At 39.0% G+C, this 72,089-nt stretch overlaps 1 long non-coding RNA gene across 1 annotated transcript; it reads left to right on the top strand.

Annotated features, from left to right (window-relative positions):
- Positions 1-26,549: 26,549 nt before the first annotated feature.
- Positions 26,550-69,487, top strand: LOC132418482 (uncharacterized). The gene is made up of 3 exons (XR_009517998.1): positions 26,550-26,675; positions 27,263-27,351; positions 69,408-69,487. It is a non-coding gene; the product is annotated as an uncharacterized lncRNA (long non-coding RNA).
- The last annotated feature ends 2,602 nt before the right edge of the window (positions 69,488-72,089 follow it).

The raw sequence follows: 72,089 nt of genomic DNA, 5'->3' as shown, positions 1-72,089 counted from the left end.
GGTTCTTTGACAAGGTCAATAAAATTGATGAATCTTTTGCACGACTGACCAAGAAAAAAAAAGAGAAGACAAAAAATTAGAATCAGGAATGAAAGGGGGGACATCACTATAAAACCTGCAGACATCAAAAAGATAATTCAGAATAATACAATTACAAATGCATACATTTGACAAGATGAAATGGACCAAGTCCTCAAAAAACACAAACTATCACAACTTTTACCCAACATGAAATAGATAACGTGAATAGTCTTATAATTATTAAGGAGATTGAATTCATAATTTAAAGTGCACACACAAAATCTCCAGAGTCAGATGGTTTCACTTGAGAATTCTACTTTGCATATAAGAAAAATCAATAGCAATTCCTCACAATCTCTTCCAGAAATAGAAGGAAACACTTGTCAAATCATTATATGAAGCTAGTAGTACTCTATATCAAAATCAGACCAAAAAAAAAAAAAAAGATAAAGAAAAATACAGAGTGTTATCCCTCCTGAATATAGATGCAAAAATTCTTAACAGGGCATTGTGAAATAGAATCCAGCAATATATAAAAAGAATTAAACACCTTAACCAAGTAGATTTTATCCCAGGGATTCAAAAATGGTTCAACATCCAAAAATCAATTAATGTAATCCATTACTTCAACAGGCCAAAGAAGAAAAATCACAAGATCATATAAGTTGATACAAAAAAAGCATTTCACAGAATTCAACCCATTTATGATAAAATCTCTCAACAAATAAAGAATAAGGGGCAACTTCTTTAACTTGATAAAGAACATCTGCAAAACTCTAGCTAATATCAGACTTAATAATGAAAGGGAGGTTGCTTTCCCCCAAAGTTGGGAATAAGACAAGGATGTCTGCTTTCAACACTCTTACTCAACATAGTACTGGAAGACCCATGCAACTCAATAATGCCAGAACAGAAAATATAAGGCATACAGATTGGAAAAGAAAAATAAACTATCCTTGTTTGTAGTTGACGTGATGAGCTACACAGAAAATTTCAAGGACTCTACATAAAATATCCTAGAAGTAAAAACTGAGTTCAGCAAGTCACAGGATCAAGATAAACTTACAGAAGGTCAGCAAGATGGCAGAATAGGAAGCCCCGGACCCTCCTCTCCGTGGATCTGCTGATTCAACAGCAATAGATGGATCAATTCCCTTTGTGAGAAATCTAGAAACTAGTTGAGAGGCTCCTGCACTTCAGGCAAGTGAAAAACCAGCCACATCAAAACTGGTAGGAAAATTTGAGACACCTGCTCACAACAGTCCTCACACCAGGTACAGCAACATAGGATTGGGAGGACACCCTCAGCTCCCAGCTTTTTCCTGGGGAGGGAAGGAGCTAGACTATGCATCAAATATTCCAACTTTTCTAGGTGCTGCCCAAGGGACTGGCTTCTCTCTCACATGTCTTGGGACACTGACAGGGCTTGATGTTCACGAAACCCCTGGGGGCTATAGAGAAGAAAGGCAGTGGTTTGAACTGTTGTGTGAGCACTTGCCACAGCTCCTCACCCAGTGCAACACAGAGCAAGTAGGCAAAAAACTGCTGTTTCTCTCTGGGGAGAGAAAGAGTCGGTCCACACAGCTAACATCCTAACTTTTCCAGGTGCTGCCTAAGAGACTGACTCCTGTTTCTACTGTCTTGAAGTGCTGACTGGACTCAGCATATATTAGACCCCAGGAGGTTACAGCAAACAATGGTAGCATTTTGGACTAGGGTGTGGGCCCTCACCACAGCTCTTGCCCCTGGCTCAGTGCAGAGTGAGCAGGTGGAGAAAACCATTTCCTGGCTTCTCCCATGGGGTGGAAAGAGTTACACAGCGTATCTAACATTTCAGTTTTTCCAGGTGCTTCCTGAAGGACTGCCTTCTATTTCACCTTTCTCAGAGTGCTCAGGGACCTGGCATATGCAAGACCACTGGGAACAACAGATAACAGAGACAACCTTTTGAATCAGCATGCAGGAACCCAGCACAGTTCTCCCCCACCCCAATTAGTACTGAGCACGTGGGCAAAACCCCACAGCTCCCAGCTTCTCCCTGGGGAGGGAAAAAGTCGCACTGCACATCAGTCATTACAACTTTCCTGGTGGATGCCTGAGTGACTGGCTTCTGTCTCACCTGTCTCAGAGCAATGACAGGACCCAGTGTATTCTAGATGCCCAGCAGTCACTGACAACAAAGACTGGTTTGAACTAGCATGCAAGTACTTGCCACAGTCCTTCTACCCTGTCCAGAACAGAGCAAGTGAGAGAAAAACCCATTACCAGCTTCTCAATGGGGAGGGAAAGAGTTGGAGTGCACATTCAAAGTTCCAACTCCTCTGAGTGCTACCCAGGGGACTGGCTTTTGTCTCACTGTCTTGGAGCACTGATGGGACAGACCTGGCATACTCTAGATGCCTGGAGGTGGGGGAATACTAAGAACAAAGATGGTGGTTTGGTTTGGACTAGCACAGAGTTCTGAGGGACTCACAGAATATCTGACCAGGTTGATTGGTAAAGGCTTTCTTCTGTATGTGGCCAATCCATGAAGACTGAGAGAAGTGGTGTTTTTTTCTAATGTGTAGATATCAACACAAAGAGTCAAGGAAAAGGTGGAGGTGATCCAAACAAAGAAACTAGGTAACACTCCAGAAACTGACCCTAATGAAACACAGTTATATAAATTACCTGACAGAGAGTTCAAAATAAGTCATAAAAATGCTCAATTAACTAAGAAGAGCAATGTATATACAAAATGATAATTTCAACAAAGAGAAAGTTTAAAAAGAACCAAACACAAATCTTGGACCTGAAGAGTACAATAACTAAACTTAAAAATTCACTAAAGGAGCTCAACAGCAGAGTAGATCAAGCAGAAGAAAGAATTAGCAAACTTGAAGACAGGTAATTTGATGTTATCCATACAGAGCAGCAAAAAGAAAAGAGAATGAGAAAAAAAAAAAAAAAGAGAGAATGAAGAAAGTTTAAGGAATTATGGGTCACCATCAATTGGGCCAATATATGCATTATGGGACTCTGAGGAGGAGAAGAGAGAAAGGATCAAAAAGTTTATTTAAAGAAATAATGGCTGAAATCTTCCCAAATCTGGAGAAAGAAATGAAGACTCAGATCCAGGAAGCCCAAAAGCTTTTAACTAAGATGAATCCAAAGAAAACCACATTGAGACACATATAATCAAATTGCCAAAAATACAGGAGAATTTTTAAAGTAGTAAGAGAAAAGTGACTTGTCATGAACAAGGGAACTCTTACAAGACTATCAGTGGATTTCTCATCAGAAATCTTGCAGGCCAGATAGGAGTGGGATGGTATATACAAAATTCTGAGAGAAAAAAAAAAAGCATACCAACCAAGAATACTATACCCAGGAAAACAGTAATTCAAAAAAGAAAGAGGGGGCTTCCCTGGTGGCGCAGTGGTTGAGAGTCCACCTGCCGATGCAGGGGACACAGGTTCATGCCCCGGTCCGGGAGGATACCACGTGCCGCGGAGCGGCTGGGCCCGTGAGCCATGGCCGCTGAGCCTGCGCGTCCGGAGCCTGTGCTCCACAATGGGAGAGGCCACGACAGTGAGAGGCCTGCGTACCGCAAAAAAAAAAAAAAACAAAAAACTAACTATAAAATATGTTAATACACAATATAAATAGGTGTAAATTGTAATACTGATAACAAAGTGTGGAGAGAGCGTAAAAGTGTAGAGTTTCTGTATATGATTGAAATTAAGGTGTTTTCAGCTTAAAATAAGCTGTTATTAATATATTTTATGTAAGCCCCATGGTAACCACAGAAAAACACCTATAGAAGTTGCACAAAAGAAAAAAGAATCAAAAAATATCAATACAAAAAATTAATGAAAGTTGAAGACAGCAAGAGAGGAAAAGAGGGACAAAAGAACTATAAGACAGATAACCAAGTGAACACAGATTTTCCCTTATCAATAATTAGTTTTTAACATCTTTATTGGAGTATAATTGCTTTACAATGATGTGTTCGTTTCTGCTTTATAACAAAGTGAATCAGTTATACATATACATATGTCCCCATATCTCTTCCCTCTTGCATCTCCCTCCCTCCCACCGTCCATATCCCACCCTTCTAGCTGGTCACAAAGCTCTGAGCTGATCTCCCTGTGCTATGCGGCTGCTTCCCACTAGCTATCTATTTTACATTTGGTAGTGTATATATGTCCATGCTACTCTCTCACTTCGTCCCAGCTTACCCTTCCCCCTCCACTTAGTGTTTAAACAGCAATCTGGAGGCAAATCACACAAAGAACATACACATACACACTCACAATAAGAGAAAAAGGAAAAAAATATGTATATAAAAAAGGAAGTAACCAAATCAATAAACAAATCTACCAATGATAATAAGCTCTAAATACAAAACTAAGACAAACATAAAACCAGAAACAAATTAGATGCAGAAAGCAAACCCCAAGTCTACAGTTGCTCCCAAAGTCCACCTCCTCAATTTGGGATGATTCGTTGTCTATTCACGTATTCCACAGAAGCAGGTACATCAAGTTGGTTGTGGAGCTTTAATTCACTGCTCCTGAGGCTGCTGGGAGAGATTTTCCTTTCTCTTCTTTATTCGCACAGCTCCCGGGGCTCAGCTTTGGATTGGGCCCCGCCTCTGCGTGTAGGTCGCCTGAGGGCGTCTGTTCTTCACTCAGACAGGTTTAAGGTGTACAGCGTAATGATTTGACTTACATATGTCATGTAATGATTACCACAAGTTTAGTGAACATCCATCATCTCATAAAAATACAACATTAAATAAATAGAAAAAACAATTTTTCCTTATGATGAGAACTCTTAGAATTTATCTCTTCACAACTTTCATATATAACGTGCAGCAGTGTTAACTATATTTATCATGTTTTACATTACATCCCTATTTTTAAAAACAGTCTTTCTGTCCCTTTCTCTCTCTCTCTTCTTCTCTGGAATTCCCAAAATTCGTGTTTCTCTTGATGGTGTCCCATAAGTCCCATAGGGTTTCTTCACTCTTTCATTCTTTTTCTTTTTGTTCCTCTGACTGGATAATTTCAGATGACCTATTTTGAGTCCATTGATTCTTTTTTCTGCTTGGTCAGGTCTGCTGTTGAAGCTGTCCACTGAATTCTTCGGTTCAGTCATTGTATTCTTCAATTCTTCAGCTCTAGATTTCCTGTGGGTTTTTTTTTGGTGGCTTCTACTTCTTTGTGGATCATCATTTTGTTCAGGCATTGTTTTCCTAATTTTGTTTAGTTATCTTTTGTGTTCTTGTAGTTTGCTGAACTTCTTTAAGTTAAGGAGAATTATTCCAAATTCTTTGTCAGACAATTCATAGATCTCCACTTATTTAGGGTCAGTTATTGGATCTTTATTAGTTTCCTTTGATGGTGTCATGTTTACCTGATTCTTCATGATCCTTGTATCCTTATGTTGGTATCTGTGCATTTGAGGAAGTGGTCTCTTCTTCCAGATGTTACAGGATCATTTCAGTAGGGAAATAACTTCACCAGTCAGCTTACCTTAGGTTCTGGATAGGTCATCTGGCAGCCTCTGCAGGAAGGTGGGGTTTTCTGTCAAGGTCTCTGATTGGATGAGGCTGCTTCCTGTGATCTGAGGTCAGGTGGTGGCTGCTGGTTGGGCTCTAAGGTCACATGCGCCTGCTGGCTGGGCTCTGCCTTCGAGTGGGGCTGCTCGCTGGTTTCCCTGGTTGGGCCTGGTTGCTGGCTGGCCTCTGCAGTCATGCAGGGCAACTAGTTGGACTCTGCAGTCACCTCTGATCGACTGGAGTTGCAGGCTGTGTTTCCTGACAGGGTAGTTCTGCGGGCACCATGGTCAGAAGGGGCTGCAGACAGGGTTCTGTGGTTGGATGGTGTCTCAGTCTGTGATCTGCAGTCAAGTGGGGCCACATGCTGTGCCCTGCATTGGGGCAGGTCCACAGGCTGGGCTCTGCAGTCATGCAGGTAGCTAGCTATGCCCCACTGTTGGTTGAGTTTGCAGTCTGAGCCCCCTGGTTATGTGGGGCCTCCAGTTGTACCTAGAAATTGGGTGGTGCTGGAGACTCTGTTCCGTGGTTGGGTGGGGCTGCTTTCCAGGCTTCCTGGTTAGGTGGGGGCATAGGCTTTGCTCAGCAATTGAGCAAGCTTTGCTGCTGGATGGGCTTGTAGGCTGGGCTCTGAGGCTGTCAAGGGTCACTGTTTGGGCTCCCTGCTCAGGTGGGGTGAGAGATTACGATCTACAGTTCATTGCGGCTTTTGACTTGGCTCTGCCCAAGTGGGGCTGTAAGATGAGCTTTGCAGCTGCCCAGCATCTCTAGCCAGTCTCCCTGGTCAGGAGGGCCCAGAGACTCTGCTTAGCAGTTGTGCATGGCTGCTGTCTTGCCTTCCTGCCCAAGTAGGGTTATGGGATGGGCTCTATGGCTGCTTGGGGGGTTTGGCCAGGCTTCCTGGTTGGGCAGGACTGGAGGCTATGCTCTGCAGTTGTATGCAGCTTCTGGATTGGCTCTCTGCCAACCCAGAGCAGAGCTGTAGGATGAGCTCTATGGCTGGTACGGACAGTTAGCTTGGGACCCAAACCAGGCGAAAGTGCCAAATGAGCACTCTGGCCAATTATAGACAGTGGCTTGGTTCTACAAATAGGCAGAGCCATGGGCTGAGATTTCTGCATAGGTGCTTCTTGTGGGAACATAGCCCATCAAGGTCCATGGGCTTGTTCCTGTAAGCCCCACCCCCTTCTCCATCTCTATTTGATCCCCAGTGATCCCTGTGAAGAGAGAGCCATTTGGGTCTCCTGGGGTGCATCCTGCAATGCCGGGCAGCTGGATGTCCCAGTGGGACTCTCTTTTTCCCAGTGGGGAAATCATAGGCCCTGGTGCAGTACTGTGCCATCCTGGGGAGGGGCAATGCAGTCAAGATGAATTTGCTCCCTTGCCCGTCTAATACAGCCCTTCTTGGTTTCTGTGGCCAAAGGGCTTCTTCAGGCTCACCTCTGGGTTCTGAGATTTTCATAAAGGTATCTTTTCTATGGGTAGTTGCTATTTGGTCTTCTTGTGAGGGGGACTGAAGCCAGAAATGACCTATTCTGCCATCTTGATCTCTTCCTTTCTTTCTTCCTTGTTTCCTTGTGCTTACAAGATACTCCAGTCTCATCTTAAATGTTTCCTTTTCCAGTTCTAGAATTAGCCATTTCTCCAAGAAGCCCTCATTCCTTATATTGGAGAGTGGTATTAGAAACCAAGATCTGCATGCCGGATATGCTTTTTGCTACGAGGACGTTATTGCTTCTAGGCTCTCTGAGATAACAGAGCAAGGAGACATATGTGTATATACTAACCCATGTATACACATATGTATAAATATTTCTATATGTAACTTGCCACTTTCTGCTAAAATTTTGAACTTTAGGTACATCAAACTGCTCTAATCTCACCCTAAACTTACCCTGCTGGTTGTCACCTCTGGGCCCTTGTTTATGCTGTTACCTTGATTTGCCTCCTCTAGGAAGTATTCCCTGACATCTCCAATTTAGGTTACGTGATCTTCCTCTGTGTGTTTCCACGGTACACATGGGCTCCTTTATCACTACACTATTGTGCAGTATTTGAATGACACTGCCTCTTTCCTCAAAAGATTTTGAGCTCCTTGTGGGAAGGGAATGGGCCTGATCGATTATTACGTATGCAGCACTTGTCTCAGGGTTTGTGTGTTCACCATCTCACACAAAGGAAGGTGGATGATTAGAATTTTGTTAATGGATTGATTCCTTCAGACAAGGAATTGTATTTATTTGAATTAAATGGTTACTATATTTAAATGTCTGAGGTGGAGAGTTGTTTTGGCATTGCTTAACTGGGATCTAATTAGAGAATCCTGACTTTCAGTATCTACAGAGGCAATGTAAAGTTAAAATTAGTCTCAAAGGAAAGAGAATCCATTGCATAGTATTCCAGTTTCCCTCCTCCTCGTGCCCTGCTACACATCTAGCTAACAAACAAACAGCCCAATTCCTCCCTGATGCCAGAAGTCAGCCCTAAATGTTTCTCTCTCCTGTGCCAGGTCTTGGAGAAGCCTTTGCCTCATTATTAAGGAGAAAGAGATCCTTACCCTCTTTCCAGAAACTCTGAGTTGGGCTTTGCAAGGAGTCCCAGTTACTTTTCCCTTTTTACATCTTCATGGAAATAGAGCTTAGCGTTTTTTTCTCTAACTTTAATCAGTTCTGTAAAGATTAATACCAATTAATGCAGCAATATTCTCTTATCTGTCACGCTGAATGTTGACTAGACAAAATAGGAGATGGCTGCAGCCAGGCATTTTTGATTGGAAGCATTCTGTTCTGAGGCTCCTTGACTAAGGTGAAGCAGGCTGTGCAGTCATCTGCTTTGATGACGAGCTTGGGGCTGAGCTGGGTCAGGGACTTTGATACATGCCCACTTTCTAGCAGCAACATCAGGCGATAATCCTCTCTAAAGGTGCTGGCAAGGATTTCCCCTCAAGTTAGCTTGGCATAATTATATTTTTTCAAACCAAAATATACTGGAGCTATTTTAACTCTGATGTTAATGCTTCCAGAAATAATACTGAGAAGAGTGCTTTGAAAACCTGCTTTTTGGAGAGTTTTATGTCTTACATAACTGATGTGACCAATTTATAATACAAACGACTTCAGCAATCGAATGATACCAACAGATTTTGCTCTAGCAATTCCCTGTGTAAACCTTTTGTGAGAACTGATGAACAATAGATTACTATGTAGGAATCAATAGTACTAATGAGCAAGAATTAGGTTATTCTTATTTTTAGTAGAATCAAAAGAGAACTCTCCTGATCTTAGAGGAAATGCTTTCAGCTTTACACCATTGAGTATGATGTGGGTTTGTCATAAATGGCCTTTATTATGTTGAGTATGTTCCTTTTGTGCCCACTTTCTGGAGAGATTTTATCATAAATGGGTGTTGAACTTTATAAAAAGCTTTTTCTGCATCTATCGAGATGATCATATGGTTTTTATTCTTCAGTTTGTTAATGTGGTATATGACATTGATTGATCTGTGGATATCCTTGCATCTGGGATAAATCCCACTTGATCCTGGTGTATGATCCTTTTAATGTAATGTTGAATTTGGTTTGCTAATATTTTGTTGAGGATTTTTGCATCTATGTTCACCAGTGGTATTGGCCTGTTATTTTCTTTTTGTGTTTTATCTTTGTCTGGTTTTGGTATCAGAGTGATGCTGGCGTCATAGAATGAGTTTGGAACTGTATCTTCCTCTGCAATTTTTTGGAATAATTTGAGAAGGATAGGTGTTAGCTCTTCTCTGAATGTTTGGTAGAACTCACCTGTAAAGCCATTTGGTCCTGGACTTTTGTTTGCTGGGAGCTTTAAAATTCCGGATTCAATTTCATTACTGGTAATTGGTCTGTTCATTGTTTCTATTTCTTCCTGGTTCAGTCCTGGGAGATTGTACCTTTCGGAGAATTTGTCCATTTCTTCTAGGTTGTCCATTTTATTGGCATATAGTTGCTTGTAGTAGTCTCTCATGATCCTTTGTATTTCTGTAGGGTCAGTTGTGACTTCTCCTTTTTCATTTCTAATTTTATTGATTTGAGTCCTCTTTTTCTTGATGAGTCTGGCTAAAGGTTTATCAATTTTGTTTATCTTCTCAGAGAACCAGCTTTTAGTTTCATTGACCTTTTCTATTGTTTTTTAGTCTCTATTTCATTTATTTCTGCTCTGATTTTTATGATTTCTTTCCTTCTACTAACTTTGGGTTTTGTTTGTTCTTCTTTCTCTAGTGCCTTTAAGTGTAAGATTAGGTTGTTTATTTGAGAGTTTTCTGAGGTAAGCTTGTATCACTATAAACTTCCCTCTTAGAACTGCTTTTGCTGAGTCCCATAGGTTTTGGATTGTCGTGTTTTTGTTTTCATTTGTCTCCAGGAAGTTTTTGGTTTCCTCTTTGATTTCTTCAGTGACCCATTGGTTGTTCAGTAGTGTACTGTTTAGCCTCCATATTTTGTGTTTTTGCAATTTTTTTCTTGTAGTTGATTTCTAGTCTCACAGTGTTGTGGTCGAAACAAGACAAGGAGGTCCACTCTCGTTTTTATTCAACACAGTTTTGGAAGTCCTAGCCACAGCAATCAGAGAAGGAAAAAAATAAAAGGAATCCAAATTGGAAAGGAAGTTGTAAAACTGTCACTGGTTGCAGATGACATGATACTATACATAGAAAATTCTAAAGACGCCACCAGAAAATTACTAGAGTTCATCAATAAACTCAGTAAAGTTACAGGATTCAAAATTAACATACAGAAATCTGTTGCATTTCTATACACTAACAACAAACTATCAGAAAGAGAAATTAAGGAAACACTACCATTTACCATTGCACCAAAAAGAATAAAGTACCTAGGAATAAACCTACCTAAGGAGGTAAAAGGGCTACACTCAAAAGCTATGAGACACTGATGAAAGAAATTGAAGATGATGCAAAAAGATGGAAAGTTATACCATGTACTTGGAGTGGAATAATTAATATTGTTAAAAATGACCATACTGGGACTACCCTGGTGGTACAGTGGTCAAAACTACGTGCTTCCACTGCAGGGGGCACAGGTTCGACCCCTGGTCAGGGAACTAACATCCTGCATGCCTCATGGTGCAGCCAAATTAAAAAAAAATGATCATACTACCCAAGGCAATCTACAGATTCAATGTAATCCCTATCAAAATACCAATGGCATTTTTCACAGAGTGAGAATACATAATTTTAAAATTTGTGTGGAAACATAAAAGACCCCAACTAGCCAAAACAATCTTGAGAAAGAAGAACAAAGCTAGAGGAATCATGCTTCCTGACTTCAGACTATACTACAAAGCTACCATAATCAAAACGGTATGGTACTAGCACAAAAACAGACACATAGATCAATGGACCTGGATAGAGAGTTCAGAAATAAACCCACACACTTATGGTCAATTAATCTGTGACAAAAGAGGCAAGAATATACAGTGGAGAAAAGACAGTCTCTTCAGTAAGTGGTGCTGGGAAAACTGGACAGCTTCCTGTAAAGAATGAAATTAGAACATTCTCTAACACCATATACATATACATTTAGTCAAAATGGGCTAAAGACCTAAATGTAAGAGCAGAAACTATAAAACTCCTAGAGGAAAACATAGGCAGAACACTCTTGGATATAAATCGTAGCAATATTTTTTTGGATCCATCTCCTAAAGCAAAGGAAACAAAAGCAGAAATAAACAAATGGGACCTAGTTAAACTTAAAAGTTTTTGTACAGCAAAGGAAACCATCAACAAAACAAAAAGACAACCTATAGAATGGGAGAAGATATTTGCAAACGATATGACCAAGAAGGGGTCAATACCCAACATATATAAACAGCTCATACAACACAATATCAAAAAAACAAACGACCCAATTAAAAAATGGGCAGAAGACCTAAACAGACATTTTTCAAAGAGGACATGCAGATGGCCATGAGGCACATGAAAAGATGCTCCACGTCACTAATCATCAGGGAAATGCAAATCAAAACCACAATGAGATATCACCTCACACCTGTCAGAATGGCTATCATCAAAAAGAACGCAAATAACAATGTTGGCAAGGATGTGGAGGAAAGGGAACCCTCGTACACCATTGGTGGGAATGTAAGTTGGTGCAGCCACTGTGGAAAACAGTATGGAGGTTTCTCAAAAACCTAAAAATAAAACTACCAAATGACCCAGCAATTCCACTCCTGGGTATATATCCCCCCCAAAAAAACCCCAATAAACACTAATTTGAAAAGATACATGCACCCCAGTGCTCATAGCAGCAGTATTTTACAATTGCCAACGTACGGAAGCAACCTAAGTGTCCATCAACAGATGAATGGATAAAGAAGATGTGGTATATATGTACAATGGAATACTACCCAGCCATGAAAAAGAATGAAATTTTGCCATTTGCCCAGCATGGATGGACTTGGAGGGCATTATGCTAAGTGAAGTAAGTCAGAGAAAGTCAAATAGTCTATGATATTACTTATATGTGGAATCTAAAAAATACAACAAATTAGTGTATATAGCAAAAAAGAAGCAGACTCACAGATATAGAAAACAAATCTGGGGGAGAGGGAAGGAGGGATGAATGATATAGATGTAGGGGGGAAAAGGGTTATGGGATTATTTGAAATCATGTGTGTGAAATTTTTGAAAATTATAAAGCACTATAGAGTTTAAAGAATCTTTCATTCAATAAAAAAAGATATGATTTGAGTTCATTAAAATGCTAATTAAATCTAATCCTAAATTAAAAAAAGAGAGAACTCTCTTCTGAAGGATTTACAAATCTATAAATTATATACCAAAATCAGCCAGTGAGTTGTTGATAAATGACTGGTACTCAGTAAGTCTGTCATGGCAGGACCTATTTATTACGGGGGAGGAATATCCACCTCCAGTATTTTGCCTTCAAAAGCTACATTTAAACTCCTTTATGAAACAACTCCAGTTGAGGAAAACAGATTGGTATAAGTGTTGATTGTGTTTTGCAACCGGCCATCAAAATTTGACCCTCATAGGAATGCAGAGAAAACTAGCTTTTTAATAAAGCACCAAAATCTGTAAGCTTCTGTAGGCCATCAGTTGATTCTTATATGAATAGGCTGAGAGGAAGGTTACTCAACCCACGTGGACTAAGGTGGGTTGCGAATTTACAGGAAATTAGGTGGCTGCGTGTGCGTGTGTGGGTGTGTGCGTGTGTGCGCACACGCGCGTTGGGCAAGAAGGAATGGAAAATAATTGCAGCAAATTCCTTTACTTGAGCTTCTCTTCTTAGACCCTCCAAACATTATCTCACCATATTCTGCTTTCCATGGCTTTACTGTACTTGTATTGTTCTCTGCTCATGTCCCAGTTGTAGGCCAGGCCTGATTCTCAACAACTTCATTGGATAACTGTGTTAATAGTTACGCATATATTGAGCAATGTACATGTGTCGAACTCTCTGGTAGACACTTTAAACACATGATAACATTTATTCTTCATCACAAATTGTAAGATTGGTGGAGAGTGATAGGGGATGATTTGGAGAAATGAGCAAGAACCAGATCAGATAGGGACTTGTTGGCCGTAACAGGAGTTTAGGTTTTATTATGAATGTGAATGGACATCATTGGAGGGTTTTGAGCCAAGGAATGATACAGTCTGATTTACACCATAAACTGAATCCTCTGGATGTCTGATAGAGTATTGACTGAATGGGGTCAGGAGCAGAAGTATCGAAATCAGTAAGGAGGTTAATGAAATGATGCAGACAAAAGAGAATGGTATCATTGACCATAGAGATAATGATGGAAGTGGTACAAAGTGCCTGGGTTCTGGATATATTGTAAAGAAGAAAGAGTTGACAGTTCTTGCTGTTGGGTTGGATGTAGGGTGGTGAGTGAAAGAGGTTTAAGGATGACTCCAACGTTTTTTTGCCTGAGCAACTGGGTAAACGCTGGTGCCATTTATTACGATGAGGAACACTGGGGGAAGATTTGGAGTGAGAGTAAAAATCAAGAGTTTAACTTTTTAGGCACATAAAGTTTGAAATGCTTATCAGACACCCAGAGGGGAAGTCAGGTAGGTAGTTGGATGTATGAATCTAGAGCTCAGGAAAATTTGACTGCTACACTTCCTCTCAGTGCCAGGGGCTAGAACATTATAGGAAGCTATTAGCCTAGGGTGGTAGGAAGACCAGCGATCAACTTTTGTTAGGAGGAACTAAATCAGGCTGCCACTGGCTGTGCTATATCTTCAATATCACTATGTGACAGAAATCTTTAAAATCTATAATAAGACCTGGTTCTGGACTACAGTCTTGGGAGCCCTGTAGGAGCAACACAAAATGCCAGTAAAAGGAAGCATGGAACCTAGAAATTGTGGGAGAGGAATAAAATTATATTCTATTCAAAATGAGCCTCCACACCAAAATTTCAAAACACATGAAAAAATCTACACTGAGAAATATCACAATGGAAATAAACCATCAGAATGTGAATTCATTCAGGATGAAATGATTTAATGGTAAGGTCTGTCAAAGATTTTTTTAAAATATGTTGATGATGCTCAAAGAGGTATACAAACAATTTTCATCAAAAATATCAGGAAATTATGAAACAAGCAGAAACTAAATAAATGAAAATGAGACCCAATGGATATGAAAGAACCAGTTAGAAATCTTGGAAAGGAAAATAAAGTCATTTAAATGCAAATTCAAAACAGTATAAACTTGGGATTGGACATATAGAGAAAATAGCAAAGTGAAAGACTACTGAGGAATTCCAAATGTAGTGTGGAAAGAGAAGGATATTTTAAAAATATAACAGTGAAGAGAGATTGTGAGGCTTCAACAAATATCCTGCAGGAGTTCCTGAAGTGGTGAAGAGGATTTCGGAGAAATAATATTTGCTGATACAATAACACAAAAATTCCAGTACTGAAGAAACACCTGAGTCCTCAGTTCTGGAGTATACTTTGAGTATTGGGCAGTATAAATGAAAATAAATACACAGCTATACACATCAAGTAAAACTGTAGAATATGAAAGATTAAGATAATACTTTAGAAAGTACCAGAAAAATTGATTACTTATTAAGGAATGGCAATTAGACTCAGAGTAAAATAAAGCGTTACCTTCAAAGTGCTAAAGAAAAGTAATTCTCAAGAGTGAGGGTAGAATAAAATAATTTTTAGGTATGCAGAGACTGAGTAAGTTGAGAGCCCAGAAACCATCACTTCACTAAAGGAACTCTTAAAAGAAATACTTACCAAGAATAAAGGGAATGTTTAGGATACAGAAAAATGAGAAAAAAAATGATTGAGAAAAAAATCAAAGAGAGTATTTCATGACATGAAAATTATATGAAATACAAATTTTAGTGTCCATAAAGTTTTATTAGAACATAGATACACTCATTCATTTAAGTATTTTATGGTTGTTTTTACCTACCACAGAGTTGAGTAGCTGTGACAAAGACTGTACAGCCAGCAATACATAAAATATTTATTATCTGTTCCTTTACAGAAGAAATTTGTCAACTCCTCCTGTGTTCTGTTCCATCTATTTGTTTGTCTTTATGCCAATACCACACTGTCTTGATTACTGCAATTTTATAAGAAGTCCTAAAATGAGCCAGTGTAGCTTATTCAACTTTGCTCTTCTTCTACAAGATCATTTTGGCTATTCTAGGCCATTCACATATTCATATAAATTTTAGAATCAGCTGTTCTATGAATATGAGAGCCTGATACTATTTTACTGTGATGGTGTTTAATTTATAAATCAATATGGGGAGTTTACCAGTGTTGAGACTTTCAATCTGTAAACATGTTACAGCTCTCCCCTCATTTAGGTTAATTTAATTTCTGTCTGCAATGCTTTTTAAATTTTCAATACACAACTCTTATACAATTTTTGTTAAATTAATTCCTAAGTAAGCGTGTTTGTGTGTGTATTTTTAGTCAAGTGCAGTAGTAAAAAGGGGGGAAAGAGTACAACAAGGAGTTCGATCTCTAACTGACTATGAACAATCAATTGAGATAACTTCCTGCCTTTGGACCAGTCTGTATTTTATATTTTGGTGCTGTTGTAAATGGAGTTGTCTTTAAATTTAATTTGTGATTTTTTGCCAGTATTTAAATTATATGGGAATGAAATTGATTATTATATATGGAACTTGCATCCTGTGACCTTTTAAATTTTACTTATTGGTTCTAGTAGTTGTTTTGTAGTTTCCTTTAGATTTTCTACCTAAACAATCATGTTTTCTGTGAGTAAATACAATTCTACTTCTTCTTTTCTTTGCCACTTATAATTTTTATTGCCTTATTATACTAGACTATACCTTCCAATGCTGAACATAATTGACAAAAATTGACCTCTTTGCATTGCTCCTGATCTTAGAAGGAATGTAGTAAATATTTCACCATTAATTATACTATTGGTTATAGAATTTCTTGTTGACCTCCTTTATCATAATTAAGAAAGTTCCCTTTCACTCCTCATTTGTTGAGAAGCTTTTAATGAATGGGTATTGAATTTTGTCAAATACATTTTCAGCACCTTTCTAACCATATGTTTTTCACGTCTATTCTATTAATGTGGTGAAATACATGAACTGATTTTTAAATATTGCAACAAACTTGCATTCTTAAACTCCATTTGGTCAAGATGTATAATTTAAAAAAATAAATTGTTGTATTTGATTTGTTAATATTTTGTTGAGGTTTTTTGCATCAATTTTCATGGGTGATTTTGGACTATAGTTTTCCTCTTTTTGTAATTACTTTGTCAGACTTAAACATCAGGGTAATGCTGGCTTCATAAAAGCAGTTTGGAGGAACTTCCGCCTCTATTTTCTGAAAAAGTTTGTTTAAGATTGGCATTTTTTTTTCCTTTAGTATTTGGTAGTATTCACCAGTGAAGCCATCCACTTTTGTAACTTCCTTGTGAGAAGGTTTTGCATTTCAAATTAATTTTGATATTTGCATTATTCAAAATTCTAGTGTTGGGTTGGTTTTGGTAAATTGTTTTTCAAAGAATTTTTCCATTTCATCTAAATTGTTAAATTTGTTAGCATGAATTTGTGCATAATATTCCATTCATAGTTTTTAAATGTCTGTAACATGTGTAGTGGTGCCACCTCTATAACTGGTAACTTGTGTTTTGTGTGTTGTTTTTTTTTTCTTGATTACTTCTAGCTTAGCTTTTATCAATTTTATTAATTAAAAAAAACTACTTTGGGCCTTCTTGATTTTTCTATATTGTTTTGTCATTTTCTATTTCATTGGTTTCTGCTCCTTGTCTTTATTTTTTTTTTCTATTTAACTTGGATTTTGTTTGCTCTTCTTTTTATAGCTTCTTAAAGTGGAATCTTATATAATTCATTTAAAACCTTTTGTCTTTTCTAATATAAAAATAAAGCTATAAATTTCTTACTTAGGACTACTTTAGCTGCAACTCACAAAATTTGATACCTTGTATTTTCTTATGCAGTTTGATTTATTTTCTAATTTCACTTGTGATTTCTTTTTTAACCATGAATTATTTAGAAGCATGTTGCTAATTCCCAAATATTTGCAGATCTTCTGGGTATACTTTCTGTTTAATGGAAGTATAGTTGATGTACAGTATTATATAAATTACAGGTGCCTAATATAGTGATTCACAACTTTAAAGGTTATGCTCCACTTATAGTTATTATAAAATATTGGCTATATTCCATACGTTGTACAATATATCCTCATAGCTTATTTTATACCTAATAGTTTGTGCCTCTTAATCTCCTACCCTTATGTTGCCCCTCCCCCTTTCCCTCTCCCCACTGGTAACTGCTTTTTGTTCTCTGTATCTGTGAGTCTGCTTCCTTTTTTGTTTTATTCACTAGTTTGCTGTACTTTTTAGATTCCACATATAAGCAATGTCATATGTTATTTCTCTGTCTCTGTCTGACTTATTTCACTTAGTATGATAATCTCTAGGTTCATCCATGTTGTTGCAAATGACAAAATTTCATTCTTCTTTATGGCTGAGTACTATATATAATATATAGTATATATATATACTATATACTATATATATACTATATAGTATATATATACTGTATATATATATCTCATATATATATATATATATATATATATATATATATATATATATCACATCTTCTTCATCCATTCATCTGTTGATGGATACTTAGGTTGCTTCCATATCTTGGCAGCTATAAATAATGCTGCTATGAAAATTGGGGTGCATGTATCTTTTCAAATTAGTGTTTTTACTTCATTCAGATACATATCCAGAAGTGGAATTGCCAGGTCATATTTTTAATTCTATTTTTAGTTTTTTGAGAAACCTCCCTACTGTTTTCCACAGGGGCTGCACCAATTTACATTCCCACCGACAGTGTACAAGGATTCCCTTGTCTCCACATCCTCATCAACATTTGTTATTTGCGTTCTTTTTGATGACAGGTGTGAGGTGATATCTCATTGTGGTTTTGATTTGCATTTCTCTGGTGATTAGCGATGTTGAGCATCTTTTCATGTGCCTGATGGCCATCTGCATGACCTCTTGGAAAAATGTCTATTCAGGTCTTCTGCCCATTTTTTAATTGGGTGGTTTGTTTCCTTGATGTTGAGTTGTATGAGCTGTTAATATATTTTGGATATTAACTCCTTATCGGTCACATTTGCAAATATTTTCTCCCATTCTATAGGTTGTCTTTCATTTTGTTGATGGTTTCCTTTGCTGTGCAAAAGCTTTTAAGTTCAACTAGGTCCCATTTGTTTATTTTTACTTTTATTTCCTTTGCTTTAGGAGACAGATTCAAAAAATACTGCTGTGATTTATATCCAAAAGTGTTCTGCCTATGTTTTCCCGGTCTTATATTTAGGTCTTTAATCCATTTTGAGTTTATTTTTATATACGGTGTTAGAGAATGTTCTTTTTAAAAAAACTTTTATTGGAGTATAGTTGATTTACAATGTTATGTTAGTTTCAGGTGCACAGCAAAGTGAATTAGTTATACATAAGCATATATCCACTCTTTTTTAGATTCTTTTCCCATATAGGCCACTATAGAGTACTGAGTAGAGTTCCCTGTGCTATACAGTAGGTCCTTATTAGTTATCTATTTTATATATAGTAGTGTGTATATGTCAATCCCAATCTCCCAATTTATCCCTCCCTCCCCCTTAACCCCTGATAACCGTAAGTTTGTTTTCTACATCTGTCACTCTATTTCTGTTTTGTAGATAAGTTCATTTGTACCCTTTTTTTAGATTCCACATATAAGTGATATCATATGATATTTGTCTTTCTCTGTCTTATTTCACTCAGTGTGACAATCTCTAGCCATCCTTGCTGCTGCAAGTGGCATTATTTTGTTCTCTTTTATGACTGAGTGATATTCCATCGTATATATGTACCACATCTTCTTTATCCATTCCTCTGTTGATGGACATTTAGGTTGCTTCCATGTCCTGGCTGTTGTAAATAGTGCTTCAGTGAACACTGGGGTGCATGTATCTTTTCGAATTATGGTTTTCTTCTGATATATGCCCAGGAGTAGGATTGCTGGATCATATGGTAGCTCTATTTTTAGTGTTTTAAGGAACCTCCATACTGTTCTCCATAGTAGCTGTACCAATTTATATTCCCACCAACAGTGCAGGAGGGTTTCCTTTTCTCCACACCCTCTCCAGCACTTATTGGTTGTAGAATTTTTGATGATGGCCATTCTGACTGGTATGAGGTGATATCTCGTAGTTTTGATTTGCATTTCTCTAATAATTAGTGATGTTGAGCATCTTTTTATGTGCCTTTTGGCCATCTGTATGTCTTCTTTGGAGAAATGTCTATTTAGATCTTCTGCCCATTTTCTGATTGGTTTGTTTGTTTGTTCAATATTGAGCTGCATGAGCTGTTTGTATATTTTGGAGATTAATCCCTTGTCGGTTGTTTCATTTGCAAATATTTTCTCCCATTCTCAGCGTTGTCTTTTCATTTTGTTTATGGTTTTTTGTTTGTTTGTTTGTTTTCTGCTGTGCAAAAGCTTTTAAGTTTAATTAGGTCCCATTTGTTCATTTTTGTTTTTATTTTCATTGCTCTAGGAGGTGGATTGAAAAAGATCTTGCTGCAATCTATGTCAAAGAGTGTTCTGCCTATGTTTTCCTCTAGGAGCTTTATAGTATCCAGCCTTAAGTTTAGGTCTTTAATCCATTTTGAGTTTATTTCTGTATATGGTGTTAGAGAATGTTCTAATTTCATTCATTTATATGTAGCTGTCCTGTTTTCCCAGCACCACTTATTGAAGAGACTGTCTTTTCTCCACTGTATATTCTTGCCTCCTTTGTCGTAGATTAATTGACCCTAAGTGCATGGATTTATTTCTGGGCTTTCTATTCTGTACCGTTGCTCTATGTATCTTCTTTTGTGCCAGCACCATACTGTTTTGATTACTGTAGCTTTGTAGTATAGTCCAAAGTCAGGGAGCATGATTCCTCCAGCTCTGTTCTTCTTTCTCCAGATTGTTTTGGCTATTCAGGGTCTTTTGTGTTTCCATACAAATTTTAAAATTATTTGTTCTCATTCTGTGAAAAATGCCATTGGTATTTTAATAGGGATTGCATTGAATCTGTAGATTGCGTTGGGTAGTATGGTCATTTTAACAATATTCTTCCAATCCAAGAGCACAGTTATCTTTTCATCTGTTTGTGTTGTCATCAATTTCTTTCATCAGTGTCTTATAGTTTTCTGAGTACAGGTCTTTTACCTCCTTAGGTAGGTTAATTCCTAGGTATTTTATTCTTTTTGATGCAATGGTAGGTAAATGGGATTGTTTTCTTAATTTCTCTTTCTGATAGTTTGTGGTTAGTGTATAGAAATGCAACAGATTTCTGTATATTAATTTTGTATCCAGCAACTTAACCCAATTTATTGATGAGCTCTAATTGTTTTCTGATGGCATCTTTAGGATTTTCTATGTATTGTATCATGTCATCTGCAAACAGTGACAGCTTTACAACTTCCTTTCCAATTTGGATTCCTTTTCTTTCTTTTTTTTAAATTAAAAATAATTTATTTATTTGGTTGTGCCGTGTCTTAGTTGCAGCACGTGGGCTCCATAGTTGTGGCATGTGAACTCTTAATTGCAGCATGCATGTAGGATCTAGTTCTCTGACCAGGGATCGAGCCTGGCCCCCCTGCATTGGGAGCACAGAGTCTTATCTGCCAGGGAAGTCTCTGTGTCTTTTTTTTTGTCTGATTGCTGTGGCTAGGACTTCCAAAACAATGTTGAATAAAAGTGGCAAGAGTGGGCATCCTAATCTTGTTCCTGATCTTAGAGAAAATGCTTTCAGCTTTTGACCATTGAGTATGATGTTAGCTGTGGGTTTGTCATATATGGCCTTTATTATGTTGAGGTATGTTCCCTCTATGCCCACTAATGTTGTATATCACACTGATTGATTTGCAGATATTGCAAAATCCTTGCATCCTGGGACAAATCCCACTTGATCCTGGTGTATGATCCTTTTAATGTAATGTTGGATTCGGTTTGCTGATATTTTATTGAAGATTTTTGCATGTAGGTTCATCAGTGAAATTGGACTGTAATTTTCTTTTTTGTGTGATATATTTATCTGGTTTTGGTATCAGGGTGATGCTGGCCTCACAGAATGAGTTTGGAAGTGTTCCTTCTTCTGCAAATTTTGGGAATACTTTCAGATGGATAGGTGTTAACTCTTCTCTAAATGTTTCATCCAGTTCACCTGTGAAGCCATCTGGTCCTGGACTTTTGTTCGTTCTCCCAGGTGTGTTTTTGTTATTGATTTCTAATTTAATTCTGCTGGGGTCAGAGAACATAAAATATTTTAAAATATATTGAAACTCATTTTGTGGCCCAGAATTAGGTCTGTTTTGGTGTAGATCAAAGTTGGTTGATGTAGGTTTCAAATATTATATATCCTTACTGATTTCTTTGTCTTCTTAATTTATCAGTCAAGAAGAATTATTAGAAGAGTGTTTGTATCTACAACTATGATTGTGGATTTATCTGTTTCTCTATTTTTGTACATTTTTGCTTCATGTATTTGGAGCTCTATTATTGCCTACTTAGTTACGATTGTTATATATTCTTGATGCATTAACCCTTTTATCATTGTCAAATGATACCAATTTCTGGTAATGCTCATTGTTTTGAAGTCTACTTTGTCTGATATTAGTGTACTTACAACAGCTTTCTTATGCTTTGCAGTTGCATGTATATCTCGTTCCATCCTTTTACTTTCAAGCTAGCTGTGTTTTTATATTTGAAGTGTGTTTCTTGTTAAGGACATATAGTTGGATGTTAATTTTTTGAGTCCATCAACCTCTGTCTTTTAGTTGGAGTGTTTAAGCCATTTATATTTAATAAAATTATTGATATGACTATGTTTAAGTCTACTCTCTTTCTATTTGGTTTAAATTTGTTCCTTCTGTTATTTGTTATAGTCTTCCTTCTTTCTTGTATTCTTTTGGGTTAATTGAGTATTTTTTGTATTCCATTCTATTTCCTCTATTGGATTTTTAGCAATATCTTTTTGTATTATTTTTTTTAGTTGTTGTAAGATTACTATATGCATCCTTATCACATTTTACACAGAAATAATAACATTAAATATATAGTATTCTATAATGTAATTACATTTATATTTATCCTGTTCTTAGTTATATTATTGTCATATATTTTGCTTAAAGTATAACAGCCATAATACATTATTATTTTCTGCTTTCAGTATTCAATTGCCTTTAAAAAAATTTTTTTAAATTTCTTTAATTAATTAATTTATGGCTGCACCAGGTCTTAGTTACAGCACGTGGGATCTTCACTGAATCATGTGTGATCTTTCATTGCAGTGTGTGGGCTCTTTGTTGTGGCATGGGGGCTTCTCTCTAGTTGCAGCACACAGGCTTCTCTCTAGTTGTGGCATGCAGGTTTTTCTCTCTCTAGTTGTGGTGCACGGGCTCTGGAGTGCGTGGGCTCTGTAGTTGTGGTATGTGGGCTCCAGAGTATGTGGGCTCTGTAGTTTATGACACGTGGACCCTCTAGTTGAGGCGTGCGGGCTCAGTAGTTGTGGCGCGCAGGCTTAGTTGCCCTGCAGCATGTGGGCTTTTAGTTCCCTCACCAGGGATCGAACCCATGTCCCTTGCATTGGAAGGCGGATTCTTTACCACTGGACCACCAGGGAAGTCCCACCTTTAAAATTTTTAATGAAAGAAAGAAAAATAACGTTTTATATTTACTACCGATTTAGCATTTCCATTGCTCTTCATTTCTTACCTTAGACCTGAATTTCCATCTTGTATCAACACCCTTCAGCCTGAAAAAAATTCTTAGCACTTTCAGACAGTGAATGTGCTAGCAACAGATTTTCTCAGCTTTTGTTTTTATGAAACTGTTTTTATTTTGCCTTGATTTTTGCAAGGTATTTTTTCTGGACATAAATTTCTACATAAACAGAATTTTCTAAAATTTCAGCACTTTAATGATGTTATTCTTTGATTTTCAGTCCTCCATTGTTTCTTTCTTATTTTAATTTTTAATTTATTTTTTGGCTGCATTGGGTCTTTGCTGCACGCAGGCTTTCTCTAGTTGTGGCAAGAGGGGGCTACTCTTCATTGTGGTGCATGGGCTTCTCTTTGCGGTGGCTTCTCTTGTGGAGCACGGGCTCTAGGCATGCGGGCTTCAGTAGTTGCAGCATGTGGGCTCGGTAGTTGCGGCACATGGGCCCTAGAGTGTGCAGGCTTCAGTAGTTGCGACACGTGGGCTCAGTAGTTGTGGTGCGCAGGCTTCAGGGTGCACGGGCTCAGTAGTTGTGGCTCATGGGCTCTAGAGCACAGGTTTAGTAGTTGTGCTTCATGGGCTTAGTTGCTCCATAGCATGTGGGATCTTCCTGGACCAGGGATTGAACCTGTGTCGCCTGCATTGGCAGGTGGATTCTTAACCATGGTGCCACCAGGGAAGTCCCTCCATTGTTTCTTATTTGAAGCCATCTGTAATTCTTGTTGTTTCCCTGGTCATAATGTGTCTCTTTTCTCTGATTACTTTTAACATTTTTTTTTTTTTTTTGCGGTACGCAGGCCTCTCACTGCTGTGGCCTCTCCCATTGCGGACACAGGCTCCGGACACGCAGGCTCAGCGGCCATGGCTCACGGGCCCAGCCGCTCTGCGGCATGTGGGATCTTCCCGGACCGGGGCACGAACCCGTGTCCCCTGCCTCGGCAGGCGGACTCTCAACCGCTGCGCCACCAGGGAAGCCCACTTTTAACATTTTTACATTTATCTTTTCAGCAATTTGTCTATGGTGTGTTTAGGTGAGGTTTTCTTTAGGAGTTTCACTAATTTTCCTGAATCTATGGGTTGTTGTTTTTGGTCAAACTTCAAATTCTTTTTTCCTGACTCATTCCTCTGGTATTACAATTGCATGTTTCTTAAGAGTCCTTGATTTTGCTCCAAAGGTAATTGAGCCTCTCAGGGTTTTTTTCAGTATATTTTCTGTTTGTGCATCATTTGGGATAAATTTATTGACCTGTCTTCAAGTTCATTGATCCTCATTTCTGTTGTGTTCCAATCTACTATAAAATTTTTTAATCCAATGATTTTTTGACTCAGATATCATATTTTTCAGTTCTAGGATTTCCATTTGTTTTTTTTTATAGCTTCTGAATCTCCCCTGAACGTCTCCATCTTTTAATCCATTATATCCATCTTTTCCTCTATACTTTTTTTAATTGACATAAAATTCACAAAACCGAATTACCCATTTTAAAGTGTACAGTTCAGTGGCATTTGGTACATTCACCATGTTGTAAAACCATAACCTCTGTCTACTTCCAAAATATTTGCATCATCCCAAATGAAAAACCTGTAGCCATTAGGCAGTCACTTCCAACGTCCCCCAACACGTAGAAGCCACTAATCTACTATGGATTCGCTTACTGTAGATATTTCATATAAATAGAATCATACAATACGTTACTTTTGCGTCTGGCTTCTTTCATTTAACGTAATGTTTTCAAGGTGCGTCCATGTTATAACATGTATCGGAACTTCATTCCTTTTTATGGCTGTATAATATTCCATTATATTTATATACCCCATTTATCCATTCATCAGTTGATGGAGACTTGGATTGTTTCCAGCTTTTGACTGTTGTGTATAGTGCTGCTATGAATATTTATGTGCAATTTTTTGTTTGAATACTTCTTTAAAAATTTTTTTGTTATATACATAGGAGTGAAATTGCTAGGTCACATGATAACTCTATGTTCAACTTTTTGAGGAACCACCAAATGGTTTTCCACAGCAGCTGCACCATTTTACATTCCCATCAGCAATATATGAGGATTTCAGTTTCTCCACATCCTTGCCAACATTTGTTTTTGACTGTCTTTTTGACTATTGATATCCTAGTGGGTGTGAAGCAGTAGCTCACTTTGATTTGATTTATATTTCCCTAATGATTAATGATGCTGAACCTCTCATGTGCTTATTGACCATTTGTATATTTTCTTTGGAGAAATGTCTATCCAAGTCCTTTGCCTATTTTCAGACTGGGTTGTTTGTCTTTTTGTTTTTGAGTTGTATGAGTTCTTTATATATTTTGGTTGCTAGACCCGTATCAGATATATGATTTGTAAATATGTTCTTCCATTTTGTGGTTTGTCTTTTCACTTTCCTGATAGTGTCCTCTGATGCACAAGAGTTTTAAATTGTGACAAAGTCTAATTTTCTTTTTTTTTCTTTTGTTGCTCATGCTTTCGGTGTTATGTGTAAAAATTCATTGCCAAATCCAAGGTACAAAGATAATATCCCTATCTTTCCTTCTTAGAGTTTTATGGTTTTAGCTCTTATATTTAGGTCACTGATCCATTTTGAGTTAATTTTTGTATATGGTATGAGGCAGGCTTTCAGCTGTAGCATTAATTTATTTATTCAGATTAAATTGGTAGCTGCTAGTGTTTCCTGGGAGGAAAAAAAATGTTTAAACCTTGAGAACTGACATAAGCTCCATCTTCTGCTACAGCTTTGAAGATATCTCAACCCAGCTGAAGAAAGAAGAGCATAAGAGCTCCAAAACCCCTTAGCTTTACATTTGACATCCTCAGCCATCTAACACCAACCTGCTTTTTCAGGTATATCTCTTGCCTTTTCTCTAATTAGATCCTCCAAGCCAAGCAAATTGTCCCTCCCTACCTCAACCTCAGCAGCCCTTTCTTTTGTAAGTATCTTGCCAGAACTATGTCTATCTCATTGACCACTGTATTTCCAGCATCTGGCGTGATGCATGGCACACATAGTGAAGTCTCTCCTTACACATGAAACAGGTCCTAAAGTCAGCACATAAAATGAAAATCACATGGTTTAAATTACTTTTGATGATGTCTTATGAAGGTGCCACATGGGAGAATGACATCCTTCTCTCAGGAAGTCCAGCATGACCAGCCTTTTTTTCAGTGTGGATTGCAGATCACTGGGTTGTTCTTTTTGTTTGACCCCCAGATTAAGTAGTTGGCTTGCACTAGTAGTTGGCCATACTATGTGAAAAATATATATCTTTAAACAAAAGAATGACACTCAGGAAAGTGAGGTGTTCACACTAGGAGACAGAAAACCAGATTCTTGCATCTTATCTCACAGTAGATTCAAGGTATATATTAATTGAATGTAATGGTAGGAGGATTTGCCCACACTATTTCTCTCCTAGTGTGTATTGCTGAGTTCACGTAAATGAAATATGCCTATGCATGCCAATGTCGTAGACATTCAGAAGTTTCTTTGCATGAGTGACTTAATTAATGCTGTTCTCTCTACTTGAATGTCTTCCTTTTGTCTCTGCCTATCAAAACCCTTTATGTTTTTCAGAGCCCGGCTGATGACCCACTTATCCCCCCAAGAGGCCAATTATTTCACTTATTATGTGTCGCCTCTCCAGAACACAATGCAAAGCACCTTATATGCTTTGCCCTCCTCTAATGCTCACAGCAATCCTATGAAAGAGGAATAATATTCTTCCTGTTTTAAGGATGAGAACATGAGATTTAGAGAAGTTAACTATCTTGCCCAAGGTAGGTGGCATCTACCTTGCTCACTGCTGTCTCTCCAAGAACAGTGTCTGGCATGTAATCCATGTTCAGAAAATACCACTGACTGCATAGAATGACTGTCAGACTCCAAGCCTATACGCTTAGCCCATCCGTCAAGGGCTTTTTGACGTGTTTCAGTTAATGGCCGCAATCATACTCTCGTATTCTATTATCTGCATATTGCTCCTGCCAGTAATATACTGTGGATCTTCATTTGCTTTAAATTTGTGTTACAAAAACTATAGGTATCATAAATGTTATTTCAAACTCCACCCACTCCTGGAGAGTCGGATATGCTTTCCAACTCCTATTCCCTTCTCTTTCCTCATATCTCCCACAAGATATAAGGTCTGTACCATTCAAATCATATTTAACAAAATATTGCTTTTTGTGGCAGAGGCTTGAATACGCACCTCCCCTCCTCTCTTAGCTGCTGACTGAGTAGTATCATTCTGAAGCATTCATTACTGAACCCTAGTCTTGATAAGCTACGTGTCTAGAGATAATTGCTTTTCTGCCAACATGTTCGATACCCTGACAATCTGGACTGAAGGGGATGTTCCTTGCAGGCCTCCTGGTTTCCCTCACATAAGTGTCTTGCTGCCCGTCCTGAAAGAAACTGGTCGAAGGATGATCATGCCTAAGTCTGCCTGGTCAGGTAACTGGCAATTTTGACGCATCAGAAATTTACAAAATGCATTTTACTGCTGATTGAATGTACAAAAGAGAAGGGAGAAGGATGACTTCTTAAATATTGACGTGATCTATTTAGAGCTTCTGATTTATTAATGATGTAGACATGTCTGCTCCCATGGCTTCATGGAACCCTTGGACCATTCTGAAGTTCCAGTGTAGGAGCAACCTTAGCTTTTATTAATCAGAGAAACAGAGACACAACGATAATAATCAACCACAAACTGTCATCTTTTTAAGTAAACAGGCTTATGGTGAGATTTGCAAACACAGAAATCATGGTTAGTTGGGACCGTATAGTAAAAGGATCCAAGTTTCCCTTCAGAAAATTATAAACAGCAAAGTATGTGTATGAATTGGGTAGAAATGACTAAACTAGATTTCTAACAGAATTTTTCATAGGCCATACCAATGTCATTCCTAGGCAATCAATCATTTTAATTACTGTAGTCAGGAGGAATGAGTGGATAGACAGATTTGGGCATTGTATAATAAGGGGTTACTGCATGCCAAGTCCTTTAAATGTATTAGCTCATTTGATTCTCATAACTCTGGGATGTGGGTACTGTTTTCATTCCCATCTTACAGATGAGGAAATTGAGGCTCACAGATTGTGAATTGTTTGTGATTACAGCCTGTAATGGCAGAGCTGGGATTTGAATTCAGATCCTGTGCTCATTTTACTATACCACACTGCCTCTCAGTGGTACCTATTAACCACCGATAATAATAGCCAACATTTATTGGTAACTGTAAGAACAGAAGAATGGGAAAGTGGATACACTCCTTCTGCTTTATAAATAATAGTTACCGTTTACTGAGTGCTAGACATGGTGATAGGGGCTTTACATGTAATAACTCATTTAATCATCAAACCGCACTATGAGATAGGCATTATCGATATCTCCATTTTACAGATGAGAGTGGGCAGGTGTCTGGTGGTTAAGTAACTTACCCACAAGAAAGAAAGTTTCAGAGCCAGATTTCAAAGCTGTCTGTCGGATGCTGGAGCTAGAGCCCATATACCACTAGTTCAAGGATCAGCTGATGAGGCTGTTAAAAATCTGGATTCCTTGGCCCCATCCCTGAGAGTCGGATTTGATAGGTCTTTTCCAGCTTTACTGAGGTATAATTAACAAATGTAATATAGTTGGAATAATACAGCCCTTTCAGACTGGCTTCTTTCACTTAGCAATATGCAAACTATAGAGACAATGAAAAGGTCAGTTGATGCCAGGGGTTTGGGAGGAGGGAAGGATGAACAGGTGGAGCCTAGGGGATTTGTAAGGTGGTGACATTATTCTATATGATACTATGATCGTGGATTCATGACATTATGCGTTTGTCAAAATGCATAGAACTGTGCAGCATGAAGACTGAACCTTAATGTAAACTAAAGCCTTCAGTTAATCATGTATCAATATTGGTTTATCAAGTATGACAAATGTACCTCACAGCTCTAAGTAAGATGTGATATCTTTGTTGAATTTATTTCTTTTCTTTGGTGGCTCTTCTATCTGGTAGTATTGGCCTCATAGACCAATTTGCGAAGTGTTCCCTAGGGTGGTGGTCCTATAGCCTTCTTGGTTTCTCCTCCCAACGTGGGACCTACACACTCCCAGTGAACTGGGGCACCGGAGATCAGGACGCAGGATATTCAGGCTGCTGTGCCTGGCTGGGTGTGGAGTGGGACTGTAGACCTCTCTGCCACACTTGCCTAAAATAGCTTTTGTAACACAGAGTTGGGGCCTGCCCCTCCCAGGGAGACACCATAGCCCTAGACTAAGAGTTGAGGGGAGAGGAGTCCCTATTTTCCTGACCGCACCTGCCTGGAGTAGAGCTCTCAGAGTAGATTCTTCCAAAATAGAGCTGGGAGAGGAGGAAGGGCAGAGCAGAGATGGCTCAGATACCACAGAGTCACTGTTCTTACCATGATGTAGTAGATTTCCTTGATTGTATTTTTCTCTACTTGCTATATGCCCTTAGGAAAATTTCCAGAGACTTTCAATTATTTAAAAATTTTTGTCCAGATAAATGGTTGTTTATTGGGGTGTGAGCTGCACTCCTCACTCCACCACTCTGGAAATCTTATATAAGATTTTACCTTCTGTCATGCGAGCAGATTCTCTCTCTTGCTGACATTGATGAAGCAAGCAGCTATGTTGTCAGTTACTCTATGGAAGAGACCTACATTGTCAGTTACCCTCAAGGAACTGAGGGCAGCTCTGACAGAGATATAGCAACAAGAAACTGCCTGTTGATCTGAATTCAGCAGACAACCGTGTGAGCTTGGGAATGAGTCTTTCCCCAGCTGAGCCTCAAGATGCAACCACAGCCCTAGCTCATGGCTTGACTGCAGCCTTTGTGAGATCCTGAAGCCGAGGATCAGGATATATATATATAAGGGCATATAGCGAAGCGGCGCCCAGACTCCTGACCCACAGAAACTGTGAGATTGTAAATACCTGTTGTTTTAAACCACTAAGTTTGTGGTCATTTCTTATGCGGTGACAGATAACTAATATGATGGCATAAAATAAAATTGAAATAGTTAGAATATTTAAAAAGAGCCTGTGATATAATACTATGTATGCGTCTTTGTTTCTTTTTTTATAATTTTTTTGGAGTATAGTTGATTTACAGTGTTGTGTTAGTTTCAGGTGTACAGCATAGTGATTCAGTTATACATATACATATATTCGTTCTTTCTCAGTTTCTTTTCCCATACAGGTTATTATAGAATATTGAGTAGAGTTCCCTGTGCTAAACAGTAGGTCCTTCTTGGTTCTCTATTTTATATATAGTAGTGTGTGTACATTAATCCTAAACTCCTAATTTAGTATTTCTTATATGGCAGGTGTGCTAGCAATGAATTCTCCAGTTTTTGTTTATCTGGGAATATTGTTGTTTCACCTTCATGTTTTTAAATTAATTTTTATTGGCATAGAGTTGCTTTACAATGTTGTGTTAGTTTCTACTGTACAGCAAAGTGAATCAGCTACATGTATGCTTCTTTATTAATGCATTAAATAACCAGATCTGGCAATGGATCTAATATTTGCCATTACTTAAAAGTCGTTATTAGCATTAAATATATTTCAGGGTATCTGCAACAACAATAAGTGAAATAAAGATGTGTGATTGCTTTTGCTGAAAGAGGTACAAGTACTGTTAATACTATGGATTGTTGCCACATTCATACTTGAAAGAACTGCTAAATTTTATTTAGAGGTAAATGAAAATAAATGTTTAAACTATTTTTTTTAATTGAAGTACAGTTGACTTACAATGTTGTGCTAGTTTCTGGTGTACAGCAAAGTGATTCAGTTATACATATATACATACATTCTTTTTCATATTGTTTTCTGTTATGGTTTATTACAGGATATTGAATATAGTTCCCTGTCCTATCCAGTAGGACCTTGTTGTTTATCTATTTTATATGTAGTAGTGTGTATCTGTTAATCCCAAACTCCTAATTTATTCCTCCCCTACCCCCTTTCCCCTTCGGTAAGCATAAGTTTGTTTTCTATGTCTGTGACTCTATTTCTGTTTTGTAACTAAGTTGATTTGTATCATTTTTTTAGATTCCACATATAAGTGATATCAGATGATATTTGTCTTTCTCTGTCTGGTTTACTTCACTTAGTATCATAATCTCTAGTTCCATCCATGTTGCTGCAAATGGCATTATTTTATTCTTTTTCATGGCTGAGTAGTATTCCATTGTATATATGTACCACATCTTCTTTATCCATTCCTCTGTTGATGGATATTCAGGTTGCTTCCATGTCTTGGCTATTGGAAATAGTGCTGCTGTGAACATAGGGGTGCATGTATCTTTTCGAATTAGAGTTTTGTCTGGGTATATGCCCAGGAGTGGGATTGCTGGATCATATGGCAGCTCTATTTTTAGTTTCTTTTAAGGAACCTCTATACTGTTCTCCATAGTGGCTGCACCAATTTACATTCCCACCAACAATGCAGGAGGGTTCCCTTTTCTCCACAACCTTTCCAGCAGAAAATAAAAGTTTAGATTTTCCCTCTGCTAAATTACTCAAGCTCTCTGCATTCTATTCACAAAACTCCCAAGGTTAAAACCCCCTGATATGGACCCATTCTTTGCAAGAGTCCTCTGTCTTCTCTATTCCTGTTTAAGTAGCCTCTCCACCCTGGGTCATTCTGTATCCCAGTGTCCTGTGGGACATGCCATCAAGAGCAAACCTTTCCTAACATGTCAGCTGGAAGTTTTCTCTCTTTTGCCTGAACTTTAAGGGTCTGTGGGTACCAATTAATTGAAATTAATTACAACAAGTGTAATCTCTCAAAATTTTAAATGTACATAACACTTCATCCAGAAATTCTGTTTCTAGAATTCATCCTGCAGGTGGACAAAGATAAATATAGAAGGATATTCATTACAATGCTGTTAGTAATGTTACACAAATGTACATCAATAGAAATCTTGTATAAATTACCGTAACCATGCAACTATTTAAAAAAACACAAGGAATTTTATGTACTGCTAACAAATTATCTCCAGGGTTTATTAAGCAAAAGAACAACAACAACACAGATCAGGACAGTAGGTATAGTGTGTTTCCATTTGAATATGCGTAGAAATTTTCTGGAATTATATACGAGAACCATTAATACCGTGTACCCATGGGAAACAGAAATGAGGTCTGAAATTGGAGGGACATGTAATTTTCATTATATACCTATGGTTCCCAAACTGTGCACCAAGTTGCCCTGAGGCACTGGAGGATAATTTAAAAATTTAAGGCAAATAAAGTGATACTAGAAATCTGTTGTACATTGTGAAAACTACTGTCAAGTTAATTCATAGTTTCAACATTATTTTATGATATATTCGTTTCAATGATGTTATATCTTTGCAAATTTGGGTTTTTGGCAGATGCTATGATAAACTACCAAATGACCTTGGTGGGTCATCTAAAAGGTACCCCATTACAATTCAACTTATCTTCATCCTGAACTGACTGGAGAAGCCCTGCTAGTTTTGGTAAAAAGATCTAGACGATATTATCATTACTAAACAAGGAAAACCTTCTCCAAACCCCCAGGCTGGAGCAGCTCAGTCTTTCTGGTTCATCCCCTTTGATTAAAAGTGCCTTCACTAGACTGACCAGGTTTCTTCATTGCTCTGTCCTCGGGCAGAAGCACTTCCTCTAAATATATCAAAGCCAACCACAGGAAACCAGGCATCATGGTCTGGCTCTTTTCTTCCCTTGAGAGTTGTGCACGAGCCCTGGTTCCAGAGACTTGACTGAGGTCACCCATTAAGACTGTGGCTCAGCCAGGACTTCAAAGTAGGTTCTCTGGACTAAGTTCAGTGCTTTTTCTATTCCATGTCACCACCTCCAATGTAAGTAAGAGCATGAGGGACTGAAGTTTCATACTTTGACTAACTTTAAACTTAGGAAGTTCAGCGGGTGTAATGTTAGTTTAATTGTGAGACTTCTCTAACCCTCAGTTTCCTCACTTGTTTGATGGGGATGATGATAATATATACCCCACAGGATTTTGTGATGAGTGAGATAATGTGGATAAAGCACTTGACGTAGGGCCTAGCTCAGGGTAAATTTTCCAGTAAACGTTGACCTTTACTCTTGGCTAAGAGCTTCATCTCTGGAGTCAGTAAGGCATGGTTCGAAGCTCAAGTTCTACCGCTCTTCAGATGTGTGACTTTGAGCTGGTTACTTAATCTCTCTGAGCCTGTTTCCTCATCTGTCTTATAGGATTGTTGTGAGGATGCAGTGAGATCATGCATGTAAAGCAGTGAGTACAGTGCCTTTCATAGAGGAAGTAATCAACATTGGATAGTGTTGCATGATTATTAATGGTGGGGGTACTAAGAGAGATTTGATGTGAGTTCCTTGTCTGGAACAATCTTGATTGTTTAATGGAGAAAGTCTGCCACTAAAGCTTGTGTTTGGGGTCCTCCATATTCGATTTTTCCTCTTCTTCCCTCTTTTTTTTTTTTTTTTTCGGCCGCACCGCATGGCTTTTGGGATCTTAGTTCCCTGACCAGGGATTGAACCCGGGCCCTCAGCAGTGAGAGCGTGGAGTCCTAACCACTGGACCACCAGGGAAGTCCCCCTCTTCTTCCCTCTTGTACCCTCCATCCAATCCCATTCACATCTCCTTCCTTCATACTCAGATATAAAGGGTCAACAGCATAGAACATTGCTCTCAGTGGGATTTGCATTTTCCAAGGGACCAAAATCCTAAACTGGAAGAAGGAAGCCCTAATGGTGCAAGTCTCAGCCCTGCTTTAGAGAAGGGTTTTTCAATCTCAGCACTCTTAACATTTGGGGCTGGATAGTTGTTGTAGGGGACTTTCCTACGCATTGTAGCATGTTTGATAGCATCTCTGGCTTCAACCCACTGGATGCCAATAGCACAACAACCCCCTTCTTAGTTATGACAGCTAAAAATATCTCTGGACATTGCCAAATGTCCCCTGGGAAGAAAAATTGCCCATAGTTAAGAACTGTTGGTTTAGGGGATTGTGTGGAGGAAGTGAGGCCTTTCAGGATATCTTAAAAAAAAAAATCACACCAGGGGTCATAAGTGTAAATGCCTTCTGGGGCCAGGCAGAGATGGAAATGCAAAAGATCAGAGGAGTATAACACAATAAGGAGTGGTGGGGCTTGTGGCATAAAAAGATCTCTGTGAGCCAAATGAAGCCCATGTGAGGACTGCAATGGGCTGCCAGTTTGGAGTCCCAGATGCAGGCTGTCCCTCAAGATGGCTTATGCGCTCTTATTTTGGGCTAGTGACTCCCCACCCCAGTTTCTGCTCTTTCCCCCCTCCCCTTCCTGCCTTCAAAATAAGGATGTCCCTAAATCATCAAGGCATATTAGGTCATCCTAAAACATAAAAATAATTTTAAATTCCAGTAAAACTTTGAAATGAACAAATTTCCAACACTATTTAGTCATTTGAAACTGCCAATATGTTAAGTGGACAGGACAGTACCACGTAAGAATCGTAAAGGCAGGAAGGAAAATCCACCAAAGAACACCAGAAAGACAGAGGTCAGAATGCTAACAGGGATTGTGTCTGGATGTATTTTTCCTCCTCGTTTTTGCTTTCCCATATTAGACGAAAGGTTAATGTTACACTGGGAAAAGTCAGCACTTGAAAGGAGAGCTGTAGGCCATCCAGTACTTGTCCGGGTAGGGAAGGTGTCATGAAATCAAATCAATGATACAGATTCCAGTGGCTAAGCTAGCCCTCCCCATCCCCGCACTGTCGGAGGTGTCCTGTCTGCTGCATAACCAGAGAACCTGGAGTTCCCCGCATGTGGTTATTAACATTAATAATAATTGGAACACTGATCTCTGACCACCGCGTTCTGTTCTCCAGTTGCTTTCTGCTGCTTCTTAATGACGCGCTTTCGCTTTTTCCCATGTACTCCGCATTATACACATGCTGTACCGCTCTACCTTCCCTCGATTTATGCATGTCTCTAGCAGATGGTTGGGCCAGTCCACCTCCGGTGGTGCTTGTTTAGCATAACAGAGAGCTCAACTCCTGGGGCCGCTCACAGGGTTTATCTTGCATTTCTGGATCCTGGTGGGGTAAACACACAGGGTTAAGGCCAGCACTTGCCATCTCTGACCTACCTTCACAGCAGTTAGGGATGGGTTTTCCTTTTTGCTTTTCAAGAATTGTTTTTCCTCTCTCCCTTTATTCCATCCCCACTCAATCCTTTCCCTTGGGCTCCCCTAGATTTCTATGAGACTTCACATGGTGGCAATGGGGACAAGGAATTTTCCAGAAGCAAAATGCCACGTTGAAAACCCAGGACTGGGAGTCCCTGCCTAACCTCTGTTGTTGGTGACTGAGTCCCGGCGAGGATTGGAGGGTCGCCCCTCACTGGCCCGTTCCTCAACCTTTTCCTTTTTAGAGAAAGGTGTGCTGCCTCAACCGTGCAGTCTCCTCAGTGTGGTAGGACTCGAAGCACGTGAAGATATGAGCTATTATAGAAATTGGGATCGACTCAAATAGCACGCTTCCAGTCTCTTGAAGCCTGTGGAGTAGTTCAAGTCACCTCCCAGGAGGTTGGCCTTCTGGCTGCCTCAATTCAGAGCTACACTTCTCCCCATGCTCTTAGCACGTTGATTTGAAACTCCTGCTGGTCTCAGGAGTACTTATGGATGCTTCTTATGGCAAAACAAGCTTTATTTCTTTTCGTCTGATCTGTGTCCTAAGATCTTCTAGGCTTTTATGTGTGAAGGAAAAAAATCTCATGGTAAGGACACCTAAGGAGCTGAAGGTTGTCATTGTTCTAGGATGCTACAAGGTTTGCCTTAACGACTTAAGATGCACACAGCTTGAGATGAGAGAGCTGTAAAGTGCCAGGCTGAAGTTGACTGTAATATGTTATTTCCATGTGGATGGGAAAAATTGCTTTCTAATTCATAAAGTGTATCCCCAGATGCCAGTCATTACGTACTTTTCCAGTTTCAGCTTAAGAGTACTGTGAGTAGTGTATTCACAGAAGGCAGAAAAGGGGAGTTGCTTTCTTCTCACCCCAGGTGAAGAAGGACAAAATGGAACTTTGTGGAGAGGAAGCCAAGAAAACAGTTGGGGTGGTGTGATTGTTGGGGGAGGAGCCTGGATAAATGGTGGTCCCCATATATTTTCAGGACGGCTCTTTTCTCTCCAGAGCTGGAGGAAAATCAATATCTTGTTTTCAGATGGGTAAATGGAGTCGTCTCTTTAAAGTGCCCCGGTCAGTTCACCACACGTCGGGCAGCTGCTGCTTTCCAGGCTGCCCTGCGATTCCCAGGCTAGGAGGATTGACAAGGCAATGATAAACTAACGTGCCCCCTCAGCTCTGGGTGTGCACCATTGTTCCCGCAGCTGAGACCCTCTGCTGCTATTTGCTTTCTCCCACATACATTATTCAACAGCCCAGGAAAAGGCCAAGAACCTCTTTCATTCAGGAATTCTGTATTAAAATAATCAATTTCAAACTGAAGCCGGGAAGGCCAGCTTGCTACAGGGAGAGCCTATTAATAAGCCACCAGTCTTTTCCATTTGCATTGAACTCATGCTGTATTGTGGTAATATGGGATTATTTTTTTTTTCGGTTTCCTCCAAGAAATTAAACATCACATTGGTTCTCCTGCTCTTTCATACGGAGCATGTAGAAGAGCTTCTTCGTTTGATCCCATCATTAATAGAACACCAGAGGCCATATTTGTACCTGCTACTCTGTGCTGGCTAATTCTGATTTTGAAAGTACTTTAAAAAAGCCATTAACTCTCCATGAAATGGAGCAGGAAGAAAAGTTTTCAAGTGTTTTGTTTTCCATTCATTGGCCTTACATTTCTTGTCTTGCCTCTCCTGCCCCCTGCCTCTAACCATCCCCCCACATGCAGGCACGCAGATACACACACAGAAGTTGTGCTATTCAAGCACCAAGCCAAAAAACTAGAAACCTTTCATACATAAGTCAGGATAAGTTTTAAGTGCCTTCTTCCAGCACCATGAAGTGCTCTCCCAAATGACTGAGCTTTTCTGGTTTGGTTAATAAAGGGTTAATCAGAAACTCCCTTTTTGTGGCTGGCTTATTGTCAAAATTCTTTCTAAGTTGACATTGGTCTTTTTTCATGCATTTAAACAACTCAGTGACCAAAAGGTAACTATTAATAATCACCCTTATGTAATCAGTTCAACAAACATTTATTGAACACCAATTGTGTATACAGGAAATCCTCAGGGCTTTAACTTGATTCCCCAAGTGTCGTGTGAAATATAGATTCTTAATAGGGTTGCCAGATTTAGCAAATAAAAATACAGGGCAATTAGTTTAATACAAATTTTGGAGCAATAAATAATTGTTTAAGTATGTTTCATGCAATATTTGGGACATACTTATACTAACAATATGCATTGTGTATCTGAAATTCAAATTTAGCTGGAAGTCCTATATTATATCTGGAAGCCCTGCTTTTGAAAGGAATTCTTGACGTGACCTTGAGGGTTTTGATGTTTGCTCTTTTCTACTTCCCCCTCACCTCCAAAGCTTAGAACAGAGAGAAATTGATTCACCAAAGACTTATTTATTAGGGTTCAAATGGATCAAAATTTTACTTTTACATGTAAGGTGAAGCTTTTTCAACCAATTTAGAGGGACCCATTTTTCTTTTTTTTGTTCAACAGGTGGCATAGATTTTTTTCAAATTTGTTTGATAAAATAAATTATTAGAAGTACTAAACTATTTAAAAGTAATTCTAAAATAACTCATAAAAATAAACACTGCTATCCCAGTAGTAGATTGATATCATAAAGAAAAGTTACTCAGAATAATTCACTGTCTGTCCTATACTGTGCCAAGGACTGCTAAGCATTAGAGAGACAAAGCAGAGGCGAAGGCATCCGTGAAAGAGCCCAGGGCAGGATACTCGGTGAACAATAGCTACAGTGATCCATCCCGGAGAACAGAGGACTCAGCCTAGATTTGCAAAGTAAGACAACTTAGAACTGCCAAAGCACATGGCTGTTGTCTACAAGGATGAGTTCTGATTAATCCTTTATTAAGGGTGATCTAGGTGCCGAGCGAGCTGAGGCACAGTTACTGCCCTTCAGGAGCTCAAAGTAGGCTCACAAAAGGCGCACATAGCGCATACACGACAGAATAGGTAAGTGTCAAGAGAGCAGATATAACAGCAGCTACGCTTTATTAATAGGTGTGCTATGTGCCAGGCACTGTGCTAAGTGCCTTACGTGCCTTGTTTCCTTTATCCTCATAATATCCTTTTTTAAAATTTAAAAGTTTTATTTTACATTGGAGTATAGTTGATTTACAATGTTGTGTTAGTTTCAGGTGTACAGCAAAGTGCTTCAGTTATACATATACATCTATCCATTCTTTTTCAGATTCTTTTCCCATATAGGTCATTACAGAGTATTGAGTAGGGTTCCCTGTGCTATACAGTAGGTCCTTGTTGATTATCTACTTTATATATAGTAGTGTGTTATCCTCATAGTATCCTTTTGAAGTCACCCATGTTCTTCTTTGAGGGTCTCAAAGGCGGGAAAGAACTCTGAAAATTTGATCTTTCAATGCAGCAAGTATATGATTCTCTTTTCTGTACCATTTATCTAATTTGTCTACTCCAATGCTAAGAGTATGTTGATTTCATTAGAGTGTGGTGGCTTTTTAAAGTGTTTGGATATCTGGTGATACAAAATGATAATTTTATTTATTGAGGAAAAAGGTGATTTAATAAATGATAATACATCTAATACCTTTCAAGAAGAAAACTACATTGCATGGGCACTATCTTTCATCATATATTAAAATAAATTACAGATGAAGACTTAAATATAAACAAAATAGTAAAAATTTTGCAGGAAATTCCTGAAGACTACATATATAAGACAGGGGACAAGACTGGATACTCTCAGAATCTGTAAAAGAAAAGATGGGCTTACTGGACAGTATATGAATTAAACACTTCTGTATCACAAAAGAACCATAAACAAAGTCCACAGACAAATAATAGACTTAGCAATTGTTTGTAATGAGAACGACAGACAGAAAGTATAGCTACAATATACAGAGAGCTCTTGCAAATTACATAGAAGGGGACAAATACCCTAAAAGAAAAATCGGCAAAGGATGTGAAGAGACACACCCACACAATAGGAATGCAAAAGGGTAAGCAAACTTATGACAAGATGCTCAAATTCAGTAGTGGTCAAGGAGGCTCAAAGTAAAGTGATAACAGCTTACACCCATCAAACAGGCAAATTTTTTAAAAAGTGATACTACCTCTTCCTGAACAAATATTGAAAGATCCTGCAAAGTGCTTTACTTCAGCAGTCTTGCTCCTGAGAATATGTCCCATGGAAATAAAAGCACAATACACAAAAGTCTATATACAAGCATGTTTATTGCAGCGAACACACGCACACACACAAATGAAAACAGAGAATGTTGTAAATAGTGAGGATGCTTGAATAAGTTGGTAATACATCAAGGCAGTGGAGTATTACACAGAACTCAAAAAGAATGAAAGGGAGCTCTACTGGGGATTTGGAAGGATTTACATGAGAAATTGTTCAGTATGAAAATAAGATGCAAAAAGATGTGCTGAATATCTCATTTTTAAAATAAAATGAAATATGTATTTTAAAGTGTGTGTAATTTGTATATAATTATTTGGCCATGAAGCAAAATACAAAACGATATGTATAGAGTTGTGTGGTACAGGTTAGAAGGGTAGAGTAGAGAGGGAGGTGGGGAGTGAAAGATGTGGGGAGAGGAGTGAGTCATGTAAAAAGGGGAAAATACAAAGATTGCACTGAAGAGAAACTCCATGTATGTGTGTATTCTTCTTTAAGAAAAATCGAGGAATTTTCTTCTGCAACATCTTTTCTGTGTAGCCCTAAAGGAGGTAATTATTAGGTTTATTGCTGGTGACTGCAGCTGTCAGCATGTGTGTAAGGCAAGCTCCCTTGCTGAGGAAGAACATTCCAACTGCTGTGAAGTGGAACCTTCACTAGAGCGCGGAGACCGTGGTTTTGCCCAAGACCACTAAAACTCAGAGGGTTCGTCAACTTTAAATAATGCTTTTCCAAGTCTAACTCCTAGTTAGCAAGACTCGCTAGCTAAAATGGGAAGCTCTACTGATGTCCCACTCATTGCAGTATAACCCATCTCTGGGTTGCCTCATGAATTATGAAATTGACTTGAGGGTTTTTCCTCTCTGCCTCTGTGCCAAAATTGCTCCGACTCCTAGCAATCTGGTTCCTCAAACTTCCTCTGGCTATCAACATCCCATCTCAGTGATATGCTTCTGGAAACTGTGTGGGCTGTCTTTTAAATAAAACTAAAGTAAGAGAATATACCCTGGAAGAGTTCTACGATATCTCTGCTGCATTTCTAATAAAGGGCTCGCAGTGGTTAATGGGAAACTTCCCACTTCCAGTTCCTACAGCCAAGGAGGAGGCTCATCCCACCAAAAAAGTCAATCCAGTGCAAAGATGTACAATACAGCCTTCTTCATCTCTCCAGGAAAACAAAAAAAGACAAGAGCCTGAGCTGAGGCTTTGGCAGCGGGTGTGGAAAAGACAGTCCGCTTCTCAAAGCCAAGTGAGTATTTTGCAGGGGAACTTAGGTGGTACTATTTATAGAAACAGACAAGTCTGTAGGAAGAGTGGGTTTGGGCTGGTGAGAGGTCCACAGGTGTCCCATGCTAGGCATGGGGATGGTAGAGGTTGAGCAGGGACTTGGAAATTTGAGACTTGAATTTAGGAGAGAGGTAAGGTCTGAGAGAGGTGGAGGAAGGAGAGCCAGGAAAAGATAAAGGTGTTGGTGAGAGGTGAGGGGGGAAGCTGGAAGTAGGAAGGGGCAGGGTCTGTTACCACAGCTATGGTTTCATGAAAGAGCTTGATGGGCACTGGCAAATGCAGCCTGGGAGTGGAGATGTTAAGGGCTCCTGGGAAGCACTTGGAGTAGGCAATTAGAAGTGGTGATCTGATTGATTTGAAAGGCAGATTGGGAAGGTTTAAGGAGTAGTTGGTAAAGAGGCAGAGGAAGTAAATGTAGACCACACTTAAAAGATGTTCTTGGTGGGGGGAGGGAGTGGTAGAAAGAGCCCAAGGTTAAGTGAGAGTGATTCGGAGCTAGTAGGAATGTGATCATGTGTAAGGGCGGAGGAAAAGGAGCCCATGAGAAGGGAGAGAACAGAGCTTTCAAAAGAAGATAGTTAGTGATGACCCTTGAAAAAGGTGGGGGTCAGGGGCGCTGCCCCCCCACGCAGTCGAAAATCCACTTTACAGTGGACCCTCCTATCTGTGGTTCTGCACCTACAGAGCCAACCAACCGTAGATCGTGTGGTACTGTAGGATGTGTTCATGGAAAAAAGTCCGTGTATAAGTGGACCTGCACAGTTCAAACCCATACTATTCAAGAGTCAACTGTAATTGACCTTGGCGACAATGGAAGTGAACCTAGGACAGGAGAAGGAATACAGGTTTCTTTAAGACTTGAAGGAAAGAGAGGAAGAAGGGGATGAGTAGGTGGGTGGATAGATGGATGGATGCAGAGAAGAACATTGAAATTATGTTTGTGATTGTTTTAAATTATAAACATAATACATGTCTGTTTTAAAGAAGTTGGAAAGTGCAGAAAGTTAAAAAGAAGATAAAAGTAACCTGTAGTCCCATCACTCAGGGATAACATTTGGTTATCTTTCCATCTATATTTTTTTCTATGCAAATATTTACTTTTATCTTAAAAATTGGGATCATAGGACTTCCCTGGTGGCGCAGTGGTTAAGAATCCACCTGCCAATGCAGGGGACACAGGTTCGAGCCCTGGTCCAGGAAGATCCCACATGCTGTGGAGCAACTAAGCCCGTGTGCCACAACTACTAAGCCTGCGCACCTAGAGCCCGTGCTCCGCAACAAGAGAAGCCACAGCAATGAGAAGCACGTGCACCACAACGAAGAGTGGCCCCCGCTTGCTGCAACTAGAGAAAGCCCATGCGCAGCAACGAAGACCCAACGCAGCCAAAAATAAATAAATTAAAATAAATAAATTTTAAAAAATTGGGATCATAGTGTATAAATTTGATTTTTGCTTAATGTTTTTGAGCATTTCCCCATTCCCATAGATATTCTTGGAAAACCCCACTATTAATCTGCACAATTGAAAGACACATTTGTCTAACTAATTTTGTCTTAGTGAGCAGTCCTGTGCTACGCGGTTTGTCAACATTATAAACACTAGTATTCTTAGGAAGGATTCCCAGAAGATAAATTAGCAAATAAAATTGTGAATTAAAAACATTCGATAGATTGCTTCCCAGGAAAGGTGTATCAGTGTAAACTCCCAGCAGGAGGATTCAGTGTCACTGTTTCATCTCATCCTCCCCAAATGTGGACATTGTAATAAAACACACACAAAAATGTCTTGTTATAATGAAACACACAAAACGGTCTTTCTAATTACTAAGCCAAAAACATTTTAATTTGTATTTCTATTATTACATATAGTGTTTAGCATTTAAGTATCTTGATTAGGCTTTATGTTTCATTTGTGTAGCATCTATTTATGGTCTTTTCCATTTTTTTTCTATTGGGTTGTACATTTTCCCTGCTTCTTTTTATGATCTCCTTACATAATCAGAATACCTACCAACACTTCGTTATGTTGTTTCAAAACAAAAATCTTAGTTTTTAGTTGGTCTTTTAATTTTGTTCATTGCATGTTTCACATGCAGAAGTTTTCAATTTGAATATGGTTGACTCTATTATGTTTTTCTCTTTTTGTTTTTTTTCTATTGCTTGTATGTTAATAAAGTCTTTCTCTAGCACCAAGATATTTTACATATTCACTTTTAGTTTTATCTATGCATTTGTGCTTTCCTTTTCTCCACTAGCTCTCTGAATCACAAAATTTTATTTTGGTGTGAAATACGAAGAAAGGATCCAACTTTATTTTACAATAGTTAACCAATTTACCCAACACCGTTTGCACACTACATTTCGTTTTCTCTCTGATTTGGGGTACAACTTACTCATACTAAAAAGCATTTGAAGATATGACAGTCTTTTTCTGGGCTGCCTACTGCATTACTTTGATTTGTCTTTCAACTCTAGTTCTGGAACTGCACTGCTTTAATTAGTGTAGCTTTAAATTGTGTTTTAATATTGGAAGATAATTATTAGTTACTCTAGCCCATTGCTTTGTAAATGAACTTAGAATCTCTCAAGTTCTACTTGCAAAAATCCTGCTGGAATGATTATGGGAATAGCACTGAACTTGTAACTTACTATGGGAAAATGAACATCTTGGCACTGTGGTGTATGAGGCATCACAGGGCTCTGGTGAAGTGCTCAGCCTTGGGAGTGCTTGAGTTCAATTTCTGGCATTGGTACTTCCTAGCTGTGTGACTTTTAGAAAGTTACTTAATCTTTCTGTGCTCTAGTTTCTGTATCTGTAAAATGGGGATACTAATAGTACCTACTTCATAGGGTTTGTGTGTAGATAAAGTTCATTAACCCATGTAAAGAAGAGCTTAGAACAGCACATGACACATAGTGAGCACTAAGTAAAAATTAAGTTTGGTGTCTTTCCATTTATTAAAGTATATTGGGGCCCTTACGTAAAGTATGGGCAATCCTTTCTTTGCACGGTTCCAATATTCACAAATTTCAGTTACTATGAGTTATTAGATAGTATCAGTCCTCCAACAACACAGTTGGAATTTCAGTCACCACGGTATATTAACTATGAGTAATTGCATAAAGTACAAACTTCAGTGCTATCTCTTCAGTCCACAAATTTACTATGTAAATAACGGAACGATTAGTGACCAACCACATCACTTTTTCAAAGTCTGTTGGTGATTGGCCACTGTGCAAAATGTGTAGTTGTGTTGCCTCTTTGTCTCTCAGTGATAAACTCCATAACATTTTACAAAAATGGTTAATCAAAAGAATGAATTGGCCAACAAAGAGGAAAGTGCAGCAAAGAAACAAAAAGTGATAGTGAAATTAGAAATTTCACTTGTGAAAATTAGAATTGAAATTAGAAGTGAAATAGAAGTGAAATTAGAATTGAAGAAATGCGGTCCAGGGAATTTAGTGAGGGTGACATTATCTACATAAGTGTTGTTACGAAAAGTTGTTGTGATGAAAGGGATGAAGATGTCCCAGAGACAGTGATGCCAGTAAAAACCTACCCAGTGAAGGAACTCTGGGAGATATTTTATGACATTGAAAATGCAAAGGAAAAAATACTGAATGCTGATCCAGCACTTTAAAAGGAATGTGATAATTCATGTAGGCATAGAAAATATGCTTGCATGCATTGTAAGTTATACAAGGAGAAGAAGGCAAGCACTGTTAAAATGAACATTGGTAAGGTTTTTTACAAAGTAATACAATGCTTTAATTTTCAATGTTTTTAATGTTTAAACGAGAGTGTACTAAATAAATAATAATTTTATTATTTTTTCATTTCCCTGTATATTTATAATGGAATGGACAGTAAGAGAGTTTTTAGTGTTTTGCCAAAATTTTTTAAAGGTCACAGAACAATCGTAATTTTTCCCATTGATTATTAAGATTGGTTTGCGTGATTTCGGCATTTCTGGTCTTCTTTACAGTTATGGACCACCTTGCTTGTATTATCATTTTCTTCATATAGCCCATCTCATACATACATTTCTTAGGATTATTCTTAGTTGTTTTAAATTTATCGTCGCTGCTGAGAATGGGATTCGTTTTTATTATTTTCTACCGAGAGCTTCTGCTAGATAAGGAAGCTCTTGCTTTTTGTATATAGGCATCTGAATACTTTAAGTTCTTACTATTTCTAAGAGGTTCTCGGTTCATTTGGTGTCTGTCCCTGGGAATCGTGGCTCTAGATTTTACATAGAACATGCGTGTTAAAAAAACAAAAAAGTCTTGTCTAATTCAGAGAGAGGGTTGCTTGTCCTGTTCTGCTTCGGAGATGGGTCCTTATTTCTGACGTCATAGCTCAGTAGGCTTGTTTCCAAAGCCATCTTGGTGGCATGGCACATTGCCCTGAGTTCAGACATCCAATAGCCACATACTCGCTGTGTGATCTAAACCTGTGTGAACTAAACCTCACTGAGCCTGTTTTCTCCTTGGGAAGTGAAAATAATAGTATTTACTACATGAGATTATTAGAAGGATTAAGTGAGATATTGCATGTCAAACACCTCCCTGGGAGTTGGCACAAAGAACAAACTACGTCAGGTATATATGTCAAGTATTATTATGTCATTGTTATTTTGTAATATTTTTTATGGAGAAATAATTGACACAACATTATATTAGTTTCAGGTGTAGAACATAATGACTCAGTGTATGTATATACTGCAAAATGATACCACAGTAAGTCATTCATCACCACACATTCGTAGACAATTTTTTTTCTTCTGATGAGAACTTTTAAGATCTACTCTCTTAGCTTTCAAATATGCAATCAGTATCATTAACTATAGTCACCATGCTGTATATTAGACCCCCAGAACTTACTCATCTTATAACTGGAAGTTTGTAACCTTTGAACATCTCTCCATTTCCCCCACCCCCTGCCCCTGGCACCCACCAATATGATCTGTGATCTCACCTATAAGTGAGATCATATGGTATTTGTCTTTATTCGTCTGACAGCTCATGTAGCATAATGTCCCCAAGCTCATCCATGTTTTTGTGAGTGGCAGGATTTCCTGCTATTACAGCTGAATAGTATTCCATTGTGTGTGTATATATATATGTACATGCCACATTTTCTTTATCTTTTATTATTGCACAAATTATTATTACTTAGGAGCAACTTCTTCCTTCCCAGCCCAGCTATGCTGCTTCGGAGCCCACTATGCTTTGCTTAAGGACAGTTCTGCCAGGGCTGTGGCACATGCGGAGGCAAGTTGCTGGTTTTCAATCGCGCTGCATCTCTTTATCTCTCTGTGTTTTCTTACGTATTTAAATGAGGAAGGTGGCTTCTCTTTTAACCCCAAAGTCAATAAGATGAAGTTTTGAGCTGGAAAGAAGGGTGTGGCATGGGTGTGTCTTCTCTGGTTCCTCCCAGATTTATTCGGTTGATGAGTCCTGTGAGCCCCATCTCCAGTATCCACCATTGCCCTTCCCTTTCCGTTCCCATTGTCTTAACGTCTGGACCTCAGCTTGCACTTGAACCTCTATAATAGCTTCTAAACAGATCTTTCTGCTTCTTCCCTCTCACTGCCATTACTTACAACTTGCACCAGGAAATTCCTTCTAAACCGCAGGAAAAAAAAATCATGTCTTTATTGATTAAGGACCCTGACCACACCGTCTCACCATTGCTAACACCATTAGCAGCTTCACCTCTAGACACACACACCCAGTCACTCCCCATTCCCCGAATATATTCTGTGCTTTTCTGCTTCCGTGTGTGCTCACGTCGTTCTTCCCGCCTACAGTTCTCTCCTCATCCCATGTCCATCTTTTTAAAACCCTGCTCATTGCCGCATGCCGTGCCTTCAGGAAACCCTTCTTGATTTTTCTTTTCCCATCCTCTCCCTCAGAAATCAGAGTGAATCTTTTCTTCTTCCGTGTTCCAGACGTATTTGCTTGTACTTTGTGTCCTTACACTGAATTTATCTTTCTTCTTAGAAGTAAAGTAGGTCTCTGTAAACTGAAATTTTCTCAAGCACAAGAGCCATGTCTTAAGCATCCGGTAGGCACTGGAGGACCTCCACATCATATTGTATCTGTCTGCTTGTCATTCACCCATCTCCTCACCAGCTCCCATAACAGGAGAAGGGTGAGAACCATATCTTGTTCACCACTGTATCCCAAGTGCCTGACCCAGAGCCTGGCACATAGTAGGTGCTCAATCAAAGCTTGTGGAACCAAAAATAGCTCTCGCATTTCCTTGACCCCTTCGACCTCATGATTTGGGCCTTCGGTCGACTTCGTCAGCCACTGCTATCACTTGCAATTGCCTGCTCCCCCTCTTAGATCTTGAACTCTGAAATGCCTTGCAGTTACCAAAACTTTCCATCTTTCGCCGTGACTGATGGCCCCCTGACCTCTCCCTATTCTTGCCGTCAGTTCCCCTCAGACTTCCCTCACCTCCCTTCCCAGCTCAACAGTCTGTTCAGTTCTTTTCAGAGCCCTGGCTAGGGTGGGGTCACCGGGGCACAGAAATTTAGAGGGCACCACATTTTTCTCCCACCACCTCTCTGGTCTCTGTTGGAAGCCTCGCCCTGGCCCCAGGCCAGCCCCGTTGGCAGTCGCAGAGATGGATGGAGTGAGAGGCCCGAGGTCAAGGGCTGGGAGCGCACCAGCCAGGGGACCTTTTGTGCACAGGGCTTCCCCTCCCCCTGCCAAGAGCAGCTTCCATTGAAGAGAAGGCGAGTTTCACGCTGCTTGCCCCGGGCGCCAAAAATGCGAGTTAGGGCTCGGGTTCTGTCCTCCTTTCCCTCACCCCTTGACACTGTGCCAATCTCACGCTGCTTTCCCTGCTACAGCCAGCCCTGTCGCTGGGCTTCCGGGGACCACCACCAGGTCCAGCTGTCTGCCCTTGGTGGACACTTGACGGCTGCTCAGCCATCTTTTTAACTACTATTTGTTGAATCTTGGGGAATATTTGTATCGGGGGATATTTGTGTTGTAGGATGCATCACACACACACACACACACACACACACACACACACACAAACACACACACACACACACACACACACACACACACACACACAACCTGAGTCCGGGATATATAGGACTAACCGAAGAGGCAGCACGTCCCTTCACCCCTCTAAGTCTCTGCTACCTCATCTGTAAAATGGCCGTGATAACAGTATCCACCTTACAGTGTTGCTCTGAGGAATAAAGTGCATAGCAGAGCGCCCAGTACATATAAGAAGCACTCAGTAGGTGTGAGTCGCTTTCCCTGAATTTTGAATTATCACCCTGCATTTACTCGTTCCAAGAGTGATGAGGATTAGATAAGGAAACTAGAATGCACCTGCTGTGTAGATGTAATCAATGTTAGTTAAGACCAACTCCAGAGGCCAGGCAGCAGCTCTTCTCCCCTTAGTGTCCCCCACTGCACCTCCGCCCCCATCCCATCCGTGATCTGAAATGCTGAAGGGCTCCTAAGAGAATTTCCCTTTCAGGATCTAGAAACTCAAAACTTTTTGAGCTGGTGCCAAGAATGTTCACTGCAATCAACTTTGTCTATCATAAAGAGGCCAGCCTTGGGTTTCAGATTCTGCCACTATGTCGGTCCTCTCCTTGGGTGCAATGGGAGATTTAAGTGCAGTTGAAATCAAAGCCAGCTCTTTCTTTTTATCAGTGGGTTTCAAAAACTCAGGGACTTTTATCCATGTTTTTGAAATTGCAACCAACTCTAAGGTCAGAATTGCGAAAAGTGAGGCTGCTGTGAAGTCCTTTACTGACTTTTACCCAAATGTGTTTCTTCTTAATGTGCCTGTTCATTATATGTTGTTTCCAGCTGACTTACCCTTCAGAAAAGTCACAGCCACAGGAAATGCACACCCTGGAGGTGAATCAGGACCTACAATAGCACATCTCCTGCATACTTAGCCTCCAAGGAAAGTTGGCCGGTGGACTCACCACTCCACAGAAACTAAACCAAAGTGTCTATTTGCTACATCTGGAAATATTTGATCACGTTCACATTTTGGTTATTTATTTTTTATTAGAAGAATTATGTTTTAATGCTAGCTCGTAGCATTTTCAGAGCAAAGTACCTTAATCTCAACAAGTCCAGTTTTTCAATTTTTTTTCTTTTATGGTTTGTGTTTCTGGTGTCAAATATAAAAACCCCCTGATCCCAAATATTTTCCCCTATGTGTGTTTTTTTTCTGAAAGTCATATATTTTGCACTTAAGTCTGTGAGCCATTTTGAGTTAGCTTTTGTATAAGGTGTGAGGCTTAGGTCGAGGTTCATTCTTTTGCCCACAGATGTCTAGTTGTCTAGATGTCTAGTTGTCACTTGTTGAAAAGACTATATTATCTCCATTGAATTGCTTTTACACCTTTGTGAAACATCGGTTGGGCACATCGGTGTGAATCTATTCCTCATTTCTCTTTTCCATTCCACTGATCTATGTGTCTGTCTTTCAGCCAATACCACACTGTCTAGATTACTGTAGGTAAAGAGTAACCCTTATTATCAGGTGGAATGATTCCTCCCACTTTTTTCTTCTCTTTCTTCAATAATGTTTTAGCTACTTTAGGGCCTGTAACTTTCCATATAAATTTTAGAATAAGCTTGTCTATGTCTACCAAAATCCTTGCTGGCATTTTGATAGGAATTGCATTAAACCTATAGATCAGTTAGGGAAGAATTGGCATCTTGACTAGGTGAGTCTTCTAGTACATGAACACAATATATTCCTCCATTTATTTAGTTGTTCTCTGATTTCTTTCATCAATGTTTGGTTATTCTAAGCATACAAGTCCTGTACATGTTTTGGTAGGTTTGTACCTGTTTCATTTTCCTTAAAGTGATTGTAAATTACATTGGTTTTATTTTGATTTCCAGATGTTCATTGTTAGCATAAGGAATGCAATTGATATTTATGTGTTTATCTTGTGTCCTATGACCTTGATGAATTCATTTATAAGTTCTAGGAGATTTTCTGTCAATTCCTTGGGATTTTCTAATTATACAGTCATGTTGTCTGCAAATAGGGACAGTTTTATTTCTTCCTTTCCAATCTATAGTCCATGTATTGCTTTTTCTTGCCTGTTTCAGGGCTAGAACTTCTAGTACTATGTTGAATAAGAGTAGTGAAAGCTGCCATCATTGCTTTGTTTTGGATTTTAGGGGGAAAGCATTCAGCTTTTCACCATTATGAATGATGTTAGCTGTAGGTGTTTGTAGAAGCTCTTTATCAAGGTGAGGTGTTTTTCTTTTATTCTTAATTTGCTGAGAGTTTTAGTTTTTTAAATTATGAATGGTTGTTGAATTTTGTTAACTACTTTTTTTCTGAACCAATTAACAGATCGTGTGATTTTTCTTCTTTAGCCTGTTGATATGGAGGTTATATTGATTGGTTTTTAATTAATTGATTTTTGAATATTGAACCAGCCTTGGCTAAATAAATCCCATTTGGTCATTGTTTATAATTCTTTTTATACATTGCTGTATTCGAGTTGCTAATATTTTTTGAGGACTTTTAATCCAAATTCTTAAGTATTGGTCTGCAGTTTTCTTTTTGTCTTTTTCTTGTCTTTTTTTTTTTTTTTTTTGGCACTGTGTCAGTTTGTGATATCAAGGTAATACTTGCCCCAGAAAATGAGTTGGGAAGAGCTTCCTCTTCTATTTTCTGGAAGAATTTGTGTAAGATTGGTGTTAATTCTTTAAATGTTTGGTAGAATTCTCCAGTGAAACCATCTGAGCCTGGATATTTTCCTTTGGAGGGGGGGGAGTTTTAAATTACATATTCAATTTTCTTTAAAGGTATAAGACCATTCAGGATGCCTATTTCAGCTTGGTTGAATTTTGGTAGTTTGTGGTTTTCAAGGAATTGTTTCTATTCTAAGCTGTGAAATGTATGAGCCTCAAGTTGCTTGTCGTGTTCTCTTATTTTTCCTCTAATGGATACATGCTCTGTAGTAATAGCCACTGCTTCATGCCTGATATTGTTTATTTGTGTCTTCTTTCTTTTTATCTTTGTCAGTCTTTTACTGATTTTTTTCCGAAGAACCAGTGCTTTGTTTCATTGATTTTCTCTACTGTTTTTCTTTTTTTTTTCAGTTTTATTGATTTCTGCTTGCACCTTTATCACTTCCTTCCCTCCTTCTTGCTTTGGGTTTATTTTGCTTTTCTTTTTCTAGTTTCTTGAGGTAGGAACTTAGATTATTGATTTGAGATTTTTCTTATTTTCTAATGTTAGCATTTAGTGCTATAAATTTCCCTTTTCACACTGCTATGGCTGAATCCCACATATTTTGACAGGTTGTATTTTCATTTTCATTCAGTTCTCTGTATTTAAAAAATTTTTGAGACTTCTTTGATCGGTGCATTCAGTTTGTTGTTTAATTTCCTAATGTTTGGAGATTTTTTTTGGTTGTCTTTCTGTTATTGATTTCTAGTTTGATCCCATTGTGGTCAGAGTACATACTCTGAATGATTTCAATTCTTTTAAATAGCTCATAGTGTTTGAAACTGTATGAAATAGCATTTTTCTATATTTGAGGCATTTGGGGAGCAGAGTACTTCATGAAGAGGTGCACAGTTATTTTTGTTGGGGGACAGGAGGTTATCACTTCTTGAGTACCTACTGCTCACTCCCTCACTGAGTGCTTTACATACATAATTTCATCTAACCCTCTCAATAATCCTCTGTGGTCACTACTATTATTAATTCCATTTTAAATATGGGAAACCTGAGGCCAGAGAGTTTAAGTGACTTGCCTGATTTCACTTGGCTAAGATGGGATTTGAATTTGGGTCCTTCCATCTCTAGCGCTCTTTCCACTAGAGAGTTACAGATGTAAAAACTGATGAGGACATGAGGAGTTGAGCATACTGTGGGACCACGTCCTAGAAAAGCAATCAGGCAACCAGTTATCCAATACCTCTCTTGTCATTGCTCCTCTGTGATGATGTTTATGTACCGATATCTATTTGATATTTAATTCTAAAAGTCTTAATTCAGGTGATACAGATCTTCTCAGCCACACAATGTCAAATGATTGGTTTGACTAAAATTTCATTTCTTGACTTAAGTTTATGGAATAATGTTGAGTTTAATGGCAGAGTCACTTAAGATAGGTCTACACCATTGATATATTTGTACAACAGCGATGAAAATACCTAGCCCAAAGATTTGTTGTGGCGCTGAGATAAGGGATCTGAAAGTGTTTTCACCATCAAGCACTATACAAATATATGGAATTATTATGATGATAAAGGAGATGATACTAGTGTTTCTCTAGGAACCAAGGCCCCTGTCCATCATGTAGAACAAATATTTTTGGCCTTGAGGCCACGGACCTCATGGGTGGGCTTCAGGGTTCTCTGAAATTGTATATAAACAATATGGGAAGGTATGTCTGGGGGAGGGAGACATATCATCTCCTTCCAAAAGATATTTGGAACTGACTAGCTGAATGGATGAATAAACAAAATGGGAATATCTGACCTATGCTACAGGAAATAGCACAGTCACTGACCTGTGCATACTGAGGTGGCTCTGTCAGGTGTAGCCAACTTGGAGAGTGTTTCTTTTCTTATCCCCAGGCTTGAATGGCCTACATGCTACTTCCTACCTGCACTGAGTGTAGCAAGAAGCATGTTCACGAGATAGAGAGAGAAGAGTGTGTGTATGCCTGGATAGGAAGCTTCAGGCATTTCACAGATGGAACAGTCTTCTTTAAGGTTCCGTTTTGAACGGGTCTGTAACACTAGCCATTTAGGAACTTGGATAGCTAGCTTTCTGGAACTAACTAAGATGATTCTAACGCTCTAAGATGGAACAATTGAGGACACAGAGACTGTGAAATCTCTGTAATTAGCTTAAGAGTCTCCAAACAACAAAGTGGTCTTAATACTGTAAAACTGGTCTGGACCAAGCGACATATTGTAAGGGGTACAGAAGAAGCTCTATGAGTGACTCAGTACCCAGGTGACGAAAGAAGATTTAGGCAGAACTGGGAGAGATGTAACTTCTTTAGCCACATTTGGCTAAGGCATTGCATAGCTCCAAAGATAGGAGGTATTGGAGATGACGCTAGGGCTGACCAGTTGGTGTTTGTGAGGCTTGAGTGAGCCTAGCACCACTGCTAGACCTCGAGGGCCCGTTTATGTGGAATGTCTTGGAGCACATGAAATGCAAGAGAAAAGAGTCGTGGTCCCAGAGGAAAACTGATATAAATATCTTTGTAGTATCAACCATTGAGTCCGAGCAACTGTAAACTTGCCAAATAAAATACAGGGTGCCAATACTGCATGGGAAATACATGTATTAAATATTATTTGTCATTTATCTGATATTCAAATTTAACTGAGCATCCTGCATTTTTGTTTGCTGACTCCGACAACCCTAGATGAGTGAGAAGTCATTTTCAGGAGCTAAAGGAGCAGGCTAGTGTTTCTTAGACTTTAACGTGTATATGAATCACCTGAGAATTCAGCAGGTCTGGGATGGGCCCAAGCACTCGTATTTCTAAAATGTTCCCAGGGGCTTCCCTGGTGGCACAGTGGTTAAGAATCCACCTGCCAATGCAGGGAACACGGGTTCGATCCCTAGTCCAGGAAGATCCCACAGGCCACGGAGCAACGAAGCCCGTGCGCCACAGCTACTGAGCCTGCGCTCTAGATCCCCTGAGCCACAACTCCTGAGCCCGCGTGCTGCAACTACTGAAGCCCACATGCCTAGAGCCTGTGCTCCGCAACAAAAGAAGCCACCGCAATGAAGAGTAGCCCCCGCTCGCCACAACTAGAGAAAGCCCACGCGCAGCAACGAAGACCCAACGCAGCCAAAAATAAATGAAATTAAATAAAATGTTCTCAGGTGACGCCAGTGCCACCGGCCACAGACCATACATTAAAGAGCAAGGGGTAACATAGTCATTTAGGTTAATGCTTCAGGCACCTTTCTTGTTGCATAGTAAAAATTCCATCATTATCAGTTAACTCTTCTGACATTACCCTAAGCCCCAAGTAAAAGAAAGTCTTCAACTATTCTGCAGATAGGTGTCTAGAGGTGTCTAGAGCAGGTGAAGCATTTGTGGTCCCAACTGGGTGGACCAAGCAAACAGAAGCTCTAACAGAATGGAGAATTAATCGGACTCCTTGCTCTAACCCAGTAGTTCCCAAATTGTCTGCACATTATTATCATGTTTTTTAAAATTCCAGAGCCTAAGCTGCACTCCCCCCAAGAGTAATGAAATCTCAATCTTTGTGGGGTGGGTGGGTGGGAAATGAGCATTGGTATTTTTGAAGCTCCCCAGGTGATACTTACGTGCAAGACAAATTTGAAAACCACTGCTCTACTGCTGGTACTGCCAGTGAGAGGGCTTCGTCAAGAACAAAAACAGTTTTATAGTTCTAAAAACTGAGCTGGTGTGGTCGAGCCAAGCATATGGGCCTAAGAAACCTTCTTTGGCATAAAAGAAGCATAAACTCTCAAGTAGTTTGGAGACTAGCTACTGGTAAGGCCCTGTCTTGGATGTTCTGATCAGAGCTTTGTGGAAGCTCCAAGGCCTGATTTGGAATTGTCAAATTTCTGGCCCCTCTCAGACTACCCATTACTTTAAATTTTCCCTGTCACCAAACCTTCTACCTGACATTGAGTACAAATATTTGCAGCTGTGGCAAACCATCTGCTGATGCTACTGGATGTGAAAGCATGTGAAAAAAAATTCAACACTATGTAAACACAAGGTAATTATTATATTCTCCCCTCTTGCTAAAACAAACAAAAACAAAAATATTTTAAAAACCCTCCACCTTTGCTTTCTACAGCACTGGCCCTCAAATTTGGCTTCACATCGGGATTAACTGGGGAGCTGGAAAAATACTGATGCCTTGGTCCCACTCCCAGAGAATTTAATTGATATAAGGGGGCTTTTGGGTTTTTAAAAGATCCCTAGGAGATTCTAATGTTCAGAATGTTTGAGAACTACTGGGTAAAGCAATGGGCTTGGTCTTGTGTTCTCAGTCCAGCAGTATCAACATAACCTGGGAACTTGCTGGAAATGCAAAATCTTCAGCCCCACCCCAGGCCTAGCATCAGGAATCTCTGGGTGTGGTCTCAACAATCTGCTGTCTAACAAGTCTGAAACGTAGTTTTCTTTAAATTCATTTTTTAATTGTGAGCTAAATCTATGCCTTTTGTAATGCTCAAAACAGCGACACTGGCTTTGCAAGTCACCGTCAGGCTGAGGGGCATTTGGGCTGCACGCTTTCCCTTCCTGATGATGGTGAATGTGCCCATCAGCCAGTAGCAGTGATGAGCCTTGGAAGGGAACTGCCTATGGTCCTTCTACAGTAGTGTGATGAACAGTGTTTGCTGTAACTGTGAACATGCTACGTTACTTGTTTGAACCAAGTCTGTTGAACCCCAAACTCTAGGATGGTAGCGACAGACCCCACATGGGTGACTTTCCCATTTGAGTGAGGATGTGGCTCTGACTCTTGGCACATGGTCTTCGGGATTGTAATCTCGAAATCCTTTTCTCCCATCCAAGAGGCACACTTTTGGGAACTCTTTTTATCACGGGGTGGGTTGAAAGTCCCATCTGTACGTGTTTTCTGTGCTAATCTGAGAGCTGGACTCAACCCCAGGACTTGGGTCACTTACACACAGAGATCTCATTGTGAGGGGGGAGGAAAATGGCAGCTCCTCAGCTGCACTTAGAAATTCTGCATTAAAAAAAAACACTAAGTATTCATAAGCCTCTTATTTAATGAATGAATCCCTTTGTGTTTACATCCTTCACAACTCAGGGAACAAATAGGGTTTAGTTGCTAGAAAGTGAAAACTTCAAGCTCCTCAGAATGGGGAAAATAGTAGGCAGTTTAGATGAACCGTGGAAATGGCTCCATCCCAATTTCTTGGTACCTGCTCCTAGGGACATGCCAGCCAACGCTTTAATTTTCAGTGTCTCCACCTCCTGTTTAGGGCATTATCCAAAAAGGAGTAACAAGATGCTTATCAGCATAAATCTGTATACAGCTGGTTATATGCTCACCTGAAATCAGGAGACAAGGGAACAGAACAACTAGTGAGGTTTGGTAATTGCCAGTTGCCCATGAATGGCCCGACTACGTTCTGCCACATGCCTTCACCTCGCTCCCTCTTTTATCTAAAATAGGTGTTTACTTCTCCAGAATGAGCAAACCATTGAGGAAGCATTTAAAGATCAAAGTCTTATGAGAATAGACTCAAAAGAAAATTTTGAGTTGACATGATTTCAAAATGGAAGGGGAATAAATTCATTCTTGGGTTTTCCCACTCATAAGGGTAATTTCAAGAAGCTGTTCAATACTAATTAGTAGGCTGTGAATTCGGTTCTGTGCAATTATGATGAGCCAGTTTTTGGAGGATGAAAGAGCTAACTTATCGTATGTTTGAATTACTCATCTAGAAGCCTGAATATTTTTGTATTTCCATATTTCTCGAGTAGCACTTAATTTAATCTTAGCCCCATTTCTTTCAATAAACCATTGTTGCATCTCGTAAGCAGCACAGCTTCTTCCTCTAACTCATCTCCCCGTGAAATTGGTTTAATGAAGCAGAAAGGTATGAAGCATTAGCAACACTGGAATCCATGTGGTAGCACTTCATTTTTCAGAGGCACTCACATTTCCACCCTAATTTATAAAATCAGCACACAAATGATTTTTATCACGGCCATTACATCAGTATAAATTACTGCCTTTTCTGTAACACAGCAGTTAGTCAAACTGTTGAAATGATATCTATTAGTCAAGGGCCGGGGCGGGAGGGCGGTGGGCAGGGAGAGGTAGGAAAGAGTTAGTGAAAATGAGGGCTGATGGTTGTCTTACACAAACACTAATATTAATTTACCATAATGAACACCGATGGGGTATTTTGCAAACGTACAGATGAAAATTAAATGCACAAAGTGAAGCAAATGGGTCAATTTGTTCAGGACAAAGAAAAGGACCTTCAATAAACAAAACGGTGCTATATAGAGACCGACAGCGATGCAATTAGTCAGGCACTCCTCCTGGCCAGTGGGCAGGCCGCGGCCACCCCGGGCAGGGGCCATTGTTGTTCTCTCCCGCGTGGGTGTCTTCATTTATCTCATTGTAGGAACTGTCATCCTGGTTTTGTGCCCTGCAGCCTCGCCATGTCAAAGCCATCCTGCCAGAGCCTCCTTGCAGAGTACTGCCTACTGGCATCTCCTCCTTTCACCACTGCCACCTAGGTCGCCTGCCAGAACCTAGTGGCCCCCCTTTCAAGTTAGGCAAACCTCCGTCATCTGACCTCGCTAATTTGAACCTTGCAGTCATTTGGGTGGGATTGGGTTCACGGTTCCCTTTACCCTCACTGTGAACAACAGTTTACCAAGCAAACAGTTTACTAGTTTGACAGTTTCTTTTGGAGACGGTATGGATGGATGGGTATAGGATGAGTTTAAACTTAAAAGAATAAATGGTTCACATAGTTCAGAAGCGACATTTAACCATAAACAATTTGTGTATAAAGTGAAAGTCATTCTTGTCCATTGAATGGCATGGTTGCTCTGGGTAGACTTCTGTTGTGAATTCTATGCAACAGTAATTACACAATATTGAAGATGGAACCCTTCTTCATACTGGCTTCACTACCATCTACCAGTCTACTTTAGTGAGAATATGTAAAATCTTTATGGGCAGTTCTGAGTTCTATTGTTTATTCAGTAATTCATTCCATTAACGAATATTCATTGGGCATATGCTATGTGCCAGGGACCAGGCTAGGTGCTCGGGCTGCAATGGCAAATGAGCCTTCTAGTGGAGAAAGCAATCACTTAACAAGTAATTCCAAGCAAGATTTATACAGTTCCTGAGGTTAGTTGTAATTCCACATTGGTTTTTCTCAATTACCTCTCATTACCTTCAGCCAGAGTGTATTCAGGGAATACAAATTCATTGATCATAGGCAGCCGCCATGTCTGTTTAGTCACCATGTCTAAAAACCAGATGCATATTGGTTTTTACCTGCCAGAACCTAGTGGCCCCCCACTAATCTTAATATTAGACAAGCCAAAATTAGTAATATCTGGTATCAGATGTCCTAAAATAGAATCTAAAATCTTTTTGCTTTGGTTTATTATTTTTTTTGGTAAGCACTGTTTTCTTTTTAACCAAAATATAGGTAATTTACATTGTTGTGTTAGTTTCGAGTGTACAGCAAAGTGATTCAGTTATATATATATATATATATACACACACACACACACACACACACACATATATATATACATCCATATACATATATACATATATATATAACTGAGTCACTTTGCTGTATGCTTGAAACTAGCACAACAATGTAGATACACACACACACACACACACACACATATATATATATAAAATCTTTTTCAGATTCTTTTCCATTATAGGTTATTACAAGGTATTGACTATAGTTCCCTGTGCTATACAGTAGGTCCTTGTTGTTTACCTCTTTTATATATAGTAGTGTGTATGTGTTAATCCCAAACTTCTAATTTATCTCTCCCCCCACTGCCCTGCTATCCCCTTTGGTAACCATGAGTTTGTTTTCTATATCTATGAGTCTCTTTCTGTTTTGTAAATAAGTCCATTTGTATCATTTTTTTTATATTCCACATATAAATGATATTTGTGATATCATATGATATTCATCTTTCTCTGTCTGTGTTACTTCCCTTAATATGATAATTGCAGGGTCCATCCATGTTGCTGCAAATGGCATTACGTATTTCCTTCTTTTTTATGGCTGAGTAGTATTCCACTGTGTGTGTCTGTGTGTGTGTGTGTGTGTGTATGCATACCACATCTTCTTTATCCATTCATCCATAGATGGACATTTAGGTTGCTTCCGTGTCTTGGCTATTGTAAATAGTGCCGCTATGAACATTGGAGTGCATGTATCTTTTTGAATTATGGTTTTCTCTGGATATATGCCCAGGAGTGGGATTGCTGGATAATATGGTAGTTCTATTTTTAGTTTCTTAAGGAAGCTCCATACTGTTCTCCACAGCGGCTGTACCAATTTACATTCCCACCAACAGTGTAAGAGGGTTCCCTTTTCTCCACACCCTCTCTAGCATTTATTATTTGTAGGCTTTTTAATGATGGCCATTCTGACTGGTGTGAGGTGATACCTCATTGTAGTTTTGATTTGCATTTCTCTGATAATTAGTGATATTAAGCATCTTTTCACGTGCCTGTTGGCCATCTGTATGTCTTCTTTGGAGAAATGTCTATTTAGGTCTTCTATCCATTTTTTGACAGAGTTAATTTTTTTTATATTAAGCTGTATGAACTGTTTGTATATTTTGGAAATTAATTCCTTGTTGGTTGCATCATTTGTAAATATTTTCTCCCACTCCATAGGTTGTTTTTATTTATGGTTTCCTTTGCTATGCAAAAGCTTTTAAGTTTAATTAAGTCCCATTTGCTTGTTCTTGTTTTTATTTCCATTACTCTAGGAGACAGATCCAAAACAATACTGCTGCGATTTATGTCAAAGAGTGTTCTGCCTATGTTTTCCTCTAGGAGTTTTATAGTATTTGGTCTTACATTTATGTCTTTAATCCATTTTGAGTTTATTTCTGTATATGGTGTTAGAGAATGTTCTAATTTCATTCTTTTACATGTAGCTGTCCAGTTTTCCCTGAACCACCTATTGAAGAGACTGTCTTTTCTCCATTGTGTATTCTTGCCTTCTTTGTTGTAGATTAATTGACCATAAGTGCATGGGTTTATTTCTGGGCTTTCTATCCTGTTCCATTGATCTATATGTTTGTTTTTGTGCCAGTACCATACTGTTTTGATTACTGTAGCTTTGTAGTATAGTCTATAGTCAGGGAGCATGATTCCTCCAGCTCTGTTCTTCATTCTCAAGATTGTTTTGGCTATTCGGGGTATTTTGTGTTTCCATAAAAATTAAGAATTTTTTGCTCTAGTTCTGTGAAAAATGCCATTGGTAACTTGATAGGGATTGCATTGAATCTGTAGATTGCCTTGGGTAGTATGGTCATTTTAACAATATTGATTCTTCCAATCCAAGAACACAGTATATCTTACCATCTGTTTGTGTCATCTTCAATTTCTTTCATCAGTGTCTTATAGTTTTCCTAGTACAGGTCTTGTCACTCCGTCATTAGATTTATTCTTTTTGATGTGGTTGTAAGTGGGACTGTTTTCTTAATTTCTCCTTCTGGTAGTTTGTTGTTAGTGTATAGAAACACAACAGATTTCTGTATATTAATTTTATATCCAGCAACTTTACCAGATTCTCTGATGAGCTCTAGTAGTTTTCTGGTAGCATCTTTAGGATTTTCTGTGTATCACATTATGTCATCTGAAAACAGTGACAGTTTTACTGCTTTTCCAATTTGGATTCCTTTTATTTCCTTTTCTTCTCTGATTGCTGTGACTAGGACTTCCAAAACTATGTTGAATAAAAGTGGCAAGAGTGGGCATTCTTGTCTTGTTCCTTATCTTAGAGGAAATGCTTTCAACTTTGCACTGTTGAGTATGATGTTAGCTGTGGGTTTGTCATATATGGCCTTTGTTATGTTGAGGTGTGTTCCCTCTATGCCCACTTTCTGAAGCGTTATTTTTATCAATAATGGATGTTGAATTTTATCAAAAGCTTTTTCTGTCTCTATTGAGATGATCATAGGGTTTTTATTCTTCAGTTTGTTAATGTGGTGTATCACATTGATTGATTTGTGGATATTTTAAAATCGTTGCATCCCTGGTATAAATCCCCCTTGATCATGGTGTATGATCTTCTTAATGTATTGTTGGATTCAGTTGGCTAGTATTTTATTGAGGATTTTTGCATCTATGTTCTTCAGTGATATTGGCCTATAATTTTCTTTTTTGTGTGATATCTTTGTCTGGTTCTGGTATCAGCGTAATGGTAACCTCATAGAATGAGTTCAAAGGTGTCCCTTCCTCTGCAATTTTTTGGAATAGTCTGAGAAATACAGGTGTTATCACTTGTCTAAATGTTTGGTAGAATTCACCTGTGAAGCCATCTGGTCCTGGACCATTGCTTGTTGGGAGTAAATTACTGATTCAATTTCATTACTGGTAATTGGTCTGTTCATGTTTTCTTTTTCTTCCTAGTTCGGTCTTGGGAGATTGTACCTTTCTAAGAATTTGTCCATGTCTTTTAGGTTGTCAATTTTATTGGCATATAGTTCCTCATAGTAGTCTCTTATGATCCTTTGTATTTCTGTGGTGTTGGCTGTAACTTCTTCTTTCTCATTTCGAATTTTATTGATGTGGGCCCTCTCCCTTTTTTTCTTGATGACTTTTGCTAAAGGTTTATCAATTTTGTTTATCCTTTCAAAGAACCAGCTTTGAATTTTGTTGATCTTTTCGATTGTTTTTTCAGTCTCTATTTCATTTATCCTCATTTTTTCTATATGATTTAAAAGACAAAATGATAATTTAAATGATAATTATATACTTTTGTTTATGGACATACATTCATGTAGATGTAATTTGTAACGATAACAATAAAAAGGGTGGAAGGAGCTGTAAAGGGGCAGAACTTTGAATACTGTTGAAAGGAAGTTTGTCTTAATTTAAACTTAATTGTTATAAAGTTAAGATATTAATTGTAATCCCCAGGGTAGCTACTAAGAAAAAAATAACCTAAAAAATATACAAAAAAATAACTGAGAGGGAATCAAAATTGTACACTGGAAAAAAAAGTCATTCACAGCAGAAATCAGTAATGGAGAAATTAAAGGAGTGAAAGAAGTTATAAGACATATGGGAAACAATTATTATGATGGCAAAGGTTATCTCCTTACCTATCAGTAATTACTTTAGATAAAATGGTTTTTAAATTCTCCAATTAAAAGGCAGACATTGGCAGAATGGATAAATACACATGGTCCAACTATCCATCTACAGAAGACTAAATTTAGATCCAAATACACAAATAGGTTGAAAGTAAAAGGAAGGGAAAAGATATTCTATGCAAATAGTAGCCAAAAGAGCTGGTGTGGCTATACTAATATCAGACAGAATAGACTTTAATACAAAAGAAATTGTTACAAGAGATAAAGGATGACATTATATATTGATCAAAGGAGTAGTCCATCAAGAAGATATAACAATTGTAAACATATATGAATTTAATAACAGAGCTCCAAAATACATGAAGGAAAAACGGACAGAATTGAAGGGAGCACTAGACATTTGTACAATAATAGTTGAAAACTTAAATATCCCACTTCAAATAATGGATAGAACAAGTAGACAGAAGATGATAAAGAAATAGGGGACTTGAACAACACTATATAACTAATTAGACTTAACAGACATGTAGAACATATCACCTAATAAGAAGAGAAGGCAAATTCTTCTCAAGTGCACAAGGAACATTCTCTAGGACAGACCATTTGTTAAGCCACAAAACAAGTTTCAATAAATTTAAAAAATTTTAAATCATATAAAGAATCTAATCATAATGAAATGGAACTAGAAACAACAGGAGGAAAACACAATTTTTTAATGTGGAAATTAAACAGCACACAGTTAAAAAACAACCATCAAGTTAAAGAAGAAAATACAAGTGAAATTAGAAAATAGTTTGACATGAATGAGAACAAAAACACAACATCCTGACATGTATGGGGTGCAAGAAATTAGTGCTCTGAGGGAAATTTATAGCTATAAATGTTTATATTATAAAAGAAGAAATATCCCAAGTTAATAGGTAACCTAACTTTGCACCTTAAGGAACTAGAAAAAGAAGAGCAAACTAAATAAAAAGCTACCAGAAGGAAGGAAATAGTAAAGATTACAGTGGAGATAATTAAAATAGAGAATAGAAAAACAGTAGATAGAATCAGTGAAACAAAAAGTTGGTTTTTTGAAAAGATCAACAAAACTGGCAAACCTTTAGCTAGACTAACCAGGAAAATAAGAGAGAAGACTCAAATTACTAAAATCATAAATGAAAGTGGCATTATTGCTGTAGACCTTGCAGAAACGGAAAGGATTATAAGAGAACACTGTGAACAATTGTATGCCAACAAATTAGATAACCTATGTGAAATGGACAAGTTCCTAGTTGCACACAAACTACCAAAACTGACTTCAGAATAAATACAAAATTATAAGTGAAAGACTTATAACAAGTAAAGAGATTGAATCAGTAAACAACATCTCAGCGAAGAACGGCCCAGGACCAAATGGCTCTTGGTGAATTCTACCAAACATTGAAAGAAAAATTAACATCAGTCCTTCTCAAACTCTTTTAAAAAATAGGCGAGGGGCTAAAACTTCCTAACTCATTCTATGAAGCCAGCATTACCCTGATACCGAAGCCATACAAAGACTGCACAAGAAAAGAAAACTATATACCAATATCCCTTGTGAATATAGATACAAAAATCCTCAACATAAAACCAGAAAACTGAATGCAGCAGCATCTTACAAAGATTATACTCCATAACCAGGTGGGATTTATCTTAAGAATGTCAGGATGCTTCAACATATGAAAATCATTCAATGTAATACAAGACATTAATAGACACAGGAAAAAAAATCATGCCTCAATTAACACAGAAAAGTCATTTGACAAAACCCATCATCCTTTCATGATAAAAACACTTACAGGGCTTCCCTGGTGGCGCAGTGGTTGAGAGTCCGCCTGCCGATGCAGGGGACAAGGGTTCGTGCCCCGGTCCGGGAAGATCCCACATGCCGCGGAGCGGCTGGGCCCGTGAGCCATGGCCGCTGGGCCTGCGCATCCAGAGCCTGTGCTCCGCAACGGGAGAGGCCACAACAGTGAGAGGCCCACATATCACAAAAAAAAAAAAAAAAAAACACTTACAAACAAGAAACAGAGGGAAGTTCCTCAACATGATAGTGACCCTATATGAAAAACTCATAGCTCATATAATGTTCAATGGTGAAAGACTGAAAACTTCCCCTAAGGAACAAGAGAAGGATGCCCACTATCACCTCTTCTGTTCAACATTGTACTGGAAGCTTTAGCTCAGGCAATTAGGCAGGGAAAGAAAAAAACAAACGATCTCCAAATTGGAAAGGAAGGAATGAAACTCAATTTTCAGATGATACGATGTTACATATTTAAAAATCCTAAAGAATCCACAACATATTAAAGCTAATAAATGAATTCAACAAAGTTATAGTATACAAAATCAACATCCCAAAATATGTTGAATTTCTATACACTAGCAATTAGCAATCTTAAAATGAAATTATGAAGACAATTCTATTTACAGTAGCATCAAAAAGAATAAAATAATTTGCAATAAATTTAACCAAAGAAGTGTAAAGCTTATCCTCTAAAAAGTACAAAAAAATTTGAAATAAATTATGAAGACCTAAATAAATGGAAAGATGCCCATGTTCATGGACTGGTAGACTTAATACTGTTAAAATGACAATATTATCCAAGTTGATCTGCAGATTCAATGCAATCCCTATCAAAATCCCGATGACCTTTTTATTTACAGAAATGGAAAAGTAGATTCTGAAAGTCATGTGGAATTGCAAGGGACCCCAAATATTTAAAACAATCCTGAAAAACAAAACTAACATTGGATGACTCAAACTTTCCAATTTGAAAACTTAATACAAAGCTGCAGTAATCAAAGCAGTGTGGTACTGGCAAAGGGATAGACATATAGATCAGTGGAATAGAATTGAGTCCAGAAATAGATTCATACATCTATTGTCAATTGATTTTCAACAAGGGTGCTAAGACCATTCAATTAGGAAAGAATAGTCTTTTCAACAAATGGTGTCTGAACAACTGAATAGCCACATGCAAACGATTGAAGTTGGACTCCTAGTTCACAGTATATACAAAAATTAAGTCAAAATGGGTCAAAGACCTAAATGTAAGAACTAATGGTATAAAACTCCTAGAAGAAAACATAGGGGTAGATCTTCATGACATTGGATTTGGCAATGGATCCTTAGATATGCCATCAAAACACAAGCAACAAAGAAAAAAATAGATAAAATGGAATTCTTCAAAATTAAAAACATTTTGTGCTTCAGAGGGCACTATCAAGATAGTGAAAAGACAAACTACAGAATAGGAGAAAATATTTGCAAATCATATATCTATTAAGGGTCTAGTATCCATAATATATAAAGGACTCTTTGAACTCAATAACAAAAAGACAGCCTGATCAAAGTGTAGTCAAGGACTTAAATAGGCATTTAGCCAAGGAGTATAAATAAATGGCCAACAAGCTGGTGGTGGGAATGTAAAATGGTGCTTTGAAAAACATTTTCGCCAGTTCTCCAAAATATTACACATAGAATTACCATATGAACCAGTAATTCCACTATATACCCAAAAGAATTGAAAACAGATATTTAAACAAATACATGCATATGAATGTTCATATTAGCACTATTCACATTAGCCTCAAGATGGAAAAATGACAATAAATATCTATCAACTGATGAATGGATAGCCAAAATGTGGTATATCCATACAATGGAATGTTATTCTGCCATAAAAAGCAATGATGTAGTGATACATCCTACAACATGGATGAACCTTAAAAATATGCTAAGCGAAAGAAAGCAAACAAAAGGTCATTATATTATATGATTCAATTTATATGAAATATCTAGAATCAGCAAATCTAAGAAACAAAAAGCAGATTAGTTGTTTCTGGTGGGGTAGCGGGAGGGAGAATGGGAGGTAACTGCTTAATGGGTATGGAGTTTTCTTTTGGGGAGATAGAAATATTTTGGAATTAGATAGAGGTGATGGTTGCACAACACTGGGAATGTAGCAAACACCTTTGAATTGCACACTTAAAATGATTAATTTGGGGGCTTCCCTGGTGGCGCAGTGGTTGAGAGTCCGCCTGCCGATGCAGGGGATACGGGTTCGTGCCCCGGTCCGGGAAGATCCCACATGCCGCGGAGCGGCTGGGCCCGTGGGCCGTGGCCGCTGAGCCTGCGCGTCCGGAGCCTGTGCTCCGCAGCGGGAGAGGCCACAGCAGTGAGAGGCCCGCATACAGCAAAAAAAAAAAAGATTAATTTTATGTGACACAATTTTTACGGCAATTTAAAAAGTGATCACTCTAGGTGCCATGAGGAGAATGGATTTGAAAATAGCATGAATGGAGATGAGACCAGTTAGAGGGCTATCACAGTGGTCCAGATGAGAGATGATGGTGGCCTGAATTAAGGTACTGGCAGTAAGGATGAAGAGAGGCAAATTAATTCAAGTTATTTAGGAACCAGTGTGTATAGAACTTGGTAGCCAAGAAGATGAAGAGTGTATGACAGACATTGAAGACATCTCCAAGATTTTGAGGCTGGGTTCCTAGGCAAATTGCAACACCATTGGGATTAAAACCCATTTTACAGATGCAAAACTGGAGAAGCCATTGGTTTGCCTGCTGTCACACAGTGAGCCAGCAAAGGGGATATGCCAGTGCTGCTCTCCTGCTCTCCTATGAGACATATGACTTCTGCATATGATACAGAAAATATGAGTAGCAACTTAAAAAAAATCACTTGAATATTTTCAAGTAACTGCATAATTGGTTTCTTATTTGCCTTCATTTTATGTATTTTATTTTTTTAATTGAAGTCTAGTAGATTTCCAATGCTGTGCCAATCTCTGCTGTATAGCAAAGTGACTCAGTTATACACATACAGACATTCTTTTTTTTATATTCTTTTCCATTATGGTTTATCCCAGGAGATTGGATACAGTTCCCTGTGCTCTACAGTAGGACCTTGTTGTTTATCCATTCTAAATGTAATCGTTTGCATCTACCAACCCCAAACTTCCAGTCCTTCCCTCTCCCTCCCCCCTCCCCCTTGGCAACCACAAGTCTGATCTCTATGTCTGTGAGTCTGTTTCTGTTTTGTAGATAGGTTCATTTGTGCCAGATTTTTTAAAATTAATTATTATTATTTTTTTTTTTGCGGTACGCGGGCCTCTCACTGTTGTGGCCTCTCCCGTTGCGGAGCACAGGCTCCGGATGCACAGGCTCAGAGGCCATGGCTCACGGGCCCAGCCGCTCCGCGGCATGTGGGATCTTCCTGGACCGGGGCACGAACCCGCATCCCCTGCATCGGCAGGCAGGCTCTCAACCACTGCGCCACCAGGGAAGCCCAGTGTGCCAGATTTTAGATTCCACATATAAATGATATCATATGGTATTTGTCTTTCTCTCTCTGACTTACTTCACTTAGTGTGATAATCTCTAGTTGCATTATTTGCCTTCATCACTGTCAAGGACAATATCAAGGAGCTTTTTTCCTATGTTTCCTTCTAGGAATTTTACTGTTTCAGGTCTTATGTTTTTTGGGTTTCTTTTTTTTTTTTTGAATTTTATTTTATTTTTATACAACAGGTTCTTATCAGTTATCTATTTTATACATATTAGTGTATACGTGTCAATCCCAGTCTCCCATTTCATCCCACCACCCCACCCACCCACTTACCCGCCTTGGTGTCCATACGTTTGTTCTCTGCATCTGTGTCTCTATTTCTGCCTTGCAAACTGGTTCATCTGTACCATTTTTCTAGATTCCACATATATGCATTAATACGTAATATTTGTTTTTCTCTTTCTGACTTACTTCACTCTGTATAACAGTCTCTAGGTATGACAGTCTCTAGGTCCAACCACGTCTCTATAAATGACCCAATTTCGTTCCTTTTTTACGACTGAGTAATATTCCATTGTATATATGTACCACAACTTCTTTATCCATTCATCTGTCGATGGGCATTTAGGTTGCTTCCATGACCTGGCTATTGTAAATAGTGCTGCAGTGAACACTGGGATGCATGTGTCTTTTTGAATTATGATTTTCTCTGGGTGTATGCCCAGTAGTGGGATGGCTGGGTCATATGGTAATTCTATTTTTAGTTTTTTAAGGATCCTCCATACTGTTCTCCATAGTGGCTGTATCAATTTACGCTCCCACCAACAGTGCAAGAGGGTTCCCTTTTCTCCACACCCTCTCCAGCATTTATTATTTGTAGATTTTCTGATGATGCCCATTCTGACTGGCGTGAGGTGATACCTCACTGTAGTTTTGATTTGCATTTCTCTAATAATTAGTGATGTTGAGCAGCTTTTCATGTGCCTCTTGGCCATCTGTATGTCTTCTTTGGAGAAATGTCTATTAGGCCTGCTGCCTAATTTTTGATTGGGTTGCCTTCATTTTCATACCTGTGTTTGGAATGATAAAGTTTTAGACATGACCATATTCTGATGTAACTCTGTCTCTCCTCTCTGAGCCCCCAGTGTCTGCCACCTCTCTTTATAATGTTTTCTATCCAATACTGACAACATTGAAAGGCCCTTCTCTTATTGGCCTTCCTCCTTCCACCAACACAACTCAGGGACATACTGTAGCCCCTCCTCCTCTCTCTGAAGCAGTATAGTTGTAAGGGACTGAATTTCTGCAGCCTGAAGCCTTCTGGTATTGAGATGGAGATGAGCCACTCAGAGCACCCCAAATATAAGGATGAGTAGAAGAGGCTTTGGGCTTGGGGTTGGGGGCTGGGCAGGAGGAAGGAGAGAAAGCAGTGGCCCTATCACAGGGGAACCTCAGTCCTGAGTGGCAGGAGGCAGTCGGGGTGGGGGCACAGCAGAACCTCAGCTGCTGGAGAGGAAGAGCCAGGACCTTTTGTCTCATAATGTATGGAAGAGTGTGTGCATGTATGTGATGATGATGATTAAATGGTACACGGTATCAGCGAAAATTGTTAGCACGGATGCTGATTAGGGATGCTGAAGGTCTAATAGTATGGAAGGAAACTGGAAAAATTGGTCTGAGTGTGGAAAAGTAATACTAATTACAATCATTTATGCATACTGCTTACCATTTATGACTAATTACCACCCAACACAATAACCATTAGGTATATCATTAAATATGTGTCAGATTAACTTTGTTGTCAGTTTTATTTGTGATTAGAACGGTAAACTCTGCATGTATGCTTGTGCTTAATAGTTTGTTGCTCATGCAAGCACGGCTGTCAGCTCACAATTTGAAAAAAACATTATGTTAAGGGCTGGAGCGTGGCAGGCTTTGAATTCCAGGCTAAGTAGTTTGTAGTTAATTTAGGAGGCAATGGGGAGCCCTTACAAAATAATCAACAGGGAAGATACATGATCACTGCTGTACTTTAGGAATAACAGACTGGCAGGGCTGGAATATTCCTTAGAGATTACTCACCCAATGGTTGCCAGCCAGGGGGCACTGGCAACTACACTGGAATTCTGGAGCGATTGTCAAGATTACAGGGAACTATACTCAATATTTTGTAATAACCTATAAGGGAAAAGAATCTGAAAAAGAATACATATATATATATATATATATATGCGCATAACTGAATCACTTTGATGTACACCTGAAACTAACACAACATTGGAAATCAACTTTACTTCAATAAAAAAATAAAATTTAAAAAAAGATTTCAGAAAGATTAAAGGGAACCATGTACTTCTCCATAGTAAAGCTGTGCAGATCAACTACAGTATCAATATTATTTGTTGTAGGCTAGAATCAGTCAAACTGGGACACTAATCAGAAGCATTGATTGGCAGTTGTGAAAGTCTGATGAAGTTTTTTAAATGGAAAAACAAGTTAATTGTTTCTTAACAAGTGAAAATTTTAACATTAGAAAAAACTTTCTAATCATGGGCTCCACAGGTTAAAAACGAAACGAAAGGGGTCTTGGGTGGTGAAACAGGTAGGAGCCTCTATTATAACCCAGCCAATCCTTTCATTTACAGATGGGGAAACAGAGGCTAGAGATGGATGGAACTTGCCTTAGAGGAAGATGGATAAATGGATTGGACAGTAAATGTGGAAGGTGGGTAAGACTAGAGACCACAAAACCAATTCAGTAACAAATTGAGGTGCCTAAATTAGGGTGGTAGAAATTGATCTGCAAAGGAGAATGGCAGATGGGAGAGAATGAAAAGGCAGTGCCACCAGGACCACTTGTTGGATGTGGGCAGAGAAAAAGAGGAAAGTTGAGGGTAAGTCTGAAATCCCCAGCGTGCATGAATGGGGCAATGATAGCGTCATTAGCATAAATATAAAAATCTGGAGGAGGAATTGGTTTGGTAGTAGAGGAGAATCGTATGTTTGGTTTTAGACATTTTGAGCGTAACTTGTAGTGTTGCATATTCAGAAAGAATGGCAATAGAAATTAGAAACATTTGGCCTTAAATCCTGACTTCTTTACACTGTGTGGCCTTTGGTAAGGAGTTTTTCCTTTCTCTCAATTTCCTCATCTGTAGATCTACAGTGATGATATCTGCCTTATTAGTGAGAAGATTAAATGGGAGAATGTATAAGTACCTCGCATAATATCTAGCAAGTGGCAGGCAAGTGCTTATTACTCTTCCTTGGAGGAAGTATGGAGGTAGAAACGTTTAAGAAGAGGCAGTTAAGAAATAAGGGAGGGCTTGGCTGGTGGCGCAGTGGTTGAGAGTCCGCCTGCCGATGCAGGGGACGCGGGTTTGTGCCCCGGTCCGGGAAGATCCCATGTGCCGCGGAGCGGCTGGGCCTGTGAGCCATGGCCGCTGAGCCTGCGCTTCCAGAGCCTGTGCTCCACAACGGGAGAGGCCACAGCAGTGAGAGGCCCGCGTACTGCAAAAAAAAAAAAAAGGGGAGCATTCAAGAGAGATGTCATATCCCAAGCTATACTTTTAGGATCTAACTGCAAAACACTGATAGTACTTTCCCAGGGTTTCTGGGAGGATGAAGTTACTGGAACAGAATACAGGAGAAGCCACACTTGCTGAGAATTTGGGAAGGAATCTAGCAAAATAACTTGAATAGACAGAGGGGGTTAGAGAACATATTGTCAATGAAGCCGAGGGAGGCAAAATAATTTGAAAGTGGAAGGTTTGGTCCATGGGGTCAAATGCAGTAAAAAGGTCTAGAAAATGAAGACAGAGATGAGGCCATTTTGGAGGTCACTTTTAGAGAAAGCAGAGAACTAGGGATGAATTAAATAAGAAGGTGGAACAGCAGAGGCAGTAAAGAAAACGTAACTCTTTCAACATGGCTCTTGAAACAAGAGGGATGAGGTGACAGTAACTCGAAAGACTAGCAACTATAAGGGAAGATTATTTCAGGCTACTTAAATCCTGAGCATGTTGTATGCTAAGGAAATAATTCCACTGGAGAGGAATAGACTGATATGGCAGAAGAGAGAGGTTATATTTGTGAAAGAGGTTCTATTAAGATATGCATACGCAGCCCCAGGCTATGGTCACTCTAAAGATGTACTTGGGGACGACCTAATGCTTGAGCCGGGAGAAGTCACCTGAGGTCAAACTAGAAGCAAGCAATCTCATTGGAGCTGTTCGCCTAGACTTGTGAACAAACCACCCCAAGTAAGGAGCTAATCTTCTCGGTGTGCATGATACATGACATAATTTAAAGACTCTGAACTCTGAGTATGGTTCCCCAAAGCAGGGGGCTCAAATTTCTGTCCTTTAGGACTTTTTGATGCAATTATCAGGCATTAATGACTTAACAGTCACTAAAATTAAACCTTCTGTTCTCTTTAAAGTATGGAATAAGACTTGGAGGTCCACCATTCCTACTTGACATTATTCTGAACATACTGGCTAATGTTAACTAGACAAGAGAAAAATAAGAGATTAAAAAAAATTGGAATGGCAGTGTGAAGAGCTTGGCAGACATTCTCCCCAGCAAAACAACCGTTTAATGGGTGAAAATTGTTTTTTTAAAAAAAACACACACAAACATTTAAAGTCTCTGGAAATTGTCTCAAGACATAAAGAACATGGAGAAACATTTATTCAAGAAAACCTACTAAATCTTGGTAATAACAATGAGAGGCTGTGGCATTTAAGCCAAACATGCTCCCATCCCCTACCCTATCCGAGGTCAGTGACGGGAGTTCTATTCCAGCCAGCTGTGGCTAAGAAGAGGGCTCCCTCTGCTCCAGTTCCTAGTCCAGGGCTACTATTTCACAATTGAATAGGCAGGCTGGTAGCATCCCTCATTCCCCTGATCCCATGTTGCAGAACCACTATTCAGGGAGGTACAGCTAAGAGGACTGGTACTCCCTTCTCCTCAGCTTCCATTTGTAGGGCAAGGGCTCTGCCCCAATCATGACAGGCTGAGAATACTGAGATTCCAATCTCTCCTGCCCCAGCTCACTCAGAGGGTATAGGTTCCATGCTTGGAGGGCAAGCAAACAAAAGAGATCGGGGGCTGTTATCTCCCCTACATTACCTGCTTGTAGAAAATGGGTGTCATTCAGAGAGAAACAGACCACTGACCCACCCTCCAGCTCCAGTGGGATAGCGTGGAGGTTCTGCCCAGCGAGAGAGGCAGACTGTAAGGATGAAGGACTCTGAAACTCTGGCAGAAGGTGTTATTTAAAACAATGGCAATCTTGGTAGCAAGCTCTTAAGAGAGGGCTGGTA

The sequence above is a fragment of the Delphinus delphis genome, chromosome X, assembly GCF_949987515.2.
Source record: "Delphinus delphis chromosome X, mDelDel1.2, whole genome shotgun sequence".
Classification (NCBI taxonomy): Eukaryota; Metazoa; Chordata; class Mammalia; order Artiodactyla; family Delphinidae; genus Delphinus; species Delphinus delphis.
The sequence above is the reverse complement of the archived record's forward strand: the minus strand, read 5'-3'. Positions and strand labels throughout refer to the sequence as shown.